The sequence below is a fragment of the Phalacrocorax aristotelis genome, chromosome Z (assembly GCF_949628215.1).
Source record: "Phalacrocorax aristotelis chromosome Z, bGulAri2.1, whole genome shotgun sequence".
Taxonomy (NCBI): Eukaryota; Metazoa; Chordata; class Aves; order Suliformes; family Phalacrocoracidae; genus Phalacrocorax; species Phalacrocorax aristotelis.
Genome location: NC_134311.1, coordinates 42,531,151 through 42,584,200, shown reverse-complemented (window position 1 = coordinate 42,584,200; position 53,050 = coordinate 42,531,151). Strand labels below are relative to the sequence as shown.

The 53,050-nt window shown below is 39.8% G+C and overlaps 2 protein-coding genes across 3 annotated transcripts; one reads left to right on the top strand and one right to left on the bottom strand.

The window, feature by feature from the left end:
- Positions 1-15,252: 15,252 nt before the first annotated feature.
- CZH9orf85 (chromosome Z C9orf85 homolog) lies at positions 15,253-29,557 on the bottom strand. The gene is made up of 4 exons (XM_075080055.1): positions 29,345-29,557; positions 20,201-20,307; positions 17,104-17,217; positions 15,253-16,347 (listed from the first exon to the last, which is right to left on the bottom strand). Exons 1-4 carry the CDS (start codon positions 29,444-29,446, stop codon positions 16,170-16,172), a joined length of 501 nt encoding a protein of 166 aa, XP_074936156.1. The 5' UTR covers positions 29,447-29,557; the 3' UTR covers positions 15,253-16,169.
- Positions 29,558-29,709: 152 nt separating this feature from the next.
- ABHD17B (abhydrolase domain containing 17B, depalmitoylase) lies at positions 29,710-50,062 on the top strand. 2 transcript variants are annotated; one of them, XM_075080054.1, is made up of 5 exons: positions 29,716-29,991; positions 38,300-38,533; positions 38,621-38,774; positions 47,471-47,650; positions 48,534-50,062. In XM_075080054.1, exons 2-5 carry the CDS (start codon positions 38,308-38,310, stop codon positions 48,751-48,753), a joined length of 780 nt encoding a protein of 259 aa, XP_074936155.1. In that variant the 5' UTR covers positions 29,716-29,991; positions 38,300-38,307; the 3' UTR covers positions 48,754-50,062. The 2 variants fall into 2 exon arrangements, with proteins under 2 accessions (XP_074936154.1, XP_074936155.1); XM_075080053.1 differs by having other exon boundaries at positions 29,710-29,991; positions 38,300-38,774.
- The last annotated feature ends 2,988 nt before the right edge of the window (positions 50,063-53,050 follow it).

Below are 53,050 nucleotides of genomic sequence, written 5' to 3'. Positions count from 1 at the left end.
CCCATGTGCATGTACCACTCCAAATGCATATTTGGAATCAGTATATATATCAACTTCTTTCCCCTGACTCAGTTCCCCTGGCTTGAGTCAGTGCTATCAGTTTTGCCTTTTGAGCGATGTATTACCAGGTAGTGCTCTGTTTTCTAATGTTTGAGTATTTGTTGTCACCCCATATCCAGCTCTGCATTTTCCTTCTAATAGGTAGCTTCTACAATCAGTGAAAAGCATTAGTTCCACATCAAGCAGAGGCTTATCCTGCAAATCTGGTCTGCTGGAATACATTTGTTCAAAGGTGGTTAGACAATCATGTTGTAATTCATCAGACTCAGAAACTGGGAGTGAAGTGGCAGGGTTTAAGTGCAGGTTAGGGAAAGTGTGACATCATCTTGTTCTAGTAATACAGCTTGATGCCTTGCTAACCTAATTGGGGAAATCCAGTGGTGCCCCTTGTTTTCAAGAAGAGATGATACAGCATGAGCTACAAACACTCTGTGGGGTTTACTGCTCCTTCAGGAAACAATCTCGTAGCTAGCAGCACTCTTCCTCTGCTTCTCATCATACACCAACATTCAGTAATATGGCACTCTGTCCACCTCTGGTGTTAATCCAGTCATAATCCTACAGAGTCGAACTGTTTCAGTTTTAAAATCAAATCTAGATTACAGCAACAGGCAGACCCAGCTTCCATTTTGCAGTCACAGTCTGGCAGATATTTAAAATACAATCTCCATCCTTGGCTGAGACTTTGTTCAATGAAGTATAGTCAAGTGAATTTTTTTAAAAAACACTGTACTGAAACTGCTTGAAGAAATGTGTTGTATAGGTATACAACAGAATCACTGCAGTATCTCTCTTCTAACCTTGATCTCAAGGTTTCTTTGTTACCTTTTGGAATAATTGTATAGCAAAGGCTGTTAAAGACCTGGAGGCTTCTTTGCAGAATTATTTTGGAAAATGGTGTCATGGCTATCTTGATAATTTAGTTTCTTCTTTCTGACAAGGCTTTTTAAGATAAGAGAGATTCTCAGATTAGCCAACTCCAGCTGAAAAATAGGGAGTATGTTTGGTGTTGGGTATAAAAGCAATTTTATGCAAAAGCCCTTTTTCACAGTTCCATGATGTTTGCAATTCATAGAAGCAAGGAAGAAAAAGGAAGATACTTTCCCACCAGCTGAACTCAGCCATCATGACAATCCTAGACCAGCTAACCAGGAAGCACTGTTGCTGCTCCAATTTTGCAGACAGAGCCACACAAGGTGGTATATCTGAGTACACTTCCTGTAAACAGAGTATTTCCCTAGCAAACATCCCTTTATTGCAGGGACCATTTAGGGATATATGTATTAAAGATAATAAAGGTCATCTATAGATGAGATATCCCACTCTTCATACTTTCATAGTGGGGCAAATGACGTGGAGATCAGTCAGTGATCTTTCGCTGAGAGAACATGTACTGTCCATGCTGATGTACATACTGTAAACATCAGAAGTACAGAAAAACAACTTTTGGGGGATTCACTGTCAGTGTTAGGCATGATTCCTCACTGGACAAGCAAACCCAATATATGTCTCCAAATGAAATAAGTTGGTGTCCATTGCTGGTGGGAGGTTGCTCGACTGGGCTGGGGGTAAAGGGTTCCTTCTGCTGCTGCCTGTCCCCGTCCTGCCTCCCTCTGGGCATTACCTCTGTCCTGGCCTTCCCAAGTTGGACTTCCCACCACACTGGTGATCCTGGAGACGCTTCTCGGGTTGGGTACAAACTTGCTGGGCACTGACTGACCCCATGCTTCAGAAGTGAGCTGGACAGCTCAGACAGACACGGCACTGAGCTTCACGTGTTGAGGAGCCAGCATACACTGGGCTCCCCAGACATACAGGTGCTTTTGAAAGTCTTAACTTGCATATGGAGAACATCCTTTGGACTTGTTTGGTCTGCTTTTCTCCAGTTTGCTGTCAGAATTGCGATGTAGATAGGATATTAGAGATAATCTGCTCCATGCCACAATGACTGCAGTTCGAAGTGAGGATGAATTATGAGAAGCTTTGCCATTAGCGTCGTGTTATGGAGTAATGGAGTTATTTTTGCAAGGTAATTCTGTTTGGGGAGTTAAGGAGGGAGTAAAGCTGTGAGAGATGACAACCTCAGAGTCTGTGCAGAAGTGGTTACTTAACTTCTAAGCCAAGAATAGGGAGGGAATGTAGAATTTGTTTCCTGAAACTGGCCGGCCCCACTGAAACAATGTTGCATTCTGGTTTGGCCCCACTTCCGTAAAACAGTTCAAAGGAATGGGCCTCTGTTAGAAGTGGAACACCACAGGTGCTAATTAGAGTGCTCCTGCACTCTGCAAACAGCAATTGTAAAAGCGAGGAACCAAAGCAGGACCAAAAAAGAATGAACTGACCAAGTCAAGGCTTTAATTTTTTTTAAGGTGCCACAAAAATATATTTGATTTTTTATAGAAGGTGAAGTTAGACTTCACTTGATTGTCTGCACAAGGCTAAGAGGGCTGTTTAGGTTTTTAAAGCAAATCGATTGTGGTGCCTGGAAGATTTTCTAAGCCTTATGCATTGACATGTTTGAACTTGTAGCTGTCTTCTGTATCAGGAAAAAATTGCTAATAAAGAAGTTAGTGTCTGAAAATTATGATTAAGACACTTTTAATGAAAACAGTATTTCTGTTTATTAATTACTATCCACCAGCCAAAGGAAGGACTTTCTCTCTTCATGTCCACTCACTCAAACTCTCATCAACTTACTCCTAATTCAGGAGGAAAAGAACTGGTAGTTCTGGTTGAGGATTTTTCTTCCGCCTTTATTCTGCTTGAAATTAGGAAAATCTTCAACTACAATTCTTCAATAGCTGCTTACTTAACTGGGAAATACCTATCTAAAAATTAAATCCTCACTGAAAGTTTCAACCAACTCATGCAAGCAGCAATAACTCCATATTGTAGTTGCATCACCAGCCATTATAAACGTGGCACTTATTACTAAACAACACTGTCACCTTGCTATACATTTTCTTACTTAACTAAGAAACAATCTTGAGAGGAGAACAGAGTTTTCTTTTACTATCTTTTACTTTACAGGTTTTTTTTCCTATCTGATCAACCATGTTAGACAACCAATTTAATGCTAGACCACATTGGTGATAGGCAGGGTCTGGCTGCACAAAATGATGGAAGGCTAAAAATGTAAGTCCAGATATGTGGAGAGATATATTATCTTTTATTAGATAAAAATCTAGCAAATGACCAATACAAATGTCTGCCATTTGAGAAGAAGTCCTGCTGTTATATGTTATGTAAACTGTCAAGAACTTGCAGAGAGAAATGATTTTCCAATGTTACATCCAATTCCTAAAAAGTTACATTAAATTTCTTTACAAAACATGACTTGCTGCATCTTCATGCATTTAAGGTAACAATATTTTCCTCCATATATAGTTTACTTACATGATGGACTGTGCCCCTTACTGCAGTGCCATTTCCAACACAAGAAGAATTGTGGATCAAATCCAAATATTCCTTGAAAAAAGTCTGCTCTCAACATTTAATAGAGACTTAGCCACTGACTTACCCGTTGTAAAAAGAACTAGGTATATTCCTGCTTAGAATATCTGAAAAGACACCATTATATTTACTCTGTGATAACAAATATTAGTTTTGCATCATTTTAATATTAATTTTATTGTACATTTGATATTAATACTAGCACTAAATCAGAACTGCATTGTGAAAGCTGTAGCTTTCATGTGTATTTTTATTTCATGCTTTTGATTTGCTCTTTAATTATAAATGCTTGCCTCATAATTCATGGTACAAACATGGTGACATCATCAGTTATGATTGTGACCAGACATTTGATTTTGACACTTTTATGATTTCCATTGTGTTAAAGAAGAGTTCTTGACAGCTGAACATTGCTGGTGTAGCTGATCCTGTCACCACATTTACTGCATTCAAGGCAAGTGATTCATGAGGTAAATTGTGAACAAAAATGAACTTTCTGCCTGCTATTTCTCCCCTACAAAGTCAAACAATAAAAAACTGTATCATTTGTTTTAAGCAAATCTTAGACTTTACCTATAATGGTTCAATGGCAATTAGCTTTCAACAGAGAAAAACATTAATGCCCACCCCCAAGGTCATGTTTTAGATGTAGAAATACTGTTCTGCTGTTACCATAGAAATTGTTTAAGATCACAATAAATATCATTGGGGAATTGAGGGAAGATTTAACTGATGCCATTAAATTTCATCTATTTTGCTTTCAGTGCACAAAATACCCTCAGAGGCAAAAAATTGTCAAGCCTCTGTTCATTGAGAGTGTCCTAACAGGGGACCTATGGAATGTGGTGACAATGTAAAGTTGTGTAGACTGTGGCTGTTGGATAACATACGGAGGTGTGGAGAAGTCTGGTCAGCAACAGGAGGGATGTTCTCCCTTTTGGAAACCTTCAGTGCTGCAACTCCCTGAGAAAGGGCTAGGAAAACAGAAGCATGGTTGGTAGCCGTCTTATCCAACTCCTCTCTGCCCACAAGTCTTGCACCATTGCAAGATGGATCCTTCAGCTCAACATTCCTGAGATTTTGCTTCAGGGATGAAGAGGAGTTACAACAGTTCGTTAGTTTGGAAAGAGTTATACCCCAAAATCTACCTCATTTCAGAGTTGACATCTCCTCTGGAACAATAGCCTTTCGACCAAGAAAACTTCACCTCAGGAACATACCGATATAGCAGCTTTTCAAAGCAGTTTCTGTGTGACCAGTTTTGGCAAGCAAGGTTGGTTGTTTGTGAGCAAATACCCTCATGAATCATCACATTATAGTGAGACTCCACAGGCCCATGAGGTCTTCTCAGCAGAAGCAAGTTTTTTTCTAAGTTTCTACAACTGCATAAGGCGTCATAGTCAAAATCACCATTAGCGCAGTACGAAATTTTAAAATGCCAGCTCCAGAGAACTTTAGATTTAGAAGTGAAACTCCCACTGATTTTTGTAGTCTGGATTTGACCCAAGATAAATGAACAATTCCCTGATTCTCAGAAAACTTCAGTACTTCCAGAACAAAAAACTTATGCAGTGCTGTTCTATGAAGTACTGGACAGACCTTTAGTACTAATTAAAACAACATGCTGGTGTGGATCTGAATGCCTTTATGCACATGGCTAACTGCCAGAGATTACCAATCAGAGTATGAAATGAATTGTGAAAGGAATAAAAAAGGAGATGTGTTTTCAGCAGCGGCCAATAAGTAGTTTCCAGATTTCTATTCCCAAGCACTTATGATTGCAACTTGCCCTGCTCATGACCACCCTCATATACAAACTTCTCCAGCACAAAAACATCTGTGAAGTGAAATGATCCAGGAGCCACCAAAAGAGGAAAAGACAAACTACCTGCTCTCTACAAACTCAAATGTCACTCTTTGATTCCAAATATCCAAATCCTAAACATCCAGCATCTTATAGGCATTTTTTCCAGAGTCTTCAAGTACCTAACTAATGAAGAAGACTTTTTTTAAAATATAGGTTCAGATCTTTGTTTCAAGAAAAGAGTTGCTTAGCATGCATTTTACCCCTTAGTGAATACAGCAACTAACTTTTAGTGAGAGGCAAACATTTGATCAGATTGATGCATATGGATCCCCATGTGTTTGCTCATACATTTTCTTACAAATTTGTTCAGTCTGTGCCTAGAAAAGTCTGTATCGACAGTTTTACAATAAGTTATATTTTTGGCACTCAGACCTGAGATTGCTGCAACACGGAGACAATTCAGAAAGCAAACTCAGAATGCAAATATAATGGGTCTGGCTGGGATGGGATTACTTTCCCTGCAGCAGCCCGTGTGGTGCTGAGCTTTGCATTTAAGACCAAAGCAGTGTTGACAGCATATCTGTCTTTTGGCTGTTGCTAGACAGTGCTCACAAAGGGTCAAGGCTCTTGCTCTTCCACACCCTGTCCCCCACCAAGAAGTAGGCCAGGCATGGGCAGGAGGCTGGAGGGGACACAGCCAGGAGAGCCGACCCAACTTGGACAACGGGATACGCCATACCATATGACATCATGCTCAGCAATAAAAGCTGAGGGAAAGGAGAAGGAAGGGGTGCATGTTTGATGGTGTTTGTCTTCTCAAGTAACTGTTATGCATGATGAAGCCCTGTTCTCCAGGAAGCAGCTAAACATCTGCCTGCCCACAGGAAGTGGTGAGTGAATTCTTCTTTTTGCTTTGCTTGCATGTGCAGCTTTTGCTGTCTCTCTTAAGCTGTCATTATCTCAATCCACAAGTTTCCTCATCTTCCTTCTACTTTCTCCCAGGCTGCAGGAGAGGGGAGAGAGCAAGTGAGCGCCAGTGTGGACATTTGGCTGTTAGCCAAGGCTGGCCCACCACAGTAAATGAGCAGGTGCTTATTGAGGTGGAATTCAACACAGGAAGCCAAATTAACTCTTTTTCATCTGCTCTTGTTCTCAGATAACTGAAGAGGAGAGTAAAAACTTTGTTAGCCCTGATCACACCTACTTTGAGGTCCTGCCAACTAGCAGCTCAGCGGTGCTCCTGAGAAGCTGCTGCTGAAAAAAGTATTCCTGGTGAAATGTCATTTGGTGGCAATATTTTTAATTTTCAGGCTTCTTTCCCTCTCAGCCACTTTACACCAGCTTTCCAAGACTTCTGAGTAAATTCATAAGCTCAGCTTAATATACGAATGTGTAATCCTTTCTTTGGTGTGATTGATATGTGGTTTGCGCAGTCTTGGGGTTTTTTTTTTAATTCACATGACTGGGGGCCAGAGTACTGAATGAGCACTGATTTTTGAAAATTCAGTATTTGCCTGCTTGTGATATTGCAGCTGCAGTTGTGGAGGCCAGGCTGGGAAGCACCGCTTTTTAAGATTCCCCTAAAAGCAGGCTCCAAATTAAAAGCAGAATTCCCACCTCAGGTGTTGGCTCCTCCTGAGCAGCTTGCTAGAAGTGCAGATCATCCTGGTCGCAGCTCACTGCACAGATCAGGGCTAGTTGCACCCCTGTGAGATAAAAGCTGGCCAGACAGACCCAGGGTATATAAAAAAAGTATTTTTGAGATACCCAGCCCAGAGCCCTGCGATTGCTGGTGGTTTTTAAAGCCATTATCACGATGTAGTGTGAAGCCAACTTCCAAGCCAACATATTCACTTTGTTGTAGTGACACCTGGTGTTGTAAGGAAGTTTTTTCGAGAGAGAAACGTGAGCACATCAGTAAAAGCAGCACCAGAGAGGCTTGCATCTTTGCTCAGCCGTTCACCACACATCACTGGCAAGCAAAAGTGCTGATTTTTTGAACACATAGGGTTTTTCAGCACTGTTTTCTTTGTTCCACATTTATTAAGTGAAAAACGAGCTAACTTCCTTTTTTGTTTAGATTCTTAGTCTACAGAAGGCCATACCTCTTATTTGTACATTGACTATAGAAGTCACGTGGTGGGAAGCAAAACCAAATGGGTAAGGCAGTGGAGAAGGATGTAATAGTTTTGGGGTTCTGCTGCTAGTCTCCGGCTGACACTGTAGCTCCTATGACCTCATGCATCTACCCTACTTGATCTATGCAGCATACTCTGAACATCAACTGCCACAGGGATTTGGGGCCTTTACCTATACTGGAGTAGCAAAGCATTCCTGTAAAAAACCACACACACACACAAAAATACCCCACCCCTCAGTCAAAATAAGTCAAACATGAAGCCCAGTGGACTATCCTGATGTTACATCAGTTAGGGAAGATATATCTAACCACCAATATACTTTACTCAAAACCAGTAATTCAAGCTCCCTTGTAACACTACTTACATTTAGGAAGGAGCAAAGCAGTCCCAGCTGTAGAATAATGCTACTCAGTGGTGGGGCTGTTAAAGCAGTAGCTTTGGGCAGAACAGAGCTACATCTGATAGGGTAACTAATGGTAAGCATAGCTTTAATTAAAAAACAAAAAAACTAACCAAAAATCCCACCAAGTTATAAAGTTAAAGTGATGATAACTCTGTATTTTGCCACTGTGAAGGTCTAGTTTCAGTTCCAGGAATGGGATTCTTAATCTGAATTATTCTTTTCAGGTAATTCCATTTAGGCCACAGGAGAACAGGTACATTACAGAATAGTTACTGTCCATTACAAAGTTTTGTTTACGCTCAGTAAGGCATTCGACACTGTCTCCCATAGCATCCTCATAAAAAAGCTAAGGATTAGCTTTTAGTGTGGGTTAGATGAGTGGACAGTAAGGTGGACAGAGAACTGGCTCAACAATAGAGCTCAGAGGGTTGTGATCAGTCAGGCAGAGTCTGGATGGAGGCCTGTAACTAGGGGTGTTCCCCAGGGGTCTGTACTAGGTCCTGTCCTGTTCAATATATTCATCAGTGACCTGGACAAAGGGACAGAGCGCACCCTCAGCAAGTTCGCTGATGGCACCAAGGTGGGAGGAGTGGCTGATACACCAGAAGGCTGTGCTGCCATCCAACGAGACCTGGACAGGCTGGAGAGCTGGGCCGAGGGGAACCTCATGAAATTCAACAAAAGCAAGTGCAAGGTCCTGCACCTGGGAAGGAACAACCCCATGCACCGGTACAGGCTGGAGGCTGAACTACTGGAAAGCAGCTCTGTTGAGAAGGACCTGGGAGTGCTGGTGGACAACAAGCTGACCATGAGCCAACGATGTGCCCTTGTGGCCAAGAAGGCCAACGGTATCCTGGGCTGCATTAAAAGGAGTGTGGCCAGCAGGTTGAGGGAGGTCATCCTCCCCCTCTACTCAGCCCTAGTGAGACCACCTTTGGAGTACTGTGTCCAGTGTTGGGCCCCCTGTTTAAGAAGGACAGTAACTGCTTGAGCAAGTCCAGCAGAGAGCTACCAAGGTGATCAGGGGACTGGAGCATCTCCCATATGAGGAAAGGCTGAGAGACTTGGGTTTGTTCAGCCTGGAGAAGACTGAGGGGGGAATCTCATCAATGCTTATAAATATCCAAAGGGTGGGTGTCAAGACAATGGGACTGGACTCTTTTCAGTGACGCCTGAGGACAGGACAAGGGGCAATGGGCACAAGCTGGAACACAGAAAGTTATACCTCAATATGAGAAAAAAAGGTCTTTCCTGTGAGGGTGCCAGAGCAGTGGAACAGGCTGCCCAGAGAGGTTGTGGAGTCTCCTTCCCTGGTGACATTCAAAACCCACCTGGATGCGTTCCTGTGCACCCTGGTTTAGGTGTCCCTGCTCAAGCAGGGGGGTTGGACAAGATGATCTCAAGAGATGCCTTCCAACCCCTACCATTCTGTGATTCTGTGACGTTGCCTGTATTTTCACCTAAAATTAAGGAAACTCAAACAGTAACAAGGTATCTCATTCCTTGGAGCCTGCTTCCAAATCTCATTTAACATGCCAGAGGCAATAAACACTAACTTGTTGTCAGGCTAATTATGGTAAAGCTGTAGGTTTGTGATTTGGATTCGTTTCCATGCACATTACAGTTGGAGACTGCGAAGATGAAGAGAGGCAGTTACAAGCTGTGTGAACATCTGTATTTCCATACTCACAAGCTCAGTACAGTATTTATTTCAGTCAGAAGGTTTTTCTTTTTTTTTTTCCCCTTCCTTCATCTAAAAGGCATTTTGGACAGACCTGGCTTGGGCATCCTGCCTGACACCCTCAGATATTTGGCAGAGACACTTCTCTCCTTTTAAAGACTAGAGGTATATATACATTACCCTCCCTTTTGAGCCACACGCTGCATTCTCATTAATGGCAAGAAAAATGTTTTTGCTCAGTGGGGCAACAAAGCACACTTTTAATTCCAACCTCTATAGTAGACAGAGGTCTGGACTGCCACATGCTTGGAGTGGCAGGGGACAAGAATGTTCAGTGGGACACATTTCTGAAGTGTACTGGGTGAGTGCTACAGTCCTCCTTTTGTCACAGCCAGTCAGCTACTAATGGAATTTTTATAAGTAAGTAATGTAGCCAGCCATCATCTTTCTTTGGTCGCCACAGACGTTAGAAGTTCAGCCATGAGGATGTGAAAGGAGCAACTAATTGGATGTAGTGATCCAAAAGTGTAATCTTCCTTGATGTGGAGAAATCATGTCAGTATTACTTAAATGCAACCCAAACTAATACAAAAACTGGAAAGAGTAGAAAACTTCCTGCTGAAACGCAGTAAAAACAAATAGCTCTGAAGTTCCAGTCACTGCATAGTTTTGAGATGGCTTAATCCTTCATGTAACACTTTCCTAAAATAGGAAGATATTGGTGTAACAGCATCAGTCTTGCTAGACATTTATGCCAAATTCCTTATGGTCTTTTCAGAGCATAGGATTACAGTTTTATAACATAAAGAATATATTATGTCCTTTCTCCAAATAATGCAGGTACAAGCTTGTTCCATTCTGCGACTAACTTATAAGGAAGACTGAGCCACTACTGAAGAGTTGTTATCCTTTTAGCATGAGATTTTAGCCATTCCCAGAGAAAGACTTTTTAAATCTTTGTCATGTAAGTGATAGTAGATCTGCTGTTGCTAAAAGAATAGATGCAGTCTGATTTTATAGGTTTTATTTTTCCTTGGAAATGGAAGGTTTGGGGTTATTTTGCATTTCTCTACTATAAGAAAAAAATATTGTAGGGCCCTTTTATACTTTTCCCAAGACCTGCAGCTTCATTTCATTTCACATATATCTCACAAACATCACTGCTTCGAAGCAAGTGTTTTGTTTTCCGGTTCTGGCATCAACTCTGTCACTGGTACTTGGAATAACCCAGACTAATCTATTGTTGCTGTCAGTCAGATGCTGTAACAGCTCTCATTCATGCGCGCAACTTCTACAGTTCTACAGTGCAGAACCACACTGTGGGACAAAGAGACAAAATAAGCCTGAAAGGAACAAAACAGTCAGGAGACAGACTAAGGTCTATGAGGAAAGAAAAAAAAAACCAAAACCTGTTACACATGTTGCTTGCAATTACTGATTATATACATGCTACAGGTTTCACTGCTGCTGCATATGCACACTATCGATACTCTTCACAGATTCTTTTTACACGCTATGTCACACTTGCTCACACAGTATTTAGGAAACAGCAAGCATAGCTGTGACAAACTTGAGATACAGAAATGCAAACTGTCCTAAAAAGATTTCAGGTGAATGCTGCCATTCACGAACATGCATAATCCATATATTTTTTGTACAGAAAACATGGTCTGCTGTGTTGCAGTATTAAGAAAAATGTTACAGTATTTGGTACTGCTTTCAAAGCACTTTTAGTTATGAGACTCTACTAGACCCTTTTAATTTGGGTTTCTTAACCTATATCAAAAGCAAATGAAAGTACAGATCCTACAAAAAGCAAATTCAGGGCAAACCTTAATGTGTTGGATGCAGTCTTCAGCCCGTTTTCAGATCCTCAAATTCAAGCTTATTATTGATGACTGAATTCTCAGTCCTACCCCTAGTATTACTAATAGTTGTTTTCTCACTGACTCCAGCATTTAAAAAAAAGAGAACCCCTGTATGATTTCATCTAAACTATTTTATATCTGCTACCTGCAATATGCCAAGTATTTAATTTCTAGCCTGTTACAAGTGATTTGTCTGAGAACATCCCTAGACAGATCTAACTCATTTCAAATACTAGTGTATTTTCAACTGTTTTAAGGTTTAGGAACCCAACTTTACACACTGACTCTGTGTGATGGGAGCAGGCATGCAGAGCACATACTTTCTCTTTCATATACAGTTTTGTCTTCTAACAGCTTTCAGATAAAAGGTTGGCAGAAGAATGAAGTGAGACAGATGCTGACAGTGTGCATGACCAGCTCCCTAAACATCTGATTATTAAGAATGTCTCCATGCTACTTAGAAGCCTTTCCTCACTGACTCTCTAAGTCAGCCTGATGCTTCCTATAAGCAGAGGTAGTTTTGCATTTCTACCAGTACCCGTTTACTTGTGAGAACTCCTGAACAAAGAAAACACATATAATTGTAGGGCTAGAGGGTTACAAGGTGGCACGCATTTGATTATCTGCTATATTTCCCTCTATTTTCCTTGCTAATGCTATGATTTGCATCTCAGCATCCAAGTACATGCCCATTATAGGGAGAAAACAAGCCATCCGTTTTGTAATGAACCAGTAGTCCTATAAATCTTCAGAGGCTGGTATTATTTTAGTACTTTAGAGGAATAGAGATTAATCAGTAGCCAAGACAAGAATACAAGATCCCAGCCCATGCAAAACTAGAAGTAAATCATTAGGCAATGCTTTTTGTATCGCCTGATACTTTAAAACATTTGACAACAGGAGGTCTCAGAGATGCCTGTGAACTTTGACAGGTAAGATTGTTCAGGAATTACACTAGGTGGCAGAACTGTGTCCATGCTGGACTCTCCTCATACTACAATGAGTCAAGATTGTCCTAAGAAACCCTTATATATGGGAATTTGATTTTTCCAGAAACCTGTACAAGTCAACAATGACAAGTTCTGACAGTTCAAGCCTATGATAAGCATTTCCCCTTGTGAAGTGAGAATCATCTTGCATGCCTGCCGACAGTCCATTATCTAATTAATTACTGTCAGTGTCGAGTCACACTAGATGAGAATTGGTAAGACTCCTAAGGACAATCAGTTAACAGGAATCCAACTGTGTCAGCAGCATCACTGCATCTCCTTCTGCATCTGTTATTCTCTTCAGTAATGCACTCAGTAAGGAACCACTACGTTCAGTTAAATTCCTGAAACCCGTCAGTCATCCTAGGTAGATCATTTAAACTGCATCTCAGTACCCTGCAGCCATGGTGGTATTATTATTTTACCTCTTTTGAAGTTTACAAATACAAATTTGTTATTCTTTGTGAAAGAAGACATAGAAACCTTTCAAAATCTCAATTAAAAACTCTAAATATGCAACTATGCTAAAGATTTTCTCAGAAATATCTTTGATGACTTTTGATCTCCTCCCTGTTTTTTTAAGTTTGTCACCTCTTCAGGGTTTTACTGAAGATCAGGGTTTAAGGGGATTCTGCCCCTGCATAATCCTCTGTTCAACGAGTTTTTCACAAAAACCTCCCTTGAAAATCAGAACTATTGAACTACTTAGAAAAATAATCTTGCTGTAATTCCAAATATGCTCTACCTTCAGTCAAAATTAAACAAGAAACCTAAAATTTTTCCTTTTATTCCCATTAAGAGGTGTCTTCAGTAAAATACAAACTCCTTTTTCCTATAGGAGAAAATGTGCCCAAACTCCAAGTTAGCAATTTTGCAAGCTGACTCAGAACCACCATAATACATGGTTTTAGTTGCAGCAATCATTTCCAGCAGGTCTTTTAACAGCAGTTATGACCAAAGACAGAACACCTGCCAGAATAAAAGCTGTCTTCACAGAGGTTGGATTAACACCAGCCAGCCACTGCTGCAGCAGTGCTTATTCACAGCAAAGTTTCATCAACAGTATTATCAACTGGCCACCTAAACTCTGAACTGAGCATTAGCTGTGTGACATGAAGATGCTAACTTCAGAGGACTTTCTCCGAAGTTTGCAATTTGCTGTTACACCTTGCATCATCTGTGTGGCACTGCTCTTCCCCAGTACTGACAGCTTGTGTCACCACTTTCAGAAGAGAATCCTTCCCCTTATTTTCTCATTATACAGTTCCTGGCAGTTCCGTGACACATTTTTGTATTGCTTCAGGATTTCCTCTCACCTTTGGGCAAAGGGCTAGGCCATTACCTAATTTTTCCAAGTGGAAGAACATTTCCCATACGTATGTCACTTTCAAAAGCCAAGTTCACTTTTGATGACACTCATAGTTTCCCCTTCAGAGAGCCCCTTTCTGAAGCTAACTCCAGCTTACTTATTAACTCCCCTCTTCCCCCGCAGCCTGGTCATGTGCAGTATGTGTGTGTGTGAGATACTCCTTGCTCACTCTCGATGTCAACTGGCAGGACAACAGGTGATGTCACACCGAGCCAGACATCACTGCTGTCCTGTTGGGAGGACTTATCTGTCAATGCAACATGACCTTCAGACCAATTTCCAGCCACTTCCAAACATACCGAACAACTTCCTTTTCTAGCACTGAGCACCTCTTGGTGCTTTGCAGCTTCACTGACTCTTCCAAGACAAACCATTGACCCTCTACCAATTTTAAACTTCCAAATTTCTTGGGTTTTATTGGTTGCAGTTAAGTGAAAGAACCAGTATGTTTAATCACAAAACTAGTGGTTTGGCATACAAACAACGTGTTTATAGAGTAGGTGGAGGAGAGAGATGGGTTGTTTGGCTCATCAGTCCTAGCCCTTTATGACTGCTAAGCAACCCCAGAAGGAAACAGAATACCACCTGAATACTTGGTAAGCTTTAGATTTTGTCTCAGTGAAAAGCCACAACAGTCACAATTCATCACAGGAACAGAAGCAGAATGTTTTTCAATAGTTGACTGCTAGTGGCTATCACAAAACACTTAGCAAAGATCTCCCTATACAAAAGATCTACATGAGACAGAAAAATTGAAATAATCTTAGGGAATCAAATTCTTCAGCAGCAGAAGGGCAGCACAGAAAAGGAACAACAGCAACTACCAAGCAAACAAACAAACAAACAAACCCAAACAAAAAAACCAGCAGATTATTGGTCCTTAGAGATCATTATGAAAGCATGCTGCATGTATTAAGACACAAACTTACAAATAGTTTAGAAAAGGTAAAAAGGTGTTTTAATGTACAATACAAAAGTGAAAGACAAGTCTAAATAAATAAAAGATAATAAAAGGAAAAGCTTATTCTTAAGGCCCTATGCACAGTGACAAGCACCTACACTTGTCACTGTAAGAAAAAACAGTAAGATCTCACTGTTCTGTGACTGATTACAAGAATTTTGTTGTTGTCTGTTACTGTCAACACTAAATAATCAAGTTGTTCTTTACATCAAAACAGTTCCTAGGCTATTGACTGCTGAATGTCTTAGTACTCCACATCCTGGTAACCAGATTTGCTTTACAGTTAAGGTCAACAACAGCAGCCACAGGGTGGCTATCTCCACGCAGAGGATAAAGTTTCAGTGTTTCCCCATTGAGGGGGAGGAAACAATCCCAGAGCTGAAGTTCCTCACAATTTATTTGAAGAAGGGTGTTTAGGAATCAAACTTTTGCACGCCCACTACTGCAAATTAGGCAGAACACCAAAGCAGACGTGATGTTGTTATGCAGTCAGTAAATCAGCATAGTATATTGTCACAGATTAAACCATTTAAGTACTAGGAAGTACTTCTTCAGCTTTATTTATAGAGGTAGCAGACAATACAGAAGAAATCAAGCCATTCTGAATCCCATAAAGACACTTACTGCAAATTCAGTTAAGTTCTTCCTAGAGCTTAATCCACCTTGAAATAACTCCTAGAAAGAAATGAAAATCAGGAAGAGAGTAACTATGTAAGCATCATTACACTACAGAAGTGTTTTCATATCAGAGCAAACTATATTGGGTGTGCAGTCAAAGGAAAAGAAAGTGTGAGACCTGTTATGAGAAAGTCTTTAAAAGTCTTTTTTTCTTTTCAAAACATTGGTAGTAACAAGGTCACAAATTTGTAATGCATGTCTATATATGGTAAATAAGCATTCACTGCTTATGAACTGTACCAGTGATGGCATTTAAGCCCTTTTTTGCACAGAAATGACATGCATAAGGGTAATGACCATTTGGTATTTTGACCCTGTTTGGAAACTTATTGACAGAAGCCGCAAGTTACTCCTTCAGCAAACAATTACAGCTGGTTTAGCTCTTCCTTTTTATGACAAGGCTCTGTATTTACTCTAGACTTCCATGTAGCTTTCCAAGTGGCAACACAACAGTCGTGTAATACTGATTTTCGAACAATTACACAAAGAGGCTTTATTCCAGAGAAAAAGGAAATTGTTATATGCATACACAAAATAACTATCCTTAAAGATTCAATTTCTGAATCCCTTCACAAGAAATTCTGCTCTTAATAAAAAAAAAAAAAATTATTTGTACAAAACCCCCAACAAGTGTCATAATACACAGTGTCAACATTTATATGCAAGGACCTTAGATGTCAATTCAGGTCTTCAGAGTAGTTTAAAGCAAACATTGTTTTACCACTTTTGGTTGCATATGGTCTCTCATATGAAAACCATTTAGATCTCTGTCCTTTCAAAATTCATACTTTTAAACCGTTCTTCAAGTACATCAGAACCTTCATCACTGCCTGTACTACTGAAGTTTGTATCGAAATCCAGCTCATCCTGCAATCCACTGCTCTCTTGGCCATTTTCAGTGGTCACACTCTCAGTTCTGTCTTGTCCTTTATCAATCCTGCAGAAAGAAAGAGGATGTTATCACCACCCACTTTTGGAATTTTTCTTTCAAACAAGAATGGGATGGAAGGTAGAATATCCTACTGGGGATGGAAGGGGGTGGGAGGTGGGGAGGAGAAGAGGGACAATAACTTAAGGGTACTTTCACGTTGAATAGGAAAGATAAAAGACAGTAAAGGAAAAATAGTCCATTACAAAAAATATGTATATGAACAGTTTGACCAGCTAAGCAACTGCTGGCCAATTGTCACAAACTAATAGTTTAATACAGGATGCTCAGTGAAGAGAGAATTTAGTAAAATTATAAAAAAGAACAAAAGCCAGCTAAATATATTGCAGTAACTGTGTTCAATATCAGCCCTTGTTTAGCTTTTCTGTCCACTAGTAACTGAATCTTCAAATGACAGGCAAAATGCAAATGGTAAATTGGCTTATGCGTATTTTACAGTGCTGTATACCAAAATCCATTTCAAAGTGCTTTGTTCCTAAGGAAGACATGCATTTATCCTTTGGTATTAAAATAAAGTACCTTATCCACAGTCTTTTTTTTGGCCCAGCCCCACTAACACCAATAGGTATTTCACCCCTAGTTTCAGCAGAAGAGAGTGAGGGTAATGACTCCTACTGATTCCTGTCAGGATTATTCAGAATATGGCATAAAGTAGAACAGCTTCTTGGCAGTTTCCAAACAAGCTTTATTAAAAGGGGAAGAAACCCTGCAGTACTGAAACTATGTAACCTATGAGCTACTTACGGAATTACTATTTCTTCTTCTTTCCCACATTTAGCACAAACTTCCAGTTTACCAGCACATGGTCGACAAACAATATGATAAGGATCTTTTACAGTCTTCTGGAGGCACTTCACACTGTGAAGAAAAAGAAACATGATTAAAAAATATTTGTGGACACTTATTAAACATTCTGTGTTCAAAGACATGGACATACTTTTCAAAAAAGCAACATGTTACAGGCCAATTTCATATGAAACAATTGGTGTTTTAGCAAGCAGCGCTATCAAAATCTTTGCCTGTCTTCCCTTTCCTTTAACTTTTTCAGGAAGAACTATTAAAACAAGAACTGAAGAAGAAACTGAATATAAAAATTCTTGATTATATAAAAAAGTGATAAAAAAAGTATTTCCATGCATTTCAGTAGGTAGTTTTACTTTAAAAGCTACGTAACTTCTTCTGGTTTAATGATAAAAGAAAATAACAATATAATATAAAAAGGAAAATAACAATATCGTATAAAAAGGTGCATGCATTTTACAAACACAAAGCTTTCAATTCAAACACTACAAAGTCTTCCTCTTGAACTTCTCAGAGTATAAACAAAGCCAGTGCTGGACTTCGCTTTCTATGAACACAGGCCTGCAAGGAATTGTATTCCAATTAAACCCAAAGTAGTTATGTAAAGGTTTTTGGCTATTCTTTTTCAAGACATGATAAAACTCTGTAGATTAAGTCATTTCTAAAATGCTATGGATGAACATCCAGCTGACATTTCTAAAGCCTTGGGTTTTTTTGATATTTTTCGAGAGCAGAACCCAGGACTATGTATCCCATTTAACACAGCTGTCCTAGAAGTCACTCTTCCTTGGCTCCTCAGGCACTCAAAAGTCTGTCAGGAAAGATTCAGCATACAGTTCTGAAAAGTGAATTTGCATACTTGGCTAAAACAGGCTGAAGAAAAATATTGTGTTTTTGCATGCTTTATAAGGAGACATGCACTAACCAGCATCTAGTGAAACAGAATTTTTACTTGCTTTCTCAAATCCCATTCTTAAGCACTATCACCTTCTCCCTGCTACCTTCATCCAGGCTCTGCTGAGCTTTCGTTATTAAGATGTGCATACCCAATTCCTTAAGAAGCTGTACAAACACAAGAATTGCTGTCGCACACATCTGACAAAAGTGAAGTCTGAACTGCCTAGGGTTTCTGGTCTTCCCTCCCTCCCAGGAAAAAGATACAGTTAGATGTCACTGGAAATACCTACTTAGTTTTGGGGATTTTTTTCTTCTATGTTCAGTTGCATTACTTTTAAAAAAATGTCTACAGCTCTTCTAAGCCGTGTCACACCAAACACTATCAATACAAGGTGGATAGACCTTTTTTTAAAATAGTTGTAATAATTAAGTACTTGAAATAAAAGTAAAGTAGGGATAACTTGGGGTTGTACTAACAATCATAATTTTGAAAATCTTAAAAAACTAAAAGCAAGCTGAGGTACAGAAAATTCCTTCATTTCCATCGTCTGTGAATGAAGAATTAATTTTTTCCCCATATAGTCACGCTTTCAATGACTATAATGTGTTTACTTCACCTAGAAGCTTCACCCATTGAAAATCTCCATAGTCTTGTCCCTTCAGAACAGCAGCCCACTCAACCATTCTGCTGCTGTAGGCTGGGCTAGACCATCACCTGTAGAGCTAGAATAGTCTGCAGTCCAATTTACATGTTCAAAAGTATGATGGAAAACATCACGTATGCTGTCACAAGCAGCTGTCCTGCAATGCCACTTTTTCTATTTCCAATGCTTCTATGATTCACATGCTTTTTTTTCTTCGGAGGTAGGCAGAGAAGAAGCAAAAGAACCACATCCACCACCACATGATTTGTTACAGCTCATTACTTTTAAACAGGATGCACATAGTCATTTGAGAAAGAGTTAAAAAAAGACAAATCCCAACATTATCCATGGTGAATAGAATCTAGGATGTTTACTTTGAGAACCAGTGAGACTTCTACCTAATTTTTTTTCATGAAAGGGTGGAATTGCTTACTAAAACCAAAATATTTGTTGTATATAATTTCATATTAAAACGTAAAACTTCTTACAAGTGGGGGATATAGTATGAACAAAGATTCCTTCCCTTTAACCTACTGAAAAACAAAATAAAATACACCATCATTCAGGAAACTTTACCCATACATTTATAGAACCTCTTCAAGTAGTTCGTAAATATTTCAGAACTATGTAACAGAGAACAACACTCAAATGCAAAGCAAACTACCATAACAAACCTGGCTATATCATACACCACAGCCCAGCTGTAGTTTGCCTGAGTTCAGCATTTTATTATTGAAATGCTGGCTGTGTCTGCAGCCACAGAGGTAAAAACCTTTGCAGCTGAGCAAGTAAGAAGCAAGCAGACAGTATCCACTTCAGAAAATAAAATAATTTATAGCTCTGTGATAAGTTAAAGATATTTATCACCTTTATTATGTACTTATCAAAAAACACCTAATACAGACCTGTATGCAACAATGCTAAACACTTATTTAGGATTATATTTTCACATACAAAAAGAGATAACATACTAAGAGGTAATGAAATACAGGTATTGCAAACATTTTGCAGGAATTGAGGCCTCAATAATGCTGAGAACAGTGTTGCTGATGAGTTTTGATATGACACAAAATTGAAGCCTTCTCCTCCTCTTTTCTATACTAGTCTTTGTGAAATACAAAAGTTGAGAGATGTGCAGATTCCTCTAGTGTTGACTTGCAACAAGGCCTTTGAAAATCATGTTACGACTGGTTCAGGTTTGACTTTTTGTTCAGGAGGCCACACTGACGGTTTTGGAAACTTACAGACCCACAGTTGAAGCATTTTAACAGCAAAGAAGGAAGCACTTGCTTTTCCACTGTGTTTTCTTTTTAGAAGTTTAACAAAAAGAGACTAATGGATTACAAAATTAGTATTGCATATATACTATCATTGCAGACTCCCAATTTGAAGAATCTTATACAGTAGCAGCTACTACTTGTGAGTCTCCAAAACTAGAATATTTTCAAAAAAGTTCAAACTACATTATCAGTGTATTAACACAAAGTATCGTCACTCACCATTTTTTAGGCTTTGATAGTAGTTTGTACTTGCTGAATTTTACCCGCCACTCCAAGATACCTTTGCAATGCTGACACACTCCATCATGAAGCTTAGCATTTATTTTCTGAATAAATAAAAAAAAATTAAAATAATACATTGAAGATTTCCTACTTTTGTAAGTATAATCTTGCTTAGAAAGCATTTCCGCCCATCATGTGATTAATACAGTATTTAGAAAGATGTTTGATATTAAGCATTTCATATACATTTGCTGCTAGCAATTTTCTTTAGTGGAAAGAGTGCTGAGATAGTCTTTTACCTCGAGGTAGTCTTCATTGTTATTATCATAATTTTAATGTTGCTAATTGTAGTACTTATTTTGTTATTATATTGTTGTTAATAGATTATATTTTTTTCCATCTGTAGAGATTTTACAAAACAGATTTAAGCAGAAATGACCCCTGAATTACACAGTTTTTATCCTAAGAAGACAACTCACATGACTTTACATTTAATGTATTATTGTTCAAGCACCATTATACTATACACTTTAAGTAGTCTCAGGATTTTTTCTGAGATCACAATAAAGTAGAATCCACACATTATTTGCAGTCAAATAATCCAATGTCTTTTTTATCATAAACTTCCCTTATGAAAAAGACATTTTTGCTCTCAAGTACCTAAGATAAAATGGTCAATTAAACTATGGTATATCTTCAAAACAATGCAAAGATTATGTTAAGATCCTCTATGACATTGTGTGTTTAGTTTGCTCAGGAATACAAAATGTCAACTGGTCAGTACTATTTGCACAAAAGAAGTTATTCTGAGATGGGAAGTAGCACCAAACCACAGTGTTACCTTAAATAACAAGCAACAAATACTTGTACATTGAACGTACTTTTATTTCTTCTCTATCTAAAAATGTCAGCAGTAACTTTATCTATCATACCAGCGTGCGTATTCATTCAGAACTTTAAAAATAGAAATTTCACAATTTAAAAAAATGCACATAGCCAAAAAAATTATACTGTGCCTTTTTAAAGACAGCTTAAAAATGGCTACAGTATCAAAATTATGTTATTAACATGGCCTAAAACACATCTATTTCTTAGAATACCTAAACCTTCATTGGAACAGATTCTGCATTAAAACTGGGGTTAGTTTGTTATTCTTTTACAAATGATCACGAAAGTTATTCTATGTATACAGTAGCTTCTGAAGTAATTTCCTGGTTTTATGATCCACAAGAGCTTCTTACTACTCCACAAAGTTCTACTTCAATACACTACACAAACGAACAAGCCTAGCTTTAAAAACACAGTATCTTATTCTGTTCTGAAAAATATATGTGGCGGAGGAAATGCTACTTACAAGCGAGACTATTCTATAGGACTTGTTTTCCATTGTTTCCATTTTTACTAGATTTAAACCATTCACCATGAGTTTTCCCATGGTGCAGTTAACTGAAGGTGTGGTGCTTTTTGGCTGGTTCATTTAAGAGACAGTAAACTTTTTTCAAATGATTGAATACAGACTTGGCATGTTAATAAAAAAAAAAAGAAAAGAAAGGAATGAGGTTTTGCAGAATGCTTGAATATTGAATACAGAAAGCTCTGGTTCTGATGTCAGCCATGCATTATGAATTAAATTTTCCAAGACACGCAAACATTTGGCTAACATGGAAACTTTCCGAGAGAAGAAAACCATTGGTAAGTTCTCAGTAGATATCTGTTAAAGGGCTGGCAATTCAAACTGCTGTCAGCACTGACTGTGTTCATTCTTTCAAAACTCATACAATTTGAAGACAAGCCTTCCTTTCAGTGTTTGACTATCACAAAGTAAAGCTCCAAGCAGTATAGCCTGAATAAGCTTCTAATAACCTGAAAATTAGCCTGAACTTCCCAGTTCTCCTCCTTACTCTCCTGATTTGCATTTATTAGTAACTCAGGAGGGGAGAAAGTCACCAGTTTGTATTCCCAGTTTGTATTCCCAGGCTTTCTTCATTGTGATCAATTATTTTTAGTATTTCTAAGGCAGAACCCAACAGACATCAGAAGACTGCTTTCCAAAGGGAGTTACCTTCCTTGCTGAAAACTACCTCGTTTCCAATAATACATCCTGACATCATGGCTGGGGACTGGGGTCAGGAGCCCCGTTACTAAGTGATGCAGGGGCAGGCTCAGCAATGTGTAATGCACTTGGAATGCAGGCAGCCACACTCAGGACTGCATGTGGCATAAACAGTGCAGAAGAACAAAATAGGAACTACTTCCACCTCTCATCTGAAGGAAATCCAAAGTTTGTCAAACAGGCAGCCTATTATAAATTCTGCTAAACATTTGCTATGGAACAAGGAAATATGCATAATTATTAATGGAGTTTTATAAAGCTCTTCCCCCTTTCAATATGCTCATCATCTGCCTCCAGAATACACAACAATCATATGGTGATTAATTCTTTTTTCTATTTTTATTTTTTATCAAGCAAACTAAAACACAGGCCATCTGAAATTCTGACAATGCCTTTTCATGTTATTCACAGTACAGATCTTTGCATGAAAATACCACCTCACAGGAAGGCCAAGAGACAAGTCAGGTCGTATAAAGACTGTACTATTGGGAATTTTTCACCTTTGCTTTGAACAACAAAGTCTGCCTCTTATCTGATGCCTTCATCCCAGAATTATCCCTCCCACTATATTAACACCTTGTTTTACCACTGAAAAAGGTCTTTAGAAGACAAGTAATACACAAGAAGCTCTAAAGTAAAGTAAAGGTAATGTGATTTTTGCTGTGCAAGTGAATTACATTATCCACAGAAAGACAGTGAATCTCTATCAGAGATTCTATCTATCAGATTACTTCTACACAGTCACAACTGAACTGTTCCATTTTCTTGGTATGATCAACGACACATCAAATATCCACAGCAAAGATAAAGAACACTGACCAAAATGCTACCTAAAGAGTCTTTTGACACCAAATTAGGTGGTAGCTACGAAGATCACATTTATGTGTAACTTAAGATCCTGATACAGGCATAAAGATGCCTGGCCTTTTCAACCTAGTCACCCACAGGACCACAGATCTTACACCGGTATTCAAAGAAATGACAAGGTATCTGCTCAGAAGGTAACAATTGAAGGAAAGATGACAGCTTTTAAGTTTTAATTTCCTCCTTCCAACAGACACACATACAGCACAGCCTCTTCCTCCCCTTCAACAATTTCCTGTATTTTTTACTCAGTGTTGGCACTTCAAGTACGGGGTAGTGTAGTTAATCATTAGCTCAGCACATCTGAATAGACTATGACTCTACCGTCCTTCTACCAGGCTGTTGATTTTTAGGAAGTCAATAGAGAATGATGGAATGATGTAAAGCAAGCAAGCAGGGAGGTTTACAGAGTTTAACCTTGACTTGCGTTTGCCTTCTAAGTTTATTTTGCTCAGAAAAAATGCCTGATATTTAGATGTTACTATTACTGAAACAAGTTGGTAATTTACTGTCATTTTCTACACAAAAGTCACCATTTCCTCTGATCAAAAAAAGGTATCATATCACTTTCAAAAGCAATGCAGACTTGAAGAAGCAAAGCAAGCTGTCCCTAATTAAAGACTTGGATAAGGTGTTTTTTTCAGATATTTGAAATCACCAAAGAACATTTGAGAGTAAGTTCTCCTAACAAACTGGAAGAGAAACTTCCCTGGTATCTCAGTTCCCAGTCAGAGTGCGGAAGTTATTAGTTAAATCAAAGACATACCTCTGCTGCTTACTTTTCCTATTAATATTCACTTTTCAATATCTTTTGTTCATTGCTTAATATTCATATGGTTTCACATATTAATATTTTCTTCCCTTTGCCCATTTAAAGCTTGCTTTCCTTTAAGGGTACGAAGAAACAGCAACCCACACAAAGACCTGAACAAGGTTTGTCACCTTCAATATTCCCTTCCAGCTTTTCTACCCAGCTTTTATGCAGGGAGATAGTTCTCATACACAAAAAGGTGGTAGTGCTTATGGTCTAAATTGGATTTCTTGGTGTGAGAACTACTCTGACAGGTTAGATTCTCTTCCTGTCACAGCAGTTTTTTGGTTTTGGTTTTTTTTAAGCTCATTTCCCTGTTTTGGTCAATAGCTTTTTCCTCTTTTCTTTTGCCACGCTTCCTTTCCTCCACGGACAAGTGCAACAAGTGCTTACAGTATGCCTATATATCCTCCAAAGCAATTACAGTTATGCAATACAGACACACATAAACAGTCTTAAATTATACAGTCACAAAATATTCCATGAGCATATCATACACACACTGCCAGGTCAACTGCATTAATGAAACAGCATCATCTGTATGCTCACGTAACCCAATATTAAATAATTTAACAACCTACCAAAAGCAGTTCAGAATGTATTAAGACACATGCACCTACACCTACTAACTTGGCACACAAAATAATCCCTAGTTTAAGCTAGCATCAAAGCACTCACAAGGAAGGTGTAATGACGAGGTTTCAAAGAAGCCTCACTGTCTGTTTGGAAGTTTCTAATTATGTGTGAACCTATGGGTATTTTGATTTACTGCAAGCAAATTCCTACTACTGAGTACATGCCAGTGGTCTATTCTACCATAAATTAATGCAATGCCAGTGACAGCTGTAAACTTCCTTGTCAGAAGCACAGGTGATGCTGTTTCAATCAACAAGGCTGAATGCAGCATTTCTGAATAACTACGCTTCTGTGAGAAACAAAACTCCACAGGATCTCCAGCACACAACTACAAAGCAGAGTAGACCAGTGCAGACTAACAAATGTGAAACTGCCCTACACGACACCAGCTTTTCAAGGTTCTAATACACATTTCACAAGCTGAAATCAAGTCCCCCAAAGAGCTTCACTTGCTCACATATTGTATCAGTGATACTTTAAATTCCATTTTCTACACAGATATTTTCTCATCTCTTTCTAAAGAGAAGTATATTTAATATTTTAATCAAAGCCTTAAAGTCTTCCTTACATCCATACTGGTTACCTAAGGATGGCTATAAAGCTAACATTTAAGGCCCTTCCGGGTTTTATTGCTATGGACTTTAAATCACATGAAATTAAAAGCTTAATCTAAGCCCTGTTCCAAATGGCCATCTTAGAGATCAAATGTTTAGCTTTTCTCAGATCATTGACCATGGATCTGAAAGCATGCAAGTAACGAGCAAGAGAATGTACACACTTGGAAGGACTGACAGTCAACTCCCATCCTCTCCCCACAAAGACCAAAGACACACAAGCGCTCTCTCTCCCCCTCTCCCCTCCATGCCCCTCCCCGAGTTAGGTTACAGTCCAGAACAATTGTTATGCTTGCTCATCTCCCTGCATGAAAGGCAGTAACCCATGCCTGAATGCACTTCTGAACCCAGAATAATAGGGGTGGCTACAGAGCAGACCTTAGCCTAACAAGCTACCCTGTGTTGCAACAAGAACAGAAACTAACCAAACTCCAGTACTGTTATCAGACAATTCCAGCTGGCTGCTGGTTTATCTATATGTCCCCTCTGAGCTTCAAGTCATGATCACTGACTCAGCATTTAAGCTCTGTATCCATCTGTTCTGTTCCTACTGCCTTCTGACAGTCTTGACCAGAACCTCCACTGAAACAAGTTATTTATCTGTACAGCCAGCTGAAGAAGTAGCTCACATCAACACTATGGTAAAGCAGAGGTTCAGATTTAATAATCTCTGATATTTAGGGTAATGTGGGGCGTACTTAATGAGAGGAAAGAAATGGAGAAACAATCAGTCATTTGGGTGTAAATATGAATCACTTTGTGGTTTACCATCTTATTACAACGGAGTTCTAAATATCCTCATTGAATGCTGTTTGCTTTCATCTCTAGATATACTCCAGCTTCCATGTTGACTTATGTAACATACTTTACATAAAATGTATATTCATATAACATAATGTATATTCCTTTGCTCAGTGCCACAAACAGCTGTTCTGGAATATACTATGTAAAGCAAGCACCCATAAACAAATTTCAAGATTCAGTAACTAACAACACATTGTGTCTCACCCTGTCCTGGCTCTTTCTTCTTCAGTTCATCCTGGGATGAAAGCCTTCTAAGCACTGTTGTAAGCAGTTGCCCAAATACAGTAGAGGCATTGTACTTAGCTGCAAGGGTGTCTCACCTCAAGTAGCTTATTCCAGAGTAATGCTGTAGTAAAGACTGATCATTAGAGGAAAGGCAGATGGATCTTTCAGCATGTTCTGCAAGCAATCAGATCTATTGTCTTTAAGATTAAAAAATGGATGCCAAGTGTCAGACAGAAAGCACAAAACCTTTCAGAAAACCACAAACAACTGGATAACAACTGCCAGCAGGGAAATTACATCAATTTCCTCTGCAGATACTGCTTCACCAAGAGAAGCAGCAGTAATACTGCAAATAACTACCTCAACTCCAAACAAAGTACAAGCTGAACTTACTGTAGTTAATATTCAACATTGCTAATGCAGTGCACAAATGCAGCAGCATGAAAATTTTAAGCTTAAGAATTCCACAGACTTTCAAGATATAATGTTGCATTAGTCAGTCTGTAAGAATAGTAAAAGACAGGCCAAATACCTTTAAAAAAAAAAGCAGTGACTTATAGGAGATCCACCCTTTTTTAGAAGCTCTGAGCCCTCTGAGCTAGTGAGGGGTAGGAAGGAAGAATGTCCCACTCCTGTATCAGACCCTGTGATCAAATTGCTACAATTTTTTCACTTCCATCATCACACCTTGAATGTCTGTGGCACACCTGATCATTCAGGACTACACAGAACAAAGATGCAAAACTGTCAACATTCAGCATAGTCTGTATCTAAACTATGACATTGATCACCACTTAAACTTCGTTAGTCTAACTTCTTTTCAGATTTCCCAAATAGCAGAATCAGGCCTAGTCATCACAACAAAGACCCCCATGTACCCCTCGGCACTAGAATTTGCACATGACTGTATGCCAAAGGAAAAATGCATCCTTTCCCTTTACCACACATTATCTAACCCCATAATAGGAAGCACCTTCCTCAAGTTTCTTCCCAGTGTTCAGCCATCTCCATGAAGTGACAGGCACAGGCAGAAAACATTCGCTTGAAACAGAAAGGAAGAAGACAGAGTCTTAATGCCCACAGTGAATTTTGGCTACATTCAAAAGCTTTAGAAAAAAATAATTATGTATGTGAGTGCCTCGTACTGTGTACCCAGTCCTATACGATATAAAATATATTAAAAAGGGAAGAAAACCACACATGTGGGTATTAAAGGGATTACTTCAGTTACAAAACTGATGTCAGAACTCGGTTTCTCATTGAAGACTTCCTGATAGACCAACTCTCTAGGATATTTTTGTGTGCACATGTTCGTAGAGGCCAAACAAGAAAATATTGTCCTCTCAGGGATCATGCAGTGACTCACACAATAAATAACACCGGTGCTGCTTAGGGCCCAGGAAAGCAACCTGTTCAACTTGCTGAACCAGTCCCACAACATCTGGAATTAAAAAAAAAAAAAAACAACAAACCACAACAACCCACAAAAAACCCCAAACATTCCTCTCTGGTCCCATAGGTTTAACTTACTACTTTCTTCCCCTCCTCTTAGTTCCTTTTGACAACCCAGTGGGGTTCAGTTAAAGGCATATTGACATAACAGCAAGAGCCCCAGCTAAGCCTCCTCTAGAATGCTCATCTTGTGTTTTGTTTTATTCATGTTTTTCACTTTAGCTTGTAAGACAAAACATCCCACTTTCATGTTGTTACTGCTCAGGCACACTCTTGGTCTTCATCCTCTCCCATACTGCTATTATGTCGCCACAACTACATGCATAGAGCACATACCAAGAATATATGGTAAAACACCACCTTTTCCTTGCTTACAAACAGACAACAATGGTCTTTTGTAACAATAGTGTGAAAATATTGAAACATGATAACATGCATAGCAAAAGCATGGTAAAACAGCTAAAGATGCCTTTCTATGTAACTACTCGGAAAAGCCCCTTAAGATTTTCTTAAAGCTGTAAAGTAAACCTGAGTCTTTTTTAAGCTGTCTCAAAAGCATGTGAAGTGCAACTTGATATTTGTATGGATGACAGGAGGAGTTGTTCAAAATAAATTCTAAAAATGTCAAGATGTCTGAAGCAACACCACGTGGTCACAAACTTTGAAGACAGCTTTCAAGAAGCCAGACGGATAATACCACAGGGAACATTCACTTACTGCACTCACTGGACAAAAGTAAATGCTTTATTTCACGCTTCCTCTTGATAATTCTTTGGCTTAAGGAGGACCTTTCACGTTATAAATATGATTCAAGTGTCATATAAAGTGTTTCCTTATGCAATTGCCGAAGAGGCTTATGGGCCACGTGACAGCTGACTGAAGTGGCTGGTTATGGATCACAGAATGGTAGGGGTTGGAAGGGACCTCTGGAGATTATCCCGTCCAATCCCCCTGCTTGAGCAGGCACACCTAGAGCAGGGGGCACAGGACTGTGTCCAGGCAGGTTTTGAATGTCTCCAGTGAAGGAGACTCCACAACCTCTCTGGGCAGCCTGTGCCACTGCTCTGCCACCCTCACAGGAAAGAAGTTTTTTCTCATATTGAGGTGGAACTTCCTGTGTTCCAGCTTGTGCCCATTGCCCCATGTCCTGTCAGTGTGCACCACTGAAGAGTCCGGTCCCATCCTCTTGACACCTGCCGTTTAGGTATTTATAGGTATTGATGAGATCCCTGGTCAGCTGTCTCTTCTTCAGGCTGAACAATCCCAGGTCTCTCAGCCTTTCCTCATAAGAGGATTGCTCCCTTAACACCGCGGTGAACCTTTCAGACAGACCTGGGCCAAAGGTCTCCCCACCGCTAACATGAAGAGGTTTATCAGCTTCCACCGCTGAACGACTCCCGTTTGGGATACCGAAGCTCTCCGGGACCGCCGGCAGAAGGCCGCGCAGGGCCGGCCCGCCGCTCCCGCGGCACCTGCGCACCCGGCAGGCCGCGGGGTACGCCTTCGGCACCAGAGCCCTCCGCCGCTCTGTCTCCACTGCCACCCTCCCTCCCGCCCGGCACCCGCCAGCCCAGCGCTCTGCCGGTCTTGGTGGCGGTCCCGGTGGCAGCCCCATTGCCTACCTTGCGCCGGGAACTGGCGTCATACTTGTCGTTCCTAAAGGCGCGCGCGTTCTGATAGCGCTGTGGCCGCGTGCGCGACACGTTCCCCCTCTCCGAGCTCATCCCCCGGGCAACCAGCGCCGGCCCCGGAACCACTCCGCGCGCCCCGCCACACCCAGCCCCACCGCCTCACCATTGGTCCGCGGCTGCTGTCTGTATAACCCCTCCGCCCACAGTGGTTCGTTGCTTCTTCGGTGCTTCCCGCCCATCCGCCTCAGGCGGAGCCTTAGTGGCCGGAGCGGCGCTACCGGCTGCGTCCTCATTGGTGCGTTGTGTCCGGCGTCAGGCCCCGCCCCGCCACCCCCTCGGCCGCCCCGGCAGCCGCCAGATCCGATGCAGTCGCTCGATCCGATGCAGTCGCTCAGCGAGGGGGGGCCGGTACCACTGCCCTAGGCCGCGCGGGGAGCCGCTCTCCCGGGCCCGCACCTTCTCCGCCGCGGAGCGCGGTGCCGAGCTGCGGGCACCAGACGGACTGACTGACAGCCGCCCGCCGCGCCGTTACTCAGCACAACCGGCACCCCCTCCCCCCGCCCGGCGTTCCAAGCGGCGGAGGTTGGGAAAGTGCGGGGCCGCGCCCGCGCTGCCGCCGAGCGGAGCGTCAGGTGCAGGTACGGACTCTTCTCCACGGCAGCGGGGGGTGTGCGGGGATGGCCGAGTTGTGGGGAGGAGGCTAGCAGGGAGCAGCAGCGCGACAGCGGCTTCTCTTCAGCGAGGGACGCGGCGGCGGCTCGGCGCCTCGAGCCCAGCCGGGCGACGGGGTGGCGGCCCACCCCCTCTCCCGGTGCCCCGGCGCCGCCGCCGGAGGGGTGTCGGCTGCCCGGGCGGGGCCAGTTGGTCCCGGGTCGGTCTTGCCGTGGACGCCTTTGTCCGAGGAATGGGCGCGCTGGCTCGTTAAAGGCTTGTTAAATTCTGGCTCTCGAAGTGGAGCCGGGTCGTGTCTTCGCGCCCGCGCCGTTGACTTTTTCAGGTACAGATACTTGAAGAGAGCATTTACTTCTTGCGAGGCTGATTTAATGAATTTCTTCAGCTCCTGCTGTTGATGGCGGGAGTGACGCTGGCCTTAAAATTGCTCTCAGGTGTTATCAATTTAAAAGTTTAAAGTATTTGGCCAGAAGGTAGCTAGAAAAATACATGGCTGCGGAAACCAAAATAGTACCAGCTGAACCACGACCGGTTTAAAAGCGTAGCTTCTTGTCGGTGACTGGCTGGGGCGGTGAAGCACTGCATCGATGTGGCCGAAACACAGTCGGGGGTTTCGGCGCGGGGGCTTTAAGCAGAACAGTCCGCGGTGTGCAGGGTCTTGCTTGGAGCATGCAGAACTTCATGTAATGCGGCTTAATCCCGCAGCTGCCTGTCTGGGATCTTTGGAGGGGTGGCTTGTTCTTTAGGTGGGAAGGAATGGTGAGATTTTTTTCACTTAGCGTTTCCTGCATTCCCCTTCTTTATTTTTTTTTTTTTTCAACTGTGCCAGTAAATTTTCCGGTACACCAAGTAACCAGAGGAAGAAGAATGTCTCTATTATAAAGCTTAACTTGTATATACTGCTAGAATTTGTGAGAACAGTAAAGCTGTTTAATTGTTTGAAATTAAGTTTTGGTCCCATCAGGCTTCTCTGTTTTTTATGTAGATTGTTTTGCTCTTTGCAAACTACCTTAAAGAGTAACTCCACAGCATTTCTTGGCATGGCTTTTTCATTACTGACTAGACTTCCTCTGTTTTCTTTTCTGGACCTACTGTGTATTCTTTCTTAATAACCCTTTTATATAATACTTAATCAGACACTGAATTTTTTTCACTAAATATTTTGCTGCTTTAACTGTCAAAGTAGTTTGAGGATGTTCATATCCTTTTGTTACCATTTTTAATGTAACGCAGATGGTGAGTGCTTCAGCAGTGGCTCGAACTAGTTTTCATTGCACTGTGCTCAATGAAAGGGTGAGAGCAAGTAGAGTTTCTTGCTTCAGCAATATATAATGAAAAATGAAGATTAAAAACAATAAAAAACAAGCAAAAAACCCCACCCAAACAACAAATAAACAAAACCCCAAATAATTTTAACATCTTGCCTGTTACAGTTAGAGCACCACTAAAATTTACAAACCAGCAGCTGTATTTACAACTTTGACTTTTTTCTTGTGAATAGTTCCTGTGAAATAGGTAATTTAATTTAAATACACATTAGAACAATTTAATGTTAATATAAAAGATAAGTGTTGGGCTTCTGAGGCCTATACACAGTGAAGTACTCAAAGGTGTGAATAATAGGAGCCACTCTTGTTATGATCTGTAGACGTAGGAGGGCAGGGATAATTGCTTGTATGAAAGAATTGCATTTGTGTTATACTGAGAATCACAAGATAAATATTTGAGGCTTTCTTTTGGATTAGATAGACTTCTTCCCCATCTCTTCTCTCAGCCTTAATGAAAAGGTTAATTGCTGAAGAGTGGATTGAAATTGCTGCCTGTGGGCTGTTTTACACTTGTCATTTTCTGTGTTACTTTTTATTCATAAAAGCGTTAAAGAGAAATTTGATAAATGATCTTGCCTTCCTTTTAAAAGCTGTCTCAGAAGGGCTGGGTGATGCCACTTGGGTCTGTGTTATTTCTTAGCCTTTCTTGGTCAAATAGTAGAAGTTCATCAATTTTCCACAGTTTCTTCCTCAGATTTTTCCTACGTAATTTCTACAGAAAATACAGTATAATTTTAAAGGATAAGTATTTTTCTCTCATTATATTCTTTGTGTTGTTAGTAATTGTAACAGCATTAGGAACTGTGTTTGCAGAACAGCACTGGCTTCGTTATTAGTACTGAAATGACAAATAGAAGGTGAAATAGTTATGTTGTTGGGATGAGCGCAGAGATTTACATCATATATGCTCAGAAGGTGTTAGACACTAACTTAGGTATTCACAACATAACTTAGGCAAATGAGTCCCATTGAAGTTATTTGTCTGTACTTGTGCTTAAGGTAATTTGTGGTCAGTTTTGGTTTTGCCCCAGTTTCAGTAAGAGTCCAGATAAAGCTTACATTAAACACATCTGTTATTAGAGTGATTTTTTTAATGCAACATCACTTGTGATGCCCTGTTCACTTTCCATAAATTATATTTTAGACTTAATAAAATAATTGGTCTCTTAAGACTGTTGATCTCCAAAGCTTTTACCCGGGCTGGGTGATGCTAAATGAAGGGGGGTTTGTGACTTTTAATTTTTACCGTAATAACTTCCGGCTGGATGAATCATTAGGTAATCATGTTACACATTTTCTAACATTAAGAACATTAAAAAAACACTGGGGGGTGGGGGGGAGGGTAACATTAAGTTTAATCCCTCATGGAAATATCTGAGCAGTATACCTTTTGAGGAAAGGTAATGCCTGTTTAGTTGAAGTCAAATTATGACATCTGGTAGCTAACTACTAGGCTGAAATGCTGATTCAGTTGAACTTTTAAACAGTGATATCAGAATTACTCTAAACACCCTGGGGACTCTCTCACATCCTGGTTCCATTCCAGATCCGGAGGTTAAGAACACTCATGTGAATACAATGAATGACAAACAAGTTCCAGTATAATGGAAACATTGTTGGCGTTTAGTTGAAGGTATCCTCCTGCAGAAATTCAGTAGGTGTTTTGTGTCAGATTTGTTCGGTTAACCATGCTAGGGATCTGCTGTTTTTCTTGGGCTTTCTGACAGAAGCAAGTAGCAAGTATTTGTTTTAAAGAAGAGAGTTGTTGCTAGCCATGATTTAGATGGAGAACAACTGTGGAATCAGAATCTTTAGTTTCAGTAGACAGTTTCCATTGGATTAAATGGACATTATATAAATTCTATGTTACAGACTAGTATAGGGCAGAAATAATACTTTAGCCATGGTCTTCAGCATAAGTCATTTGCCATATGTGGCAACAGCCCATTTTTAGCACATTTAAGCTATCTTGGGGCACAGTACCACCTCAGCTGATTAACTGTGGTTACTGCAGTACTGCCCTGTATGTAAATTCCACAGGCCAGCTTCCAGTCTTCGGAAATTATTTTGACAAATAGCAAATATTTTGTGAATGAGATCATATTTGTAGTGTTGCTGGGCTGTTTATAGTTATAAATAATGTAAATTCCTGTTTTAATTCTTTTTGACAAGTGGATTAGGAAGCAAGTAAGATTCTGTAGCTGTCATATGGTGGAATAGAGCGCAATCTGCTATTTCTGGGCAGAACAGGCTATTTATACCTCACTTTTATGTGAACAATTTAGAAAATACATACCTACAAAATATTTTTTTCCTCACATAGAATAAATAGTAATATCTAGCTTTGGCCTTCAGCTTTTCTGAAAAGGTGAAAAAACTTACTTGAACAGGTAAGTTTAACAGTTTTTGATAGAAATAGAAGTGTGGTTGGATACTGGGTCATAAGCACTTCTTGCAAAAAAAGCCTGTTGAGGCATCACAGCAGTTTCTCTGGGCTGTGAGCATGAACTTTTGACATAGAGGTGAAAGAAGTGGCTCTTTTGGGGCTCACAGCTATAAGAGAAGTAAAGAAGGGGATGGGGAAAGCATTGAGTTTTTCCTGTGCTTAAGGCAGCCCAAGCCTTTTGCCAATCCCTAGACCTCTTCCATAGACCTCTTCCACTTGTCCTGACTTGCAGGTTAAAATTAAACTTAATGTCCAGATAATCTCACCTGACAGGGAACAGATGAGCTATTCCAAAATTGAGCGGCTGCTTGTGCTAATGACATAAATACATGAGGTTGTTGTTTCTTTATCTGGCAGAAATATGGTGATTTATTCAAGATCTGCATTTAAGAGACAATCTACCTTTTTATGGGAGGTCATCAGTGTACACTTCTTGCCATCTCCTCTAAACTGGTAGTGTTGGTCAACCATATCTAAGAATCTGTGGTTCTCATTTATTCTGAAGAAAACTAGAGGCTTGGGGTGAAAGTACTTGGCTGTAGCAGCCTTGGCAAAAGACTGGAGTTTTTGTGCCCTACAAAGAGGAGTAGTGTTCCAAGAATGCTCATGCTGTTTATCTGACTGTCTTGCTGTGCCTGTGTTGACTACTCTGTAAGTATACTCTGTGTAGCATTGTATGCAGTACGCATTCATAGTCTACCACAGGGAAGAGAACTTTCACACATCCAAAATACAGATAGTTATTCTTTGATCTATATTCACCCATGTGTACAGCAGTGTCCTTAAAGCTTTTCTGAAGATCATAGGATCATTAAGGTTGGAAAAGATCTCTAGGATCACCAAGTCCAACTGTCAACCCAACGCTACCATGTCTCCTAAACCATGCCCTGAACTGCCATGTCTACACATCTTTTAAATACCTCCAGGGATGGCGACTCCACCACATCTCTGGGCAGCCTATTCCAATGCCTGACCACTCTTGCAGTAAAGAAATTTTTCCTAATATCCAATCTGAACCTCCCCTGATGGAGCTTGAGGCCGTTTTCTCTTGTTCTGTTGCTAGTGACCTGGGAGAAGATACCAACACCCACCACACTGCAACCTCATTTTAGGTAGTTGTAGGGAGTGATAAGGTCTCCCCTCAGCCTCATCTTCTCCAGGCTAAATAACCCCAGCTCCCTCAACCACTCCTCATAAGATTTGCTCTCCAGACCCTTCACCAGCTTCATTGCCCTTCTCTGGACATGCTTCAGCACCTCAATGTCCTCCTTGTAGTGAGGGTCCCAAAACTGTACACGGTATTCAAGGTGCGGCCTCGCCAGAGCTGAGTACAGGGACATGATCACTTCCCTACTCCTGCTGGCCACGCTATTCCTGTTACAAGGCAGGATGCTGTTGGCCTTCTTGGCCACCTGCGCACACTGCTGGCTCATGTTCAGGTGGCTGTAACCAACACCCCCAGATCCTTCTCTGCTGGGCATCTTTCCAGCCACTCTTCCCCAAGCCTGTAGCGTTGCATGGCGTGGTTGTGACCCAGTGCAGGACCTGGCACTTGGCCTTGTTAAACCTCACACAATTGGCCTCAGCCCATCGATCCAGCCTGTGCAGATCCCCCTGCAGAGCCTTCGTACCCTCGAGCAGATCAATATGCCCACCCAGTTTGGTGTCACCTGCCGACCTACTGAGGGTGCACTCAATCCCCTCATCCAGATCATTGATAAAGATATGAAACAAGACCAGCCCCAAAACTGAGCCCTGGGGAGCACTGCTTGTGACTGGCTGTCAACTGGATTAACTCTGTTCACCACAGCTCTCTAGGCTCGGCCATCCAGCCTGTTTTTTACCCAGCAAAGAGTACACCCATCCCAGCCATGAGCTGCCAGCTTCTCCAGGAGGATGCTGTGGGACACAGTGTTAAAGGCTGTACTGAAGTCCAGGCAGACAACATCCACAGCCTTTCCCTCATACACTAAGGCAGGTCACCCTGTCATAGAAGGAAATCAGGTTGGTGTGGCAGGACCTGCCTTTCATGAACCCACGCTGGCTGGGCCTGATCCCCTGGTTGTCCTGCACATGCTTGGTGAGCTCACACAACATGAGCCACTCCATTACCTTTGCTGGTACTGAGGTCAAGCTGACAGGCCTGTAGTTCTTCAGATCCTCCTTCCGTCTCTTCTTGTAGATGGGCATCACATTGGCAAGCCTCCAGTCATCTGGGACCTCCCCTGTTAACCAGGACTGCTGGTAAATGATGGAGAGTGGCTTGGCAAGCTCCTCTGACAGTTCCCTCAGTTCTCTCAGGTGGATCCCATCCAGCCCCATAGACTTGTGAGTGTCCAGGTGGAGCAGCAGGTCATAAATTGCTTCCTCCTGGATTAAGGGGGATTTATCCTGCTATGTCTTGGGTCGCTAAGTCCAAAACAGCCTCCAACCACCACATCTCCCAGCACTCTTTCTCTGTTGTGAACAGGAGATCAAGTGAGGCACCTCCGCTGGGAGGTTCGCTTACCAGCTGTGTGAGGAAGTTATCTTCCACCCACTCCAGGATCCTCCTAGATTGTTTCTTCTTTGCTGTGTTGTATTTCCAACAGACATCTGGTAAATTGAAGCCCCCCACTAGAACAAGGGCAACTGATTGTGGTACTTCTTCCAGCTGCTTGTAGAACAGCTCATCTACCCCTTAATCCTGCTTGGGTGGTCTATAACAGACCCCCAGCAGGATATCTGCCTTGTTGGCCTTCCCTCTCATCCTTACCGATAAGCACTCAACCTTATCATCAAAGTTGCTAAGCTCTATGCAATCGAAGCACTCCCTAACATACAGAGCCACCCCATCACCTCTCCCTCCTTGTCTATCCCTTCTGAAGAGCTTATAGCCTTCCATTGCAGCAGTCCAGTCATAAGAGTCATCGCACCATGTCCCTGTGATGGCAGCTAAATCATAGCTATTCTGCTGCACAATGGCTTCCAGCTCCTTCTGTCCATTGCCCATTCTGCATGCATTAGTGTAGATGTAGATGGTTTCACCCCCGACCCTGGCATGCCACCCCTAGGTTCCTCTCTGGTGGGCCTAGCTACATCCCAGATAAATTTATCCCAGATAAATTTATACAGGCATGAAAACTATGCATGTGTACAAGTTAGAGGACAAACTTTGAAATATGATCTAAATATCACCAAGTATTATAGTAAGCTGTAAGATATTCTTGTTGGATTACCCAAGTATTTCTGAAATGACATGGGACTGTAGACATCAGAAATCAGCTTGGTTTTGTTCCCATTTGTAAACTTGGATCCAGCAGTCAAAACTGGTACATGAAACTGTAAAAGTGTTTCTGTGCTCGGTGGCCTGCCAGGAACTGAGCTTGAGACCTGTAGATAGATTTGGGATGAAAAGGTTGTTTAAGTTGAGATGAAGCGTCAGATGCCTTAAGACAAGGAAAGCAGTATAAATGCTTATCTTGGGTGTGCTGGTTTTCAGCATGGCTTTTGGCAGACTTCATCATTCCTCCTACCTCTGAAAAAAAGTATTGTCATGACAAAGGATGATTCCCACCCCCTTCTCCCTGTGTACATTAAGAGGACACAATGCTTGCTTTTCAGGGCAACTGTATCTTTACCTAGCTTGCTTTATGTGTATGTGTCTTTTTACTTTTTTCCTCTCACCACTTTGTTAATCAATGCTTTGAATTAGTAGTATAGATTATAATGATTTGCCAAATATCTGTGATTGAGCATTTGGTTTGGGATGTTTTTGTTAAAGCATGGAATAAAAATAGTCGTATCATTAATATAATCCCAATTCCTATCTGCAATACAGGAAACCTTAGCTAATAATGTCTTTGAAGGGTTTGGAAACACTTATGTAAGCCAGTATGTGGAGCAAGGAAGAGTTTATGGCTGGATTTAAGTGTACTGAAGGTCTACAGTGTTTGCTAAGCCAGCAGAAGCATCTTGTTTTGCCTTCTAAGTTTTGACCTTTTATACTGCTGATACTGCTTGCAGGAGCCCATAACTCATGACTGCAATATATATTCTCTGTATTTAGGAAGCGCTGTAGTGATTTTTGGCTGCAGAGATCTGCATAGCCGTAGTATCCTCCAAACACTGCAACATATTTTAATTGTTCTTTATAACATATGTATTTGTCAACGGGATGAACACTTCTCCAAATGGCTTAAGATGAGGGGCTTCATTTCCTCCAAAGAAAATCCAAAACTCATGCTTATTCTTTTCCTGGGTAGTCATATTTTAATCTCTCACAGGGCTTTAGAGTTATCACTTTTCTTTAATAATATGCTATTTTAAAGTAGCTAATAATAAAAAACAAGCTATTACATAAAAATCTGCATATATATTTAAACTGTTTTGTTCAATGTTTCCACTAAAATTACATATTATTTTCTAGAGAGGTTAGGTTTGCGTTTTCCATGAGGTTTTCTTTTTTTTATATATAGGATTGTAACTAGAAACTGATACCATTCTCTCTTCTTGTTTCAGACTAGAAGATGAATAATCTTTCCTTTAGTGAACTGTGTTGCCTGTTCTGTTGTCCACCATGCCCAGGGAAAATTGCCTCCAAACTAGCATTCTTACCTCCTGATCCCACGTACACACTGATGTGTGATGAGAGTGGTAGTCGCTGGACTTTACATCTCTCAGAGCGAGCAGACTGGCAATATTCTTCTAGAGAAAAAGATGCCATTGAGTGCTTCATGACTAGAACAAGTAAAGGTAACAGGATTGCCTGTATGTTTGTGCGTTGCTCACCTAACGCCAAGTACACGTTGCTCTTCTCACATGGAAATGCTGTTGACTTAGGTCAGATGAGCAGCTTTTACATAGGACTGGGTTCACGGATTAATTGCAACATATTCTCATATGATTATTCTGGATATGGTGCAAGTTCTGGGAAGCCAACAGAGAAGAATCTGTATGCTGACATTGATGCTGCTTGGGTGGCTCTTAGGACAAGGTAAGACATTAGTTGCCATTTTTCTTTTACAACATGCTTTTCAAATGGTTGTGCTTAATCTGCATTGGTAGTTTAAACAGAAATGCTGTATTTTAGGATTAATGAATTCATATCCAAGCTGATAGGTGGTGCCTTATGCTGAAGGCATTGTCAGTGTTGATCAGGATCAGTATATAGTAGTGATATACTAGAAGAATTGAAATAAGATGAAATTTAATACGGTATGTTTCAGTCTTGAATGATTAGAAGATAATCCTTGTTGTCACAATTTGGGATCTTCTCAGCTGGAAATATCAGAAGATAGGAAAAACCTACAATAATTGATTCCCCAGTAACTGAGCCACTGGTGTGATATGGGTGAGAGAATATGCAAGTTGTTTTTTCAGACAATTCCATCACCTACTACTTTTGTAGGGGGGGACGAAGCTGGAAAAGCTGGTATAAGAGAAACCTGGTGAGACTGTCTTTGGATTTCTGTATGGTATTCAGACCACCTTTGTTTCATAATTCAGACCAGCAGCTACAGCATTTCCAGAGAGAGCTTTCTATATAAAACAAAAAGATGTTTTATCATAGCAAAACATGATGCGTGGGAGAGGTTGTAATTGATCTATGTAAATACATGATGGTGGGAACAAAAAAACAGGAATTTGAGTCAGTGGTGTTAGCTCACATAGATTAAAACTGGACAAGAAAAAAATGCAAATTGGAAAGGGGCTGTTTCAGCAATTTCTGTATTCTAAACCTCTGGTTTTAGGGAGATAAAATAGTAAGATGAAAGACTCTGGAGCCATTCTGATACAGGTGAGGATCCCAGGCCCCAAATAAATGCAGCACTGAATACCCAGTTCTCACATTTGAGAGTGTTTTTCATCCTGGTTTATTCCATTTAGAGGATTATTCTTCTTGTGTTCCAAGTACCCAAACTACAAAAAGATTATTTTTTAAAATACTATGTGATTATAAGAATAGATGTTCACCAAAAAAGCTCCCATCATATTGTGTATTTTTGTACCAAAAAGCTGTGAAAACCTGAATTTAATGTAGAGCAGCATGTTATGGGTCAGTCATTGCAACCTGAGCATACTGTTTAATTCTGTAATATCAGAGATGTGACTCAGAGTAAGGGCATGTGTAAAGACTCTTTAAATCACGGAACCTCGTAATTGTCACAGTGAATTTAGAACTTTATTGATGTAATGCTAACTATTTTCTGATTACTTTGGAGCGGATTATCCCTTTTAGTGCGTATTGCCTTGCATTTCCTTTACATTATATCAAAGGTGCGATACTTTTTTTTAAAAAAAGCATATTTAATTCATATATTAATGTAGGAGGAATGCTTATTATCATAAACCTCATACAACCACAGGGGACAGGTATTCAATCTCATATTCAAAAATATGCATACTGTGTTGTTAGATTAGGTTTTTGCATTTCTTTTGATTACAGTGTAAAGTTGAGATATAACTAGACATCTACTCTGTTAGCCAAGAGCTGCAACAGGTGTTGACTATGTTTTGTAGTTGATAAGTGATCTGGAAGATAGCCACTTGGTGAAATACCCAGTAACATTGTTCACAAACCATATTATGTTTTTGGACAACATGGGAGACAGTCTGAATTGCTTAAATATACCAGAAAATGGAAGAGAACTAGATAGTGAAACTTAAATCATTTGTTTATATCAGTTTACAGGCTCTGTTTTATGAACTAATTTGTAATTATTGTCTTTTCTTCCCCTGATTAATTTCTGATTGAAAACCTAAAAGGAAATGTGATTGCAGCTTGAACTCTTGCCTCTGTTCTTGAACAGTGCAGTTTGTACCTTTGCCAGTCAAATAAGATTGTTCATTATCATATCCCATCAGAACATGCCCTTTGCTGAACACACATTGTCGGGGGGAACTCTAAATACGTACTCCATCTATCCACTTTTTCCCTCTTCCATACAGGAATGACCTCACCTCAATCCCATGTGCTGTCTGCATTTATTTTTTTTGTGTGTCAAAACCTCCTTTAGAAATTGATAATTCTGTAGAGTGTTTAGAGCTTGAATTGGTCTGCCCAACTTACGGATTTCACAAAAGTGGACTGAATTTTTTCTGTTGCTTAAAAAGTTGTTGGTTTTACTGGTTTCCACCATGGTACTTTCAACAACTTTCCAACTGGCAGACCTGGTCTTGTCCTTGTATCTGAATGCTGAATGTAACAGGGAGAATTTCAGCACGTGATCTGGATATACTGGCTCACCATTTGGTTACTAGCCTATGGTATTCTCTTGAGCCGTGAGACAGTGCTCACATGCGTTTAAATACTGGACCAGTATGGAGCCTTTGAGCATTTGCAGCAGCATTGCTTCACTTTTCTAGCATAGCCTGCTCTGTCAGTGTTACATTGACACCATCTTTCATGTCTTATAATGTAAGTGTTCTACAAAAACTAATTAGGCAGACTGTTTGCAGGATAGCTGTAAGTTCTTTGAAATTTACGTTGATGGGATGAGAGAAGAAAGGGATCCTAGACTTCTAAACTGTGCCTCACAGATTGTGATGCGGTGAAGAAAAGAATGGAGAAGTTACCTTTGTTGGAGGTTGATCCTGAGAAATGGGATCACAGAACTCAGCATTAAAAGGTGTTCCTGGAGTAACTGAAATGCTGATGTGGACTTCATTCCATGGTCAACCCAGCTGCTAGTGGTGGAGACATGTTAGTATTTTTTACATCTTGGAAGTGCAATCCAGATGGTCATCTGTAAGTTGGCACAACTGTCCAGTGCAGACTGGACACCCAGGGTGAAATAGTCTGGAACTAGTATTGAGGCTAATGGTGAGGTTGGTCCAACACCAATTTCTTGAAAGTGGTTGCTGTAAAGGTATGTGAATATTGCTATTCATGTAAATGAATACAAAAAGATAATTTGGCACCAGATTAGAAGAGGTAAACAGTAGATGCAGACTCTGAATTGTGTTCCTGTTCTTTACCTGCTTTGAGTATTTTAACTGGAAGCAGTAGCTGTACTGCGGATGCTGACTGTGGAAGAAGGCAAGGTGATTCACTGCCATCATGTTTGGGAAAGTTGTGCGTTATTTCATATTCATGTGCATGGGACAATATAAAAGCTGCAAGTGAGGACATTCTTTTTCTGACTGTCATAGCTACAAAGTGTTGAAATGCCAGGAGTCATTTTGAGATACGCCTATTTTCGCTGTCCTGGTCTCTGAAGGTCTTTGATGACACCCTAACAGGGGTGGAAAGGTTTAACCAGCTTCAGGCAAATGCGGGGCAAGTGGCACTTGCTCAGAAACCTGAAGACTTGCCAGAGTTGCCTCATGAGCAGATTTAGCTTTAGGAAGCCAAACAGCCTTTTCATTGTTGCTTATCATGGACTGTATAATAACTGAAAAATTGAAGGGTAAATCTCACCAACAGACTGATGTGTCAAAGTGGACAGAATGTCCATACTTTGAACAGCCAAATATAGGAATAATATGAAATCTGTCTGGATGTTGAAGGAAAGTGTTCTTTTGAGAATTCACAAACTATGTGGGGGTTTTTTTTTCATTCAAAAGTAGGGGGGTAATCGGCTAGAAGATGAGGTGCCTTACCCTTGAATATTTGGAGAGAAATTGAGCTTTTAGTGAAATTGGTAGGGAAAGGTAGCTCAATTTATCGTGAAGAGAAGTCTTGCCAATAAAACAAATACACCAGTAGCATTGTAAGGTTTAGAAAAGGCCATGCCATCATGGGAGAGGCAGAGGAGGTGCAGTTTGTTGATTAGTACATGTGTGGTCAACGGGCTTGCCTCTCATAAAACATAGTTGCCTTTTTCTTCTAGCAATGTTACGTCTTGTATACATAAGAAGGGGAATATGCATCTGAGTTGAGGAAGAGCTGTATGCCCATGAATTTTATTCATGGCCTGGAATGTTGGTAGTTAAAGGTGCAGAGGTTGTTCATGCCCTTCACGTTCTGCAATTTGCAGCTGTAATTTTGTGTGTTATGTGCCTGATGACAAAAGGTTCTGAAATGTTCTCTGAAAATTCCCTCAGGATGTTCCACCTTGTTCTTTGTGCCCCCAAGCACTGCTGTCAGTTGGTAAATGCCTGTGTTGCAATAGCTTTACAAACAATAGCCTCTCTAAGAGCATCCATTGGACCTCTTAATTAGTGTGAGCCTGAGAGGTATTACTGAAAATGTACACTTCTCAGGTTGATTTTATGGACATCTTATTTTATTACTGTAAAGTGAGCAAGTCTTCTAGATTAACAGCAAGAGTGCAGAAGTGAAAAGATAAATTGCTTTGTCTACTTTAGGTATATCAAGGGCAAACAGCAGGTTCTCTAAGAGCCTGCAGGTATAGTATGGTAATTTCAGCTGGTATTTTGCTGTTGAAGGTAACTGAAGCTTAAAACAAGCAAACAAACAAACAAAAGCAAAAAAAAACCAAAACCAAAAACCTACTCATTACAGCCATACATGCATTTTGTAGTTTGCACATCACACATCATGATAATGTGATGTATATCCAATTAAAGTATATAATATGGTGAATATCCAGTGTAAGTCGTGTATGATGTATGTACAGTTAAAGTGTTCAACGTATGGTCAGATGGGGCTTTGAGCAACTTGATTTAGTGAAAGATATCCTCGCCTATAGTGGAGGGCTGGACTAGATCATCTTCCAACCCAAACTGTTCTACAATTCTGTAAAAAGAAAAAAACGAAGAGGGAGGAGTGGAAAAAGAGGTGGACTGCCACTAGGATAACTGTTTAGTAAAGTGCAGAAGAGGTTTTGTTACAGAGACAGAAATATAAAGGAAGCGGTGAAAGAATTTCTGCTAAAGCGCATTGTTTCACAATTTGTCACGAAGGGGAAAGAAAGAATATTTCATTGCTGTTTAGCATTCCTCTTTTCCTGCTAGAAGCTGAAAACAATGAGGCAGGAGTGTTCAGGGTTGCCTCTTTTACAAGAGACTATCTATATCTGATCAGCATATGTATGCTCACAGAAGAGTGTGCTGGCTTCATTAGTCGCCCTGTGTTAGCTTGGGCCCTGATTTTAGGTAGGGAGTGGCCTGATGGTACAGTTACCATGATTTATTGGCTTGCTCCTTCCTTTAACCCACCAGTGGCATGTCATTTATTGCCTGGCCCTGAAGACAGCCAGCACAAAGGAGCAGAAAAATAGTTGCTCTCTTGCTGCCAGAAGAGATTAGTTTCCTAAACAAATCGGTGAAGCGCAGTGAGGAGCAACATGTGGCTGAAGACACAAATAGGAAAGTGGTTCCCTTCTGTTTGGCAGTAGCTTAGCTTCATAGTGACATTAACCTGTACCTTTAGCGGGGCAATAGGGCAGAAGTTTGTGAGTGTTCAGACACTCTGTGTGGATGCTAGCGAGCTTTTGTCAACAGAGGTATGTTTAGTTCTATGTAAAAACTGCTCTTCAAGTTCCTTGTGCTTTCCAGGGTGGTAGCCTGGATGAATCAGGTGTTGAAAGGAATTGAAAACTGGGTTGCTGTGGGAAAGAGGAAAATGTTGTGGGTAACCTTTAAGCTGCAGAAAGTATCTATCCAAATTTTATGCCAGGTTCAGTCCAGAATAATTTGTCCCTGGAGAAGAATGCTTTCTCTGAGAAAGTACATTTGTGCACAGCTTCTTCAAAGACTTTTGTTCCAAGGTCCTTTCTGGTCATACTGGCTAAAAATAAACTAACATAAAAAACCCCCAACAAACTGAAGGCCTGTCTATTCTGACACAAGTTATCTAAGATTGCTTGAGTAGGCAATGGTGTTTATGTTATTCCTTTGATCAATGTAATGAGCTTTCAAAGATATCAACAGTTTTTACAGCATGTTTTTGAGTTATTGTCACCAGAACAGCTGCTTATAGCATATGGCTTTGTAACTGTCACGTTCCCCTTCCTCAAGGTGGCCTGCAATTCTAAGGCATTGATTAAGAGAAAAATATTACTGCCACTTTTTCTCTTGATCTGACACATCCTCATTTGGGAGACCGGGTATGCAGTCAACTAATAATTTTCTGCCAAGATTTTTTCAAGCCAGAATATTCAAAAGTGTGACTACTTTGAACCACCACTTCTGGTGACTGGCCTCACTATTTTAGTTTCCAGACTGCAAAACATTGTTTCTGGAGGGTGCTATGGAGGCAATCTGTTTGGCTGAGATCTGCTTTAATCCAAATATAGTAAATGCTTTTCTTGGATTACTTCTTGTAGCTAATATCTAGCTATTGTTAGGCTGAAGGATTTTGATCCAAAACCAGGGATAATAATAATGAGAAAGAGGAGAATATATGCTCCAAAATATACTTCTAAGTTTTGCTTTAAAGTTCTGTGCAATGGCCTGCATCATGTAAAACTGAATACCTGAGGAAATGTGAGCATTATAATTTGCAGGGTTTTTTTTTTTTTTTGAGAACTATGTTATGTCATAATGTGCTGTGCAAACTCCATGCCATACTAACTATGCAAATAGCCAGGTATCAATGCAAGTTTTGTCCAGATTATATGAAAGGGATAGAAGGCCACATTATACTTTTAGAATGGACAAATGTGACTTGAATTATTTGAATTGGGAGATTAATTGTAAAAGGACAGGCGCTAGGCTGTTCTCAGGTGTTTCAGAAGATACAGAAATACTGAAGACATTTGTTTTGGTTTCAGAGCTTTAATTGTATTTTTGTGTGTTGGAAATTTGAGAAAATCTTAAGAATGTTTGAATTTTTTTATGCTCTGAGAAGTGTTGTGAGGTGGAGGGCTTGCCTGTAGTTCCCGGCTGATGATTGAGTCTTAGTGTTTTAGAACTCTTAATTTGATTATGATCCTAGAAACTCTTTCTAGGAAATGCTGATAGTAATTAAGTAGTCGTGAAACAGATTCTATAAATGTATCTGTGCCAATACTTTTAGAGCTTTTATGTTTTACTCTATCAGAACACAATTTAAATAGATGAATAATTAAATAGACAATGTTAACTGTGGATAGTGGATTTTAGCCCCAGTTTAGAAAGCTTACTGGGTTGCTTAAGGAGTTCTGCTAATGATACTTACATATTAGTAATACTTAAATGTGATTTGTTTGTCTTGAAATCTCCCTAGATTTTTTTTAATTAATGTTTCTTATGTGGACATGTTTTCTGGCTTATTGAAAAGTACTTGTAGAATTTTGGTTTTTGTTGGTTGGTAATTTGATTGTCTTGGTATATGTGAAACATCTTTTTTCTAATGGTCCTGATTTTGAGGTTTCTAGAGTCTACTAATTTTAGCATTTGACCTGTAGTTACCACACAGTTATTTAGCCATTATAAGATACTGGACAATTTTTCATTATCTGTTTTCCTGGCTTTGCTGGAGGTATGCAAAATATACTAACTTGAGAACTCCTTTGTGAGTATGGACGTTGGTTGTCAATTTGGCTTTGACAGAAAAGATGCATGCATTTATTGCAGAGGATGTTATGGTTGCACTTTCTTTCACTTCACCTGAAAACAGTTAATTGTTGGTCCTGTTAGGATTTTAGTCAGTTGGCAGACATTAAACTTGCCTCCTGCTGTTCCACAGTGGTGTTAGGCTAGCCTGCTCTAACTCAGAAAGCTGAACAAGCTTCTGATAATGCATAAGAAGAGTGTTTGATTGCGTTTTTTGGTGGTTGTTTTGGGGTTGGCTTTTTGGCTTGTTTTTTTTTTTAATGCAGTGAAATATCTCTTCTTATTTGAAGTACTTTCTTTCACAAATAAGTTAAAAAAAGGTACCCAGATAGATACACTTCTGCAGCCTGAACAAGTACTAAGAGTACTATGTTAGTATAGATTGATGTATCAGCAGCTCACTTACACTGGCAGGAACAGTGCCCACAGCAGAACGTTCTGCTTAGAGGCTTTTCCACTGTGACTTGGGAACCAGCTACTCTTTGTATCTGCTCTAATGCAGAAAAATATATTAGATCTTACTTGTATAAGTGTTAACTAGATGTTTCATTACTCTTTTGTTTACCTCAGTTAATTACAGAAAAGATGAGTGTTTTCATCTTACTAGGAGGGAGGCTTTAATTTTAATTTTGTGGTGCTTATTGGACTGTCGTAATTGTGGGTTGGGTATTCCTCTTGCTAGCTTGCATGTCAACTGTGATAAGAAAGAAGCACCTTAGCTACTACATAGAATGCTTAATATTCTGACTACTGTCTGTATAGACATGCTTTAGGTCCCACTAAATTGCTTAACAATATTACTGGCTCGCAGTTCTTATCACGTATCAGAAGATGAAAGTTGACCAAATTTTTGCAGATTTGACTATGTTCCACTTGATAATAACCACTGAGCTAGTAAAGCTCTGATCGGTTTTCTGTTGTACGTCCACTAGAGTTACCAGTAAAGGCTTTCTACTGGTATACAAGTCAAAACACCATTCACAAATCCATATTTAAAAAAATAAAACCATGTTTCAGTACCATTCAGGCATAAGGCAAAAAAAATTACTGCAAATACAGACTAAATTGCCCCTTTGAGTCAGGAATGTTATAGAATATAATTGTTTGCTCTTCTACCAACTCCTGTTTCACCATTGATCCTCTTCTGGAAATTTTCATTTTCAGAAATGTTTTTTGCTTTGCTGTGTAGTTGCAGTGATGTCTGTTTCACTTTATATGTCACTTTCGTTAACATTTTTTATTTTCTAGGTACGGAATTCGCCCTGAAAATGTGATTATATATGGCCAGAGTATAGGAACAGTACCATCTGTGGATCTTGCTGCTCGGTATGAAAGTGCTGCTGTAATTCTTCATTCTCCACTGACCTCAGGAATGCGAGTAGCTTTTCCTGATACGAAGAAGACCTATTGCTTTGATGCATTCCCAAAGTAAGTTGTGGGATTTTTTCATTCTGCATGCATTTTCTCTGTTACAGAAGTTTCAGAATAGGGAAGCAAGCAATATGGCAAATTCTCTGAAATTTCTTTCAAAGGTTTAAAAAAAGAGCTGGAGAAAAAATCAGAATGAATAACAACAACAAGGAACATTTGATTTGAATGAGTTTTACATAACTTTGTAAATCGTCTAGGTTTTTCACATCTCCAATGTTTTCAGTGGGTATCTGTTAAAGTAGTAGTTTCCTATATGCAACGCTTTATATTGCTAATTCTGCGAAGCAGTTCTAGTCCAGGGAATTGTTAATCTGGCTGGCTATGAACAGAGTCTTTTGCATATGTTACCATAAGTAGCAAAGACTGGAAAACTAAGCAGACCTTAACTGAAGGAAATTCCTCTCATGTGTTCCAGAAATATGCCACTAGTTGGCCATTACAAACTGGTACACTTGTCTCAAAGGATTACCTGCATCTAACTTCAAAGACTTTTCTTTCTGCTTAGATGGTCAAACTTCTCACTTCTGGCAAGCACTCTTTTAATGAAAAACTCTGAAGTAATATATTCATCAGTCCAATGACACTGATTTTTTTTTTTTTTGAAGTGAACATGGTAATGAATACCACTTATAGGTGGATTGCTCTGTTTTTAGATCCTAATAGTTACCAGTAGTGTTTTTTCCTTTTCTGTGTATCTTTGTTTGCTACTGTAATGGCTTCAAGGATGTTGATAAGGACTAATTTTTTAATGATTTAAAGAACTTCAGAATTAAATGGTTAAAACTACAGTGTGTAATTAAAAAGTGACATTAACAGTCTAGTCCTTCAAAAAGATTTAATAAAGCTCACTGTGTTCATAGATATAATTTTTTTTTTACAGCATTGACAAAATTTCTAAAATAACATCTCCTGTGTTAATAATCCATGGGACTGAAGATGAAGTAATTGACTTTTCACATGGACTAGCATTATTTGAGCGTTGCCAGAGACCTGTAGAACCACTGTGGGTAGAAGGAGCAGGCCATAATGATGTGGAACTCTATGGACAATACCTTGAAAGATTAAAACAGTTTGTGTCACAGGAACTGGTTAACTTGTAATTTTCTTTGTATATTTTCATGCTTTTAATTTCACTGCTGAACTGCATGCCGTGATAAAGACATAACATAAAACCTGAAGGTTGTGTTTTCAAATCATCTTGGTTGCCTTCATTAAATGTACAGGTAATGATTTGTCAACATAATTAATGAAGGTTTTAATGCCAGTATTATAAACTGGAATTACATGGTCATGCAGGCAAGCTGGGCAGTTCATACTACTTTCTGTAAGTTTTTTTTCCTTCTTAGATGTATAAAAAATATTCACAATGAGTACTGTATGAATTTAATTATATAAAATCAAATGCTGTAAAAGTGTTGCCAAATGCTTTAGCATATCAAAAACAAGTTTATAAATATTTTTTAAACATCTCAAAATGTACTGTGACTTACTTTGTTGCACAGGTGTAAATTAAAAACCAGACTTCTAAGCAGTTGTTCTGTGAAAATGTAATAGCCATGAAATCTGAACAAATACTAATGTATGTAATAAGAATAGACAGTCACTGGAAATGACCCATGCCCTGTTATAGGGGGAGGGGGTCAAAATAGATATTTTTTCCATATTTTTCATATCTTTTGTGCTTAGTTTTACTTCAGTTGTTTTGTTCTTGTGTTGTCCCTTAGCTTTCAGGTTAAACAAATTTAACCACTCATCTTCTCAGCAGTCCTAATCTTGCCGAAATAATGCCACAAGTTGTCACTGTTGTAACATAATTATCATTCACATGATTGCTACTGAGGCCACTAAGTACTTCAGTGAAACCAGTAAGACTTTTAGAACCTAGAAGGCTTTGTGGACAATGTAGTTTTAAACATTGGTTGCCTAGAGATGTAATATTTCATTAGAAAGAATGTGGAAGTTTATCCAACTTTGTAATAAACAATTTGCAAGTTCGCAGTTGTCTGATCAGGCTTACTTCTGGATGTTTGGTGTAAAAGCTTATTGTTTTTTGAGTATTGTACGGAAATTTTACTAATAATGCCTGGATGGGGTGGGGAGAGGGGCAAGAAAAGAATGTTGACATTTTTGTATTAACTCATAGTAAAAATAAACTTTGTAAGTCGCCTTTCCCTTGAATGCATTTGCTTGAAGAAAAACTATGAAAAATAAATTTAATTATGTAGCCTATTTGTAAACAAAATAATACTCCAACAATACACACTGTACTTCTAATTTTAAGGCCTTATGTAGTTTAACTGTTCTGCTTTTTTTTGTGATTGGAACAGTTGTATACTTAAATGTAGCTTCAAGTATTGTGAAAACTTTTGATTAAGATGTGTTGATTAACAGTAAACAATATTCTATACACTTGCTGTTCTTCCTTTCTTTTTTTTAAAGAAATAGCAACAGTTGCTTGCAATATCTCAAAATAATAAGCAATTCCCCATTTACTCTAGGAAATCTGAGAACTAAAGCAGTAACCCATTATTATGAATTGTCAGCACATTTCTTCATCAGCAACTACTGTTCTCATCCTCCCACCCCTGTGCCTCATCTTGCTACTTCCCACTGTTCAGCACGTAGTTTTTCTGCTGCAGAGCTACTTATAAACCTTACTCTGTAATGAATTCAAATTTAGCTTGCTTTGAAATCATCAGCGACTTCTTGTCTTATGCTCTTTGGTTTCTTAATTGAATAGAAAAAATTTTGAATTTGTTCTCAAGCAACTGGGTTCTTGTTTGTCTTTTTGATCAAGTACGCTTCACTGTTTTCTGAACTTCAGATTAGTATTCCAGCACAACAATATTAAAGATTTTCATCCTAATCCAAGATTGTGCAATTGGAAGTGTGCTTAAATAGATATGTAACTCGGCTTTATTACACCATACTGTATGCACAGTTTGATTTCATTTTCTTACTACCTTCCAGCCACTATCTCTGATTTAGATGGAAATTGTTACCATTAAGTGTCTAAGTGCTTCCCTTGTTATGAATGAAGTCTGGTTTAAAAGTCCTCTTCAGAAATTCACAAGTAAAGAAAGTAGAACTGCAATGATAAGAGATACAGATTGGCTGATAGTGTGGCTGATAGTACTGCAAATTGCAGGCAAATGATCAAGTGTCATCACAAGAACTATCTGATTGTGCTGGGGAATATTATGGCACCCTGTAATTGAAAAGACAGAGAAGGGGCATAGCAGTTTTGCTGCTTTTGTTTCTGTGTTTTGTTGAAGCAGAACAAAAGGCCTCACTGACAGTGTTTTCTCTTCAGTAGAGGCAGCTGTGCTGGATTACACTGGTGAGTCAAGGCTCTGGTCACTTTGGGACCACTTATGCATGGTTAATCATTGCCAGTTTGTTCTGATTTGTAATTTACACCTAGATTTTTCAGAGGAGTTATTTAATGAAGAAATTAAAACTGGTTTTAGGCACAGCCTAGCTTGAATTTGCTAGTTGTATTATGGCAACAAATTGTTACCAACATAAAGCAGCTCTGAGCTATTGCACCTAGGACAAAAACATTTGACACTGTGGTTGTCTTGTCTTTAAACCATCATTGTGGTGAAATTGACAATGGGCTGTTGTGTTATGTTATAAATGCAATTGTCTCACGATAAATAAGAGTTGATTCAGCATTCATTAACAAGACAATGTCTGTGTTTCAGGGAAAAAGAAAAGAGCATTTTGTGAATCACGTGGTCTCATTCCTTTTCTTTGAGACAAATACTTGATAGTAAACTGTCTTTTTCAGTTCTGGAAACCTTGGCAAATCAACTTTTAAAACAACTTCATTTATGTAACATGAGATTACCTTCTAAAGGTGGGGTCTTTTGGGACATGTTTTGCTGTCTTATATTCCCAACTACATTTTTTAAAAAATTTAAAAGCCTCCCCTCTCTTTACTGTCTGCTTGTGGCAGCAAAGAATTCTACTATATGTTCAGTTAGCTACTCTTACTAACTGATTTCAAGCTTGCTTTCCTTTTTAAGCTTTTTTAGTGAAAAATAAATGTGCATGTTTACTTTTGGGGTCTCTTAATTGGATGACATTGTGCAGCAGGGCTAGGTACTTGGTACCTCTCAGTATGGAATATTCCAGGTCCTAGAGGCAGAGCTTCTTCTCACTATACAGTAGGCATTGTTAATATCTTAAACACTATTTTCCTTATTTTTGTCTTTGAGAACCAGAGGAAAAAGCATACTGCGTTAAGTAGTGGGCTTATTGTTTGAAAGCAGCTTTGGAGAAAAGGAGTTGGGGACCCTGGTGGACAACAAGCTCACCATGAGCCAGCACACTTACAACAAAGAAGGCCAACAGCTTCCTGGGCTGCATTGGGCAGAGACTTGCCAGCAGGTCAAAGGAGGTGATCCTTCTCCCCCAGTCCGCACTGTGAACGGATACACATCTGGAGTGCTGGCTTTAGTTCTGGGCTCTCCAGTGTGAGGAGGATATGGATGTACTAAAGCAGTAATAATCTATCTCAAAATAATCAGAAAACCTCAAAATAGTTTTGCTGCCTAGAAGAGGTTTTGTGGTTGGTAAATGAGGCATCATACAAATGGTTGTAATTTTAATGTTTCATTTTCTAATTATTTTGCGTACAGAAGACAAATAATTTTCTATCCTTTAGCATTGAAGAGAAGACATGGAAAAGAGCTTATGGAAGATGAGTCAGTTTACCTTCCTATTATGCTAGAAGCTATGCACATCTCAAGTACGTAGTTGTGCCAGTCTCCTCCTAGACCATAGGGTATATTCATATGAATGGAATCAGGCTGTTGTATTTGGGCATTTTTTTTCTTCCAAAACCACAAAGCCACAAATGTTTTTGCCCAAAGTTTTCATCTGGAGTCAGGTAAATAGTGGATTTACTATATTGTTCTAAAGCAGAATTATACCAAAGATCCAAATGAGTCTTAAGCTAGAACAGCATTTAAGTCATTTGATCAGTAACTCATTTAGTACCTCAAAGATGTATAAACGCAGTGCAAGTCTTTCTCAAGCACCTTAAGCATTGCAAAGATCCTTGGTTGGGCAACTTGTCTGCTTTTAAAGATCATACAGTCTAAGTACACTTGAAATGTAAAAGGGTCATAAGCTATTCTTAGGAGAGCAAGAAGAGTGTGGGCTCAAAATCACCAGCAGCTTTGTCAGATCACTACTGATTTGGAGGCACACATCGATGCATTGTGATTTTGCCCCAGATGTGGATTAAAATAAGTTTGCTAGGTCCAGTGGGTAGATGCTGCACACTATTCAGCGCAGGAACAGAATTGTGCTGGCCACTGGTTTGAAATGGCCTCCGAGGATGGTGCTGTTTTATTATGCTAATGGCAATGTTTTAATTCATGAGGA

What these genes read in the sequence shown, in the direction of transcription:
- CZH9orf85 (XM_075080055.1), bottom strand. Translation starts at nt 29,446, where the DNA reads ATGAGCTCGGAGAGGGGGAACGTGTCGCGCACGCGGCCACAGCGCTAT. An exon ending in ACGCCAGTTCCCGGCGCAAG is followed by an intron (nt 20,308 to 29,344) that starts GTAGGCAATGGG and finishes TTATTTATTCAG; the next exon opens with AAAATAAATGCTAAGCTTCA. An exon ending in GAAGAAGAAATAGTAATTCC is followed by an intron (nt 16,348 to 17,103) that starts GTAAGTAGCTCA and finishes TTCTTTCTGCAG; the next exon opens with GATTGATAAAGGACAAGACA.
- ABHD17B (XM_075080053.1), top strand. Translation starts at nt 38,308, where the DNA reads ATGAATAATCTTTCCTTTAGTGAACTGTGTTGCCTGTTCTGTTGTCCA. An exon ending in TGGGTGGCTCTTAGGACAAG is followed by an intron (nt 38,775 to 47,470) that starts GTAAGACATTAG and finishes TTTATTTTCTAG; the next exon opens with GTACGGAATTCGCCCTGAAA. An exon ending in TGCTTTGATGCATTCCCAAA is followed by an intron (nt 47,651 to 48,533) that starts GTAAGTTGTGGG and finishes TTTTTTTTACAG; the next exon opens with CATTGACAAAATTTCTAAAA.